The sequence below is a fragment of the Amaranthus tricolor genome, chromosome 9, assembly GCF_026212465.1.
Source record: "Amaranthus tricolor cultivar Red isolate AtriRed21 chromosome 9, ASM2621246v1, whole genome shotgun sequence".
NCBI lineage: Eukaryota > Viridiplantae > Streptophyta > Magnoliopsida > Caryophyllales > Amaranthaceae > Amaranthus > Amaranthus tricolor.
In genome coordinates, this window is record NC_080055.1 from 28,345,538 (window position 1) to 28,417,626 (window position 72,089).

General features: G+C 28.2%; 8 protein-coding genes and 1 non-coding gene across 14 annotated transcripts in view; 5 read left to right on the top strand and 4 right to left on the bottom strand.

Moving 5' to 3' along the window:
• LOC130824212 (protein PHLOEM PROTEIN 2-LIKE A1-like) overlaps positions 1 to 1,312 on the bottom strand; it is a 3,144-nt gene extending 1,832 nt beyond the window's left edge. Inside the window, exons 1-2 of the mRNA XM_057689119.1 lie at positions 728 to 1,312; positions 171 to 283 (exon numbers count right to left, since the gene is read on the bottom strand). Coding sequence (XP_057545102.1) covers positions 171 to 283; positions 728 to 1,069 — 455 coding nt within the window. The 5' untranslated portion in view covers positions 1,070 to 1,312. The remainder of the gene's footprint in view (positions 1 to 170; positions 284 to 727) is intronic.
• Positions 1,313 to 2,410: 1,098 nt separating this feature from the next.
• LOC130824022 (CRIB domain-containing protein RIC10) lies at positions 2,411 to 6,918 on the bottom strand. Of its 2 annotated transcripts, none has more exons than XM_057688888.1 (5): positions 6,674 to 6,918; positions 6,276 to 6,338; positions 5,920 to 6,017; positions 5,482 to 5,569; positions 2,411 to 3,344 (listed from the first exon to the last, which is right to left on the bottom strand). In XM_057688888.1, the coding sequence occupies exons 2-5, from the start codon at positions 6,334 to 6,336 to the stop codon at positions 3,118 to 3,120; spliced, it is 474 nt and encodes a 157-aa protein (XP_057544871.1). In that variant the 5' UTR covers positions 6,337 to 6,338; positions 6,674 to 6,918; the 3' UTR covers positions 2,411 to 3,117. The 2 variants fall into 2 exon arrangements, with proteins under 2 accessions (XP_057544871.1, XP_057544870.1); XM_057688887.1 differs by having other exon boundaries at positions 2,411 to 3,353; positions 6,674 to 6,912.
• A 7,222-nt stretch (positions 6,919 to 14,140) lies between these two features.
• On the bottom strand, positions 14,141 to 16,237 carry LOC130824014 (syntaxin-125-like). The gene is made up of 2 exons (XM_057688876.1): positions 15,635 to 16,237; positions 14,141 to 14,686 (listed from the first exon to the last, which is right to left on the bottom strand). The coding sequence occupies exons 1-2, from the start codon at positions 16,111 to 16,113 to the stop codon at positions 14,242 to 14,244; spliced, it is 924 nt and encodes a 307-aa protein (XP_057544859.1). The 5' UTR covers positions 16,114 to 16,237; the 3' UTR covers positions 14,141 to 14,241.
• A 1,855-nt stretch (positions 16,238 to 18,092) lies between these two features.
• Positions 18,093 to 18,172, bottom strand: TRNAL-UAG (transfer RNA leucine (anticodon UAG)). The gene has a single exon. It is a non-coding gene; the product is annotated as a tRNA-Leu (tRNA).
• A 4,335-nt stretch (positions 18,173 to 22,507) lies between these two features.
• LOC130824277 (probable xyloglucan endotransglucosylase/hydrolase protein 8) lies at positions 22,508 to 25,255 on the top strand. Its single transcript, XM_057689214.1, has 4 exons — positions 22,508 to 22,853; positions 22,952 to 23,052; positions 23,764 to 23,966; positions 24,670 to 25,255. The coding sequence occupies exons 1-4, from the start codon at positions 22,658 to 22,660 to the stop codon at positions 25,070 to 25,072; spliced, it is 903 nt and encodes a 300-aa protein (XP_057545197.1). The 5' UTR covers positions 22,508 to 22,657; the 3' UTR covers positions 25,073 to 25,255.
• Positions 25,256 to 26,248: 993 nt separating this feature from the next.
• Positions 26,249 to 29,257, top strand: LOC130824268 (uncharacterized). Its single transcript, XM_057689202.1, has 4 exons — positions 26,249 to 26,537; positions 26,642 to 26,759; positions 28,706 to 28,797; positions 28,947 to 29,257. Exons 1-4 carry the CDS (start codon positions 26,522 to 26,524, stop codon positions 29,009 to 29,011), a joined length of 291 nt encoding a protein of 96 aa, XP_057545185.1. The 5' UTR covers positions 26,249 to 26,521; the 3' UTR covers positions 29,012 to 29,257.
• A 1,690-nt stretch (positions 29,258 to 30,947) lies between these two features.
• On the top strand, positions 30,948 to 34,099 carry LOC130823453 (ankyrin repeat-containing protein At5g02620-like). The gene is made up of 5 exons (XM_057688073.1): positions 30,948 to 31,001; positions 31,505 to 32,051; positions 32,264 to 32,413; positions 32,850 to 33,286; positions 33,360 to 34,099. Exons 1-5 carry the CDS (start codon positions 30,948 to 30,950, stop codon positions 33,984 to 33,986), a joined length of 1,815 nt encoding a protein of 604 aa, XP_057544056.1. The 3' UTR covers positions 33,987 to 34,099.
• A 1,038-nt stretch (positions 34,100 to 35,137) lies between these two features.
• LOC130824085 (ankyrin repeat-containing protein NPR4-like) lies at positions 35,138 to 38,762 on the top strand. Its single transcript, XM_057688968.1, has 5 exons — positions 35,138 to 35,389; positions 35,989 to 36,462; positions 36,615 to 36,761; positions 37,119 to 37,546; positions 37,635 to 38,762. Exons 1-5 carry the CDS (start codon positions 35,275 to 35,277, stop codon positions 38,469 to 38,471), a joined length of 2,001 nt encoding a protein of 666 aa, XP_057544951.1. The 5' UTR covers positions 35,138 to 35,274; the 3' UTR covers positions 38,472 to 38,762.
• Positions 38,763 to 49,908: 11,146 nt separating this feature from the next.
• On the top strand, positions 49,909 to 70,679 carry LOC130824171 (gibberellin 2-beta-dioxygenase 8-like). Of its 5 annotated transcripts, none has more exons than XM_057689063.1 (6): positions 49,909 to 50,046; positions 52,525 to 52,602; positions 53,242 to 53,295; positions 58,679 to 59,166; positions 68,708 to 69,035; positions 70,128 to 70,679. In XM_057689063.1, exons 2-6 carry the CDS (start codon positions 52,558 to 52,560, stop codon positions 70,362 to 70,364), a joined length of 1,152 nt encoding a protein of 383 aa, XP_057545046.1. In that variant the 5' UTR covers positions 49,909 to 50,046; positions 52,525 to 52,557; the 3' UTR covers positions 70,365 to 70,679. The 5 variants fall into 5 exon arrangements, with proteins under 5 accessions (XP_057545046.1, XP_057545050.1, XP_057545047.1 ...); XM_057689067.1 differs by lacking the exon at positions 52,525 to 52,602 and adding an exon at positions 58,191 to 58,342 and having other exon boundaries at positions 53,235 to 53,295; XM_057689064.1 differs by lacking the exon at positions 52,525 to 52,602 and having other exon boundaries at positions 53,235 to 53,295.
• Positions 70,680 to 72,089: the final 1,410 nt, after the last annotated feature.

Consider the following 72,089-nt stretch of genomic DNA (forward strand, 5'->3'; position numbering starts at 1 on the left):
TACGTCTGATTTTTCGAATCTCAATTTTCAAATCTCGCTAAATACGTAAGAGTCATTTAATGACATTAAAATACTGAAAAATAATAATTATAGACTTCTAATAAACATAACTTATATTAGAGTATTAAGTTAATTAACTATTTGAATATGGATGTAATAACATTACATACCTTGTTTGTTCAGTATGCAAGTACCAATAAGTTGGGTTCTCTCCCCAAGTGATCTTGAGACCATTGGCAAACACCATAAAACAGTTGTTCCCCTTCTTATCAACCCAATATTTCTACATTCAATCAACAAAATTGATCACCAAAAATACTTAAGCTATTCAAACCAATATTTCAAAAGGGTGCGTTTGGTAATTAAATGACTTTTTTTTGGCAACTTTTCAATGATTTGAATTTTAGGTTGTTAGTTGGTCAAACAGTCTACAGACATATTTAGATGATGAATTTTAAGTTAGTTATAAAGTTTTTTTTTAAGCTAAAACCAATTAATTAATTTAGTCAACTAAAAGAAATTTTTTCCTCCAATATCGATTTTTAGCTTTTTTTTTTAATAAACAATAATCAAATAATTTTTAACAAATATATCTGTAACAACTAACTTAAACAACTTGTGTGAGATAACAAATATTCTCGTGTAAGAGTTGATTGCCAAGCACTCCAAATTTCCAATAATATCTTAAAAGAAATAATTTTTAATATAAGTTTATAGGGTAACTTACCATTTTTCTTCCATTCAAAAAAACTCCAACATGCAATTGTTCATAGAGCTTATGAATTGATGAGTTGTCAATTGGTAAATCAGAGTTGTTTTTGAGTATGGCTTCACAATTATGTGGAAGCTTAGATTTAACTGATCTTTTATCTACCTTAGGCTTATTAACATGATGATAATGATCTTGATGATGATAAGGATCATGATGATCATGATGATGAGTTTTCACATCAGATCTTTGGCTGCTTAAGGCCTGATCTGATTCAGGATAATACTCATGATGAACGGGTAAAGCTTGATGTTGTTGTTGTGAAGACTCATTTTGTTCTTCAGATAAATTGTTTCCCATGATTATTATCCTGTGGAGTTGGGTATATGTTAAAATTTTCTATTTATCAGCAAAAATTTGTTTTATAATAGTCTGTCTCTTTAAATTTATTTTAAATAAATAATGTTTATGGAGAAAACTCAAATTGACAGAAGGAAAGAGTATTCTTTGATGATAAGAATAGAATTTGCGGGTGCTTGTTAAATTGAAGAAAGAATTCGGGAAAGTTGATGATGATAAGATGGATTCTATTCTCATGTGCCATGGAAGAAGCTTGCAAAGGCAAGTTTACCATTGAGATAAAATAAGAATCTTCTTTTATTTAATACATTATTATTTATCAAATTCTTTTTCTATCTATCAATATGCTGGTCCTATAAGGGGATAAGAAGGGTTTGTTTCCCAAACCAATCAAAAAATATTTAAAAATTAAAGTTTGAGTAATTTGTAAAGAAACACCTTATAAAATCAGTTTTTTTTAAAAAAATACCTTTTAATTTTTAATTTTTTTTTGTAAAAAAACACCTTTTAAGAGACTTTTTATTTAAAAAAAACACCTTAAATCAGTTTCCGGTGACTTTTGTCAACTTTCATGCGTTGACTTTTGAGCTCAAATGGTATAGTCAATGTCTGAAAGTTGACAAAAGTCACCGGAAACTGATTTAAGGTGTTTTTTTTAATAAAAAGTCTCTTAAAAGGTGTTTTTTTTTTACAAAAAACTGATTTTATAAGGTATTTATTTGCAAATTTTCCTTAAAGTTTTTATAGTTAACATTAGGGTCTCATAATAATATATTAAGGGTCCATATCATTAATGTTTCGCTCCGAGACTCACAAATTTCAGGGTCGACCCAAATAATATGTGACATGTGTTGACACGGTAACAAAAAAATTTCTTGCATTTTCTTTTCTAATTAAGCAATGTTTTTAAGCCTAAAATAAAAATCTTTTTAATATTTGTTAGCCCATATCATTCACACGACCTCAAATTTGTGCCCCCTTTCAAGATAGCCCCATGGGTTAAAAACATAGATTGAGTCATAACACTACTTATATCAAATGCTAAGTATTTCACTTGAAATAATGGTGAAATAAATCTAAATTTATAATCTTTCGTTATGATACATTTTGATACCAACCAAACAATTAAACTCAAGCTTCAACAAAATACTTCCTTTATCTTTTCAATTAGCATTATTTTTTTGGTTGTTCATTGACTTTATATCCTTTTTTAACAATAATTTCACTATTTTTATTTTAATATTATTTATATATTTATTCTCTCTCACAATGCTATTCTTTAACTCAATTCCTGTTAATTTTGATCCAAAAAATACCGTGTTGATTGAGAAAGACAGAGGTACTACGTATAAATTGATGTACATATTGAAATATTTGACTTAGGCATGTTGTCAAGCATCTAGAAGTATTTAATGAAGGAGGAGGCATGAGAAGTCAGCGTTGTAATAAAGCAAGCTGCATCCATCCAAACAGCTGGCTCCTCACCCGTTTGATTCGTTCAGAATTAAATTTAGAATCTTATTATTTGAGAAAATTAATAGTTAATCTAATATTTTTTTATATATGACTAACTTTATCAAAAAAAAATACCACAAAATTTGAAAAAAAATAATCCCCAACATTTGAATTTTTTCTGATTTCAAACTATTTAAAATTTGGCAATATAATATTGTACCACAAGACATTTTTCTGAAATCCAGCATTTCACTAAAATCATCCAACTATTCTTCACATTGTATTTATGTTATTACATTTCTGACAAAAGAATTTTCACTAACATTTTAATCCCTAATAAATAATGTCACGCTTTTCTTCTGTTCAATTCACTCTTCTCTACCATTTTTAATACCTTGTGCACATTTTTCTTATAATATTATCCGACTTTTTTCAAAAGTCATTTTTTTTGCTATATGCACAATTTGGTCGGTGCTATTAAATTTGCTACAAATAATTTAAAATGTCTGAAATTTAAAATCAATTGTAGCAATCTCAATAGTACGAAATGAGTATATTAAAGAGTCAATCAAATTAAAATTTTGTGATATAATCTACAAGTTCAAGCTGCTGCGTCTACTATCTCCATCCTCGCTCTCCCCAAGTGTAAATCGAGACTTGGATGATCGTGATGATCGTGTTGAGCTCGATTTTGGGGATGAATTTGTTGATTTAGTCTTCTTTCTCCTTGGTTTTTTTGGATTATTAGTAGGTAAATTTGTTGGAGGAAAGTTGCTTAATCTAGCATTTGATGTTTGTCGCCCAAAGGTTCGCTCAAAATCTGTTGCATCTTACCAGAAAATAGTAGAAATTAGTAACTGTTGAAGCGTATAACATATTCTTAGGTTCTAATCATTATTATCATATCCATTATATCCCGCCCATAGAATATTTTTAAATTTTAATCATTCGCTAAAAATTTTAGTTACTGCATTAATCCTTATATGATAGAGTATAGAAATTATGTCACTTCATCGGCCTAATTTTTCTGTTGATTTGATTTTATTAGTTTTTGGAATATAACATGACTGAAAGTTAAAGGTTCTTGTGTAAAGAAAGTAATAAAGTATATAATATATTATATGATTTTAATTATTAACTTAATTTTTTATTTGAATAGATTATTTTACAAAAAGGTAGTCCCAAACCCTCTACGTGCCCCATAAGAACAAAGAATTAGTTTGAATGAAATGTTGATTTGGTTTAACCTATGCAACAAAACAAGAAAAGTATAACCATAAAAACCTCTCCTATCGTTGAGATAAAAGATTTAATTTTGATCATCATATATAGGAAGATCGTCTTAGGAGAATTAAAAACTATAAAATCTCTTTTTTAACAAATTTTATAAAACTGACCTATATTTAAACAACTAATATTTTAAAAAATTATTTAGCTTTGTATAACTAATCCTTGGATAACTAAGATTCGACATTTTAATATACTTTCTCCATTCTAAAATACTCGTTTTATAACGATTATTGACGCTATTTATCTTTTAAGCTTATTTTATTTATTGCAGCTAATATGTAAGAAAAAATTATAATCAAGTAGAATCTTGTTTGAATCGTCTTATCATATACTTTAATAACATTAACTTTTTATAATTTTTAGACTTGTATAATTCTATATATATATATATATATATATATATATATATATATATATATATATATATATATATATATATATAGATATATAAAATCAAAATAACACACTAAATTATATAAAAAGTCAAATGTAGTAAGTATAGTGCAACGGAAAATGTATTATACCATTAATATTATATTGATCTAATAAGCTTTTCAATATTTTTTAACAATAATTAAACATGATTTGACCAGTAGGACTTAGAACAAACAAGTTGACCTTAAGTTTAGAATATAATGGGAAGGAAAAGCACTCACAAAGTATCGACTATCCACTAAGCACGTCTCAAGATTAGTGGAAATTCATTAAGACGTCATGTATATAAACTTCGTCATAAATTTTTTATTGGTGAACATGGGAACCAAAAAGTGACGTAAATAATTCTTTGTTTCAAGTCTATTTCTTAATTTGAGTGTATGAAAAAATATTTTAGATTCGTTAAAATTTAATTTTACGTCCATATTAATTCTCAAATAAGTGTAAATTCATTTGGAAATTAAATTTGATTATTATTTATAAGATCAGTTAAATATCAAATTATCAAATCTATTTTAAAAATACTTTTAATTTTAAAATAATCATGACAAAATATTAAAGTCAATAATTGTATTGACATGTACAAAATAAATTGGACTTCTTGGACTGTATCTCGTGACATGTAAGCCTAAAGCCCCTATTGCCTCTAATTGGAGGCAAAGAATCTTTAATGCATATGCCAAATATTATAAAATATTTGTTAAATAGGTTGGGCATATAAAGTGGTAGATCACTCCACCATGAAAACTTCATTAGTTACAATCAACTATCCAACCTAGTTAATTAGTAGTTATAATATTTTGTGATTTAGATATTTGGATAAAATATCATACATCCTAAATCAATTGATGTTAGTGATGGTTATGGGTCGATTCAAATTTTTAGGATTTAAAAATTTTAATTTAGATTTAGATTTGTTGAGTTTGATGGATTCAGATTTCTAAATAAGTTTTGATTTAATTATTCACATTTAAACTTTTTTATATTTTAAAGGTTTTATTAGTAATAAATTGAGTTTTTAGATTATGTATAAGTCCTAATCGAGTCTAAATAAATATAGAAATATGTTAAAAAAGTTTAAAATTAATTTTAAGTTGCATAAGGTCGAATTTAAGTCTTAAATGGATCCGGAGAAAGGGTCCGGATTGAATTTGTCTTTAAAAATTGGACCTAGAAAGTATAAACCGAAAAGAAGTCTCAAGGGTTGCCAAAAGAAGGATATAATAGAATACCTTGAGATGTCCATGTCTGGTCTTTGGAACCGCCTACACTACCCATTGATCTCACAGTCAAATCTGAATTTGCTCCAAGTTCAGTCATCTGCATATATAGTTCAATCCTTTCAAATTTTAGTTCCAATTCTCAAAAATAATTATCAAATTTTTTGCTCACAATATATGAAGCCATATGATAAGAAATGTTTGATTAGGTTTATAATAAGAATGTTTGGCAAAAAGCTGATAGCTGATAAGTGATTTGATCTGATTTTGATTTTATCGCTATACGTAACTTGTTCAAAAGCAACTTATTGATATCAATAAGTTATTTTAACAAGCTAGTTTATCAAACATTAGCGTCAACTAGTTTGACAACTCAACTTTCTATTTATATCAAAATGAACTAAAATTGCTCGATAAACAATTTTGCCAAACACTTCAAAAACAACATACCCAACTTGGTGTAGTACCATTTGGACCATCCCAGCCAATGTGAGCCACATGTTTTACATCTGTTGGGTGCCCAATTTCCATCTCACGCTCTTTTACCACTGTCATTCCACATATATAAGTCATAATTAATTTTAAAATCTTATTATCTTTTTAAATTTGCTAAATTATCGTTAAAAAGTTAAAAGTTATAACGCAGTAAAATCTGAGAGATGAGACAAATTAATGTATTGATTTATAAACTTATAACAAAACATATGTATGATGATTATATTGTTATTAATTTACAAAATACATCAATTATCATATATTATAAGAAGAAAATTAAAATTAATAAAAACAATAAGTGAAAAAATTACCAAAAATTTGTGAGATGTATTTGAATGATCCTTTGCATATCCCTTTCATCTTGGTGGTCATTGCTGAAAGAGATTGAATGTAATTGGGATCAAACAGATAAAGGAACTAACAAGCAAACTAACCAATGCAAACGGGAAACACTCAAAAACAAAGTAATATGAACCCCCAAAAAATAAAAAACACACTGAAAAAAAAGTTATTCATTCTTATGAGTTGGGTTTAGTATAATTTTATAAGCTACTGAGCAATAATTTTAACACTTTATTTATTTTACATTATTATTAGTGATTTTAATGTCTATAAACTTGTACGGTCTGATAATCTACACATGCTTAAAATCACTTTGCATTGTGATTCTTCTACCCACAACTTGTAATGAATTGAACAAGATTAATACCTTATTGAAAATTTTTGGAGTTTTAAAGGCAAGAAATTCTTTGTATTTTTTTTGATTTTTCTGATTTTGAAATTTTGATGCATGGAACAATGGTAAATGTATGTGATTTAATGTTTGCAAAATTGTGATTTAATGTTTGTTATTTCAGGTATTTTTTTGTATTGGGTATTTGGGGAGGAGAAAGGGGAGAAGCTTAATTGAGGAAGGATTAGAGAGGATGATGGAGAATTAAGCATGATATTCTCAAATGGAAATTAGTTTGGACATTGGGAGAATATTAAGGTAAGAGAACTAGAAACCAACAAACTGGTCAAAATAAAATAAAATAAATAAATCCAGCTGTTCTATGATATATACCTTTGGAATGTTATGTTAATTAAATAAAATCTTAACAATGATTTGGTTAATTAATTACATAGGGTTAAATACAACTTTAACAAAATATCATTATTTAATAAAGTATTGGTTTAAGTAGCATTTGGCGAAGTAGCCGTGTAGGTACATTTTTTTTTCAAAACGTTACAATATGTAGCATTCGAAAATAAAAAATAGTGGTTTAAGATTTTCATTATATTTTTCTTAACCATACATTCTATTAATTTTACTGTATAATAGCAAAAAGAAAGTTTGATTGTGAGCATGTCATTTGTCTTTTTTTCATTGGTTGGTATTAATGGAATTTAACTAATTTGCATTTTTTACACTTACCATATTTACAAATTTATATTTTCGAAAAAACTCATACATTAATGAATGCAATAAATCACAATTTTTCCCAATTACACATTTGTAAATAAATGCACTGTTTAAAAATTATAATGGGAAATTTACTGTATAATAGCAAAAAGAAAGTTTGATTGTGAGCATGCTATTTGTCTTTATTTATTGGTTAATATCAATGGAATTTAACTAATTTGCATTTTTTACACTTACCATATTTACAAATTTATATTTTCGGAAAAACTCATACATTAATGAATGCAATAAATCACAATTTTTCCCAATTACACATTTGTATATAAATGCACTGTTTAAAAACTTATAATGGGAAATATATAGTGTACTGTATAAAACATTATATATTGTCTGATAAAATTCTGGAATTACATCGCGTCGAAAACTATAATACAGAATATATTACATTTATTCCAGTGAAATTGAAATTATACAATTTAGAAAATTACAATGTGTATAAAACTATATAACAATTTAGAAAATTACTTGAAGTACATAATAGCCCCTTTATCCATCAATTGTTATTCAAAATTAAAATGACATAAAATTCAATTAATGAATCATTAAAATCAGTCATTTATATTATTAAACTATCATAATTACAATTTTAAATTTTAAGAAAAATATGAATTATGATTTGCAATCCAAAATTTCATTAAAATATTAACGTATTTAAAAATTCATGCACTATATATGTATTTCTATCCTAGTAGATTATATTTTAAGAGTTACTATAATGGTTGTTTTAATAGAGTATTATCAGCATACACAACTAATTTAATTCACAAGTAAATATTTGACAACAATCCATAAGTTTATAACTACATAAACAAGTAAGCCACCCACACAGTAACTTTGTATCGAACTGGCCTTATTAGGATTTCAAGAAAATACTACTACATGTTAAAGTGTTAAATTTGGTGTGGACTATTTGCATGTTCAGCCATGAAAGATGGCTTCAGTCCTTATATAGTAAGGGACAAGAAAGCAAAAAGAAAAAGAGAATAACCAACACCTATGACGTGTACAATTTATCTAACAAACTTTAATTATTGTTTAATACCAGAACGATGGATATCAACATAAAGTTTATAATAATACTCTTGCAACATATAAATAAAAAATATACATAAATATTAATTATATTATTTAAAACGTCTAAATTTCAAAATTTATTACTAAATTAAGCATTAAGAGCATAATCAATAATGTGTATCATTGTACTTTTGTGATAACCTATGAGTCATCTTGTCCTTCAATAACTCGACTCAAGCCACCCAACAAGGCAACAACGACATTTGGAAAATACAATTGAACCCAAAGCAAGTGATTTATAATTATTAGAGTATATAACACATTCTAAAATCTTAACTATTAGCTTAAATTTTTTGTTGAGTTGGAGTATATAACATATGCTAGGCAGCGTAAGAATAAGAGATCGTCTCTTAAAAAGACGATCTAAAAACAAGAAATCTTCATTCTTATTTTCCCTTTAATTTGTGTTAGTTGAGCTATTTAGCCCATATATCTAATGCGTTTCATGAAGATACCGTCTCTCACAACAATTTATGTATCCTAGTGTCTTAACTATCAGTAAGTTAATAGTTAAAACTCTAAAATATATTATATACTATAACATATTCAACTGAAACAATTCTCTATAAAATATGTTGCCTAATTTTCTAAAAATTTACAATTTTTAAGGATGGTTAACCATTTAATTATCAACTCATTGTTGCTTACAATTTCAAATGCGCGTATCTTGAAAATCCTACCAGCTTTCTGTGATGCAACTTACTTTTCCCCTTTATTTTGTCAAATTAAAAAATTACTTCAAGTAAGGAGAAAATTCAAAATACAGGTGTAATAATAAACATCAAAAATTTGCAATAATCATTACTGTCATGCAAGGAATATACATCATATATCCATGTATTTGTATATTTTTATTGCTTCGTGCCACCAACATGATATTTTGGTCTCCCTCTTTTCTAAGTTATTGTAATTGTCGAATCTGATTCTTTTTTTATATAAATATAATTGGTTGAGAATCTTTCTAACACACTAATGTTGTACTCCAATAGTAAAATCAAATATATATATATATATATATATATATATATATATATATATATATATATATATATATATATATATATATATATTTGATATAAAATATAAAATTGGAGATTAAAATGATTAAATTGAACTAAAATGTATTTACAAGTTCAAACCTCAAATTGAAACGATTGGGTTAATAAGAACAAAAAATGCTAATAAGATATAGTTTATAAGATATAATGAATAAATATGAAACACAAGTAACGAAATTTAAATGACAAAAAAAACAAAAACAAAAAAATCATTAGTAATAAAAAATATTAAGTTTGCATAAGCCCTCAAACATATATATACTAAGATTAATAAAAAAAAAGTTTGATTTATTCCAAACACGATAATTCATTATATCAAATTAGATTGAAACGTTAAACAAAGAAGGTGAGACTAGTGTTCAATTTGGTTGAATTGGATAGTTGATATTTTCATACCAACAATTGAACAATTGTACTTTGCACCATAAACCCTTCAAGTTGTGATTGATAACGGTGGGTTCATGGTATGTTTTGGTGGCCTTGAAGTAATGACATATACTACAATGACTTTTGTCCTCAAGTGTGGTTTTATTTGGTTGAATCAAGATATTGCTTTTATCTATCAACTCAATAAATCATCAATTACTAATAAACATTAATAAATAATGGAATTCAAACTCATTAACAACAAATATAATATTTTATTTATTTATTAGTAGTGCTTGATAGTTTATTTATTGGATCAACTAAGTTTTTTCTTACAAATCAATATAAGTATCATAATTTTTAATTCTAAGATATCATTAATTGTGTCCATAGATCTTTATCTTATAATTATTATAATAATTATTATTATTATTATAATAGTGTGAGTGAATGGATAATGCAAATTAGGCTCTATTACGGCATGATAGGTATTAGAGTATCTTTACTAAGAACTTAAGAAGTTAGAACTCATTTGGGCTGATTTTGTTTGTGCAAATAATTGCTTTATTTTATAATATGAATTGTCTCACGATAAATCGAGTTTAAATTATAATTTATTTTACTTTAATTATTTAATTATTATATAAAATACGTATTTTGATGACACTGACGTTTCATACAAAAATTTATATACTATTAATTATAAATTTTTTAGATCCCGATCATGTTAATTAGTGGATCAATACTTCATAAACTAGGAGTTACTACCAAAATGCTATTTGCCAAACATTTATATTTGTCATTATTAGTAATTTGGCTTAAGTCAAATCACAACAATCGACATTAAAAACTATCAACACAATGTTAGTGATAATCTACAATAAAACAGTCTTATATCCTATACTCCTTATTAGTAATCTCCTTATTAGTAATCAGACTATCTTATCGTGAAACGAATCTATATAATTAGCTTATTTTTTTAATTGATTACTTTGAGGTTGTAAGTGATCACTTTAAGATTATGATTCATTACTTTAACAATGTAAAAAGTGACCTTAGAACTGCAGGTGATCACTTTTTGACAATAAATCTATACTAGGCCAGCCAATAAAAATAGTCTCATCGTGAATCTGTCTCATTTGAGAATTTGTGATTAGTTATTAGAATTGTTTTTCACTTGATGTTGGAATAATAACTTATATGTGATCTAAACAATAAGAGAAAGGTTAACTAACATATAAGCTTAATCTAAACTAATTCTTCTTATACCAAAGAGCTTTAGGATGAATCTTCATTGGGTCTGATAAAATTCGAATTCGTAATCTTCTGTCACTTTAACTATTAATCTAATGTCAATAAACCAACATAATACCCAAAACTTAAACTAATCGTTAAAACATCGTCAACATAATAAGTTATTACACACTATCAATTAAAAATTTAATATTTGTGATCAATAATGTTGATTGTACGTAGAATTCTTTTCCCCTTTTATCTGTCTATATGTTGAAACTTGAAAGCTTGTCCACTATAAATTATAGTTATTCATTAAAGTTACATTTATAATTTATCTTGCTTAGTGATTTGGAGCTATGATATACTTTTATACGAAGTTTTGATAAGAAATATTTACAAAAATTAAAAAAAATACAATTTTTTAGATAGTGGAGATATTATTTTATTGAATAATAAATTTGATTAAGCAAAAATAAAAACCATAAATATTAAAAAATATTAAAAGAAAGTTAATAGAAAAAAATATAGAGACCACAACTAATAAAAAAGTTTGTCTATATTGAATATTAGTGTCATTTTGTATATATTGAATATTTGTACATATTCAATATTTGTAACATTTGGACTTTTGTGTATAATTTGTAATATATATGTAGATGTATATATTTTTATCGTATTATCACATGTTTATTATGAATGAAATGATGTTAGGTACGCAGAGTTTTCGGCAATGAATCATTCCGCCAAGAATGCAGTATGAATTTAATCAAACACAAACAAACAATCATATTCAAATAGGGAAAATACTCTCGAAAATTCAACACAATTTCATTCATGTTCAACGAATCCATATCAAATTACATAGTTCATTCGTTAAGCTAAACCACCGTCGTTAACTAATATTGCTTCTTCAACTTTCTCATAATTCTTTCAGTCTCTTCTTTCCTATGTTCTATATCATCTATTTGTCCCTTGAGATTAAATACCTCATATTTAAGCTCTTGTTTTTCTTTTTCAAGCGATTTGATACCCTTCGGAGCAACCCACCTAAAGTACGTGCATCTGAATCCTTCATCCAAGTAGAAAGGACAAGCAACAAAATCACGACCAGGATCAACGTCGCTCCAATCTGTATTAATCTCAACTTCATAACCATAATCACAAAGCTCTTCAATAAAATGCTCCTGTGACATCTATCGAACACATATAATATTAACATTTATAAATTGAGAATAATACTAACATAATAATTTATGTTACCTTCATAATCGATTAACCAGAACAAGAATGATGGAGTTTGGATACAATGAAGTAGGGAGATGATGGAGTTATTTATAGAACATAATAACAATGGCTATTTTCAACTTCATAACGGCTATTTTTTCAATTTTACAACAGTTAGTTTAAATCATACAAAAAGATCAACAAAAGTCAAACCAGGTCAAGGGATATGTCGCTGTTACTAACAACGACATACCCCTTGACTAAAATTTTGATCATTTGTTTTAAATTCTTAGTAAGAGCGAGTTTACACTAGGCCTAACTTTGGAGCCAAGGACGCTTATTTTGGGAATAAAGTTTGAACGAAGCTTGTTTTTTTAATAAAGTTGTTAAATAATCTAATTTTTTTTAAAATTTTCTATAAAATTCATGTTAAAGTTAAATATCAGATAATATGGGTAACCCGATCTGAATTGACCCATTGTTATACAAGTTTTTTTTCGAGTTTAAAAATTCAACCTAAACCTGACCCATTTAATAAACAGATCAGATCGGGTTGACCCATTTAATTAATTGGGTACAAAATCTAAACCCAAACCCACTAATTTCGGGTCAGTTTCAGATCAGGTTAGCAGGTTGGATTAGCTTTTGCCAGGCCTATGCTAGATTGATTGTTTTTCCAAGTTGCAACAGAAAAAGGTTTACTAGGTAAATAATGGGTAAATCAATTGTAGGTGGTAAGTATTTATTGGTTTATGACTTTAATGAATTTGTTTTCTTTTTTTCTTTTGATTATTTTATTAATTTTTCTTTTATCTTTATATGATGATTTACAAATAACGGTGATTAATTTAAATTTTTTATAGATTTTCTAGCATCAAAATTAACAGTTGTTTTGTTTTTATGCATACCAAGTAGCTAGGGATGTTATCACACCTACAATTTCAAGATTGTCAACACTTAATTTTTGTGTAATGACTTACTTGAGGATATGATGGAGTATATTCTGGTCTTATTTATTAGTTTAAATTTTAATTGAGTTGTTTTTTTGATATGATATATAAATCAACGTAATAAATGAATTTGAATTTCTTTTACTCCTTATTTTAAGTGGAATATTTAGTACTATATACAAGAATGACATATGTTGCATTCATATTTTTATCTCAAAGGGATATTGTGTGAAAAATATATAATATATATTAAAGTCTCGACTATTAGCTTTATATTTTGGTTGGAATAATTCATGTACAATTTATCACCTTTATTGGCGTTTACATACACTTCTTAAATCTGAAATAAGGGAAATATATGGAAGATTTGCTTTCACATGAAATAATTATCTCAACTTATTAGATCTTTGTATAAACTTATTAAACCTAATACAAACTTAATTATGTGAAATTGTTTAAACTACAACAAATTTAATTTTCTTGAAAAAGTGACAAAGAATATAACCTCAAGTCAATATTAAAAAAATTTAATAAGAGTGTTAACTTTAATAATTGAAAATCGAAATTAAGAGTCGTCTTTATTCAAATCGATAAAACTAGTAACAACTTGATTAACAAAATTCAAAATAAATGTTTATAACACATAGATATATACAATATATATAATTTCAAAACATACAAAAATGTTACAACTCCAAAAAGTATGTAGGAAACATCATCACCCTAAAAATTTGGTCCCAAAACCAAAAACTCAAATCTCTTACTAATAAAAACAAAGCAAATTAAACTCACTTCTCTAAATATTAATGTACAAAATCTAATATCATATTTATACTTTGTTTTTCCATAACTTTTTAAGAAAATCAAACCATATATACCAATTAGTAATTATATATAATTAATCTCACTTACGGTAAACGATATGAGGCAAAATAATGTTGATAAAAATAGGGAACAAAAGAACAAAAATAAGCACAATAAAAGCTATAATAGCATAGCAATACCATTTCCTAGAGTTCTTTTGATGCTCCCTCGCATCAACAAGTTGTTCGGTCCCACGCCTTACAAAGGAGCTAGCATGAGCTACATGGCTTTCAATATTGTTTAGTTGTTGTCCTTGTGCTTCTACTAATGCAGCCATGTCTAGAAATACTTGATGCAGTTCTATCAAATTCTTCTCTATTTCCTTCACCGCATCATGTCTTTCTTGTAACTCTGATATTGTGTCTAAGATTTGGCCTCTTCCTTGATCTTGTATTGCCTTTTGGAGGAAATTTTCACTCTCTCCACTTGCAATTAGGTTTTCAATCATTATCTCATCTGCTTTTTCTCCGGTGATGGTAAAGTACCTATCAAAGTAAGCAGTATATCAACAACATCTCCTTTTAATCATCCCTGATCTTTTATTAATTTGTCGATCATACCATAATCTCTTCAATCTTATTGGTCATACTTTTCTGTACTCGAGTATTTTATTATTATGTAATCTTTCGTTTCCTTTATTTACGTTAGATTATATGCCTAGGTTATCGTTGGTTATTTTAAGTATTCTAACATATATTGTAATTACTTTAATTAAACAGGGAAGCAATATAAACTTTTATTGTACCTGATACCATGTTATGGTTGTCACATTGGTTTCTAAAACCATTTTAAGAAACCAACTCAACCAAAAACTTAAGTTGCTGGTTAAGGTCATAGGATATGCTATATATATGTTCTAATACTAACAACCCATTTGGCTGTTATTTGTTAGTACTAATCAATGGTGATGAGAATTATTTATACAATAAAAGTTTATAAAGTGTATCATATTATTCCCATGGTAATGAAACTCTGATCATAAATAAGTTTTGTTTAAAAATGAGAAGATTGAAGGAAAACAAGCATGGTCATTTAACTTGTTACGAGATTTTTCTACTAAAATTACACTAGTTTCCCACCTTTATTTTCACCATTTTGTTAGAGTATATAACACATCCTGAAGCTTCAACCATCGGCTAAAGCTTTTGGTTTAAATGGTTCATTGACATAGTAACAGAAGCCACCGTGACAAAAAAGACATGGGTCGAATTTCAACCACCCCTCTTTTAAAAGGAAATAATTAGCGTTTGGTATGAATAGGATATGTGTTGCATCTACACTTTTAACCCAAAAATCTCTCATGTGGGGGGACTTATTAGAATTATAACCTATCTAAACCTTAATTATCAGCTTAAGCTTTTAACGTTGAATTGATTCCTTGATACATTTAATATCTACTACCAAACTGACCCTAACTAATCAAAGATAAATACCTCCTCTCCATAGTTTCTTTATACTCAGTTTGCATCTTAGCTCTTAAAGCTTGAAAATTATCCATCAAATCCTTGAGCTTCTTCCCAAGACCACTCACAACCGACGTACGGGTCCGATCCGCCGACGACCCGGGTCCACAACCAGGCACATTCCGAGCTTGTACATTAGACTTATCCAAAGCTTCAAGCTTTCCTTTAATGGCCTTAACCTTCTTAAGTACAAGTGACACATCCGAATCCATTCGTCCTCTAAGCTCCTTCATAGTCTTAGCATTATGAACAACCTTAGATTCTTCATTAGATTCTTGAAGCTTCTTATAAATCTTCTCTACTTCCTTCATATCATCCTTAACTTTCTCCACATCCTCAAAAAATTTTTCCAAATTCATCCCTTCTGTTCCTGTTTCTACATCATGGGGATTTTCTTTGAATTCTGTATCTGAAAATTTCTTGAATGAATTTGAGAATAGATCATTCATCTTGGCTTGTTTTTGATGAAAATGGTATAAATTCAAACAATTAAAATATATTTTTTTATGAGATTTTAACAATTTTGTTTTTTTATATGGATTTTAGGTGAATGGTGAAGGTGGATGAAATGTAAATTTGATCTCTTCACCATTGTTACGTAAAAGAAAATTTATGTTTAATGTATGCTTTTTTTTGGGGTTAATGTTTAGAACAGATAATAAGTTTGCCAAAAATATGAAGGAATGATTTAAAATGAGATACTCTCTAATTAGGTTGCCTATATTTATCAAGTGCTATTATTAGAACATTTATCTTTATTGACATCCCCTGAAAATTTTTTTTATCTTATTCAAACTTGAATGATCTGTTTGATAGTCAGTATTAAATAGTGTGAATGACAAGGTCAATACTAAGAGTATTAACAATTGATGACACTTATGGTGACCCAAAGTATGTGTAACTAAAACAAGTAGCACATCATTACAGAAGAATTATCCAGATAACTGACACGGCAGGATACGATGTGACAACTAAAAATATGTGTCACATGAAATGCAATTATATTAGTATTAGTAAATTTAGAAAAAATACATTGTTGTAGGATAGTGACACAAATATGATAAATATAAATAAAAAGTTCATAAACAATAATGTGACAAAAGAAAGGTCGGAGAAAATATAAAAACCAAACAGTGTTAAGCTCGACTCGTATGAGACTCTCTTATTTAAAAAATTTAGTTTGTTTCTTGAGAGACCGTCTTTTTGTGAGACATCTCTTGGACCCAACCCCTTAAAACTTAATTAAACTAAAAAGTGATAATGAACTGGGTAAATTAAAAATAGTCTTTCAAAAAGACCGTTTCTAACACAGATTTATCTTAAAAATTTGTGAACGGTTTTAGTGTGTTATTCATCATTGCTGGGCTTTTTTGCTGGTGCTCGAAAAGCCCATAATGTAAATCCGTTTTTGAGAAGTGCTTGTTGGACCTGTGATCTAGAATTCAATGCTTGTACTAGACGCAGCATCAATTAAATGTGCATATCTTCTGTACTTCTTCCTATTCATTCTCGTGTAAGACGGTCTCACTATAAAATGCTCTTTATTTATGGGTCAAATAGTCTAACTAATACAATTATTAGTATAAAAGCTTCTTGTTTCAAAATCGTCTCATCGAAATACGGTTTATCATAAGAGTAGCTCCAACAATTTTTCTTATTTTTACCTTTACACACTTTTTTCATGTACTTTCATATATTCCTACTTTTCTTTATTTTATTTTATTTTATTTTATGTTTAATTTACATGGTGGGCAAAGAAGGGGAGATATGTGCGAATCTAACCCAAAACGTTTTTCTGGATCGAAAAAGGTACTTGCTCTCTAACTGAGATTGGACTTGATTCTCCCCTTTTATAAAACTTTGGATCAAATGGAACATTATATTAAAATAGGAGGGAGTATGTACTAAAGCAGTTCATCTCAAAGTTATGTGTCGCAATTATATTTATTTCTTGTGCCAAAAATCCTAAATGTAAAAAAAACATAACATACGTTCTGTAGAAGTCATATTTTTTAACCGATGTTCATAGTGAAAATAATCCCAATCAATATGTATCGACAAAATCATAAAATCATTCGCATTGATCGCAAAAGACAATTGCGTGATTGTCTTTAAAGTAGTTTTCACTTATGAAGCCACACTCAATTTTTGCTATTTATGTATGTTTATAGGTTGATTCATGACGATCTATATTTTTCACTTACAAGATAAGTTGGATATATGTAATTTGCCAAATATTTTTATGACGGTAATGATTAATGACATTGAGAAAAATATTGTTAGATTTTGAAAAAAGATGTTAAATTTTTGAAAAAAAAAAAAATTAAATTGATGGGGTTAATCAAGAAGAGAAGGTTAAGGTTTGTGTCGTAAAATTAGAGAGGATGGGGATATGTGTTTAAGAGTGAAAAAAAAAACACCAAAAAAGTGACGGCTGTGGGATTTGAACCCACGCCCTTTCGGACCAGAGCCTAAATCTGGCGCCTTAGACCACTCGGCCAAACCGTCTTTAGTTGCTATTCTTTTCCACTAAAATCAATATAATTGCTTTAGCATTAATTAAAAGCTCAATGAGTTATTAAATGGGCCATCCAAACTACCGACAATAGGTCACATGGGTCCATCCGTCCATTAAAGACATGTGACTTGCATTATCAAATGATCTTACCCAAAACATAAAAGGCCGAAATTTAGCCATTTAAATTTTAGACCTTTGACTTCCATCATTTGATAATATATGTTAGAGGGGTAATTGAAATTTAAATTTATAATTTTTTATTATATTAGTTTTTGATTGGGGTGAGCATAATTGAATATTCAATTTGAAATATGAAATCGGATCGGATATTCGATATTTAAAAACTGTCATATCTGAATTTCGATGTCAATTTAATTCATTGAAAAATTCTAATTGTATATCCGAATTTAGTCAAAATGATTTCTCTGAAAAAATATAATTTTGTTCTTATGATTATCGGATATTCAGATTACTTGAAATATGCAGATATTTAAAATCCGATATTCAAAATAATGCCAGATATTCCATATCCGAATTTTCAAATCAAATATCCGATCCAAATTATAATTTTGAATCAAATCATCGGATATTTGAATTATCAAATAGTTTTTCAGCTCTAATTTCTGATATCTTTTTAAAAGACCAACATAATTAAAAGTAAAGTCTTAAAAAGATATTTAATATCTTACACAATTATTATTCAAGGATGGTTAGATCTTTGCATACATATTTAATATTTTATTCTTGTTAATCACATGGAAGCACAAAACCCAAATTGCTAGCTGTTTTTTGGGGAATTAAAGTCACAATAAGTTGGAAGTAGAGCTACAATTTTATTGGATTATGTAATAAAGCATGCATCTTAGCTTGAGCATTTTTGTCAAATCCATTCAAGCTATACTTTCACTAGACTCTATGGACAGCCACAAAGAAAACTTCTTGGGTTTGGAAAATGGAATCTGCAAATCTTTGATTAACACATTCTATTTTTTTTTTAAATTATGAAATAGGCAGAAGGAGTAGATGAAATTCAATCTTAAAATTTTACCTTAAAAAAAATATGTTCAATTAATAAAGAAGAAAATACTTATTTCAATCGAGACATAATTAAATTCTCATATTAACACATGTTATTTCATTGTTTGGTTTGGATTTTAGAAAATTTATAATTTCCAAAGTGAATCAATTCATGGTTAATATTATTTGAGATAAAGTAAAGGGTCACTTACTCTTATATCAAAATGGATAATAAAATATTAATAGTCATTTAACAACATATAAATGCAATATATATTACATATAAAATTAATCAATATCATTTAGTTTAGTTATAATAAATTAATAATAATGATTAAATTATGTTTAAATTAAAACAATGTTAGTTGTATTTATTTTAATACAATAACTTTACACATCTAATATAATCCATGGATTTAGAAGGGAGTCAAGCTATAGTGACTAGTGAGCAAGTTTAGTATTACTTTCCTCATGTTCATATCAATTCCTACACTCATGCTATCTAAATCTTTTCATCTTTAATAAATTTAATTGCGTACAATTAAATACTATAAAACGTTGATATTATGTAAATATGCATTGAAATGAAAATCAGATCTAATCTCACATAATAATACTTTCTCTTAAAAATAATACATACTCCATTATATATGAAGTAAAGACATCCATTAATGAATATAGTTACTCCTCTATTTTACAATATTGTTTATATTTGATATCATGCATCATATTTAATAAAAGTAATTATAAGATCTTATATTTCACATTTTTTAATTGGAATTATAAATTAGATAACTTCAAATATGGTTAATTAATTTTTTATTTAGTTATTTGGATAAGTAATGGTTCGAAAGCTTTTTAAATTCTTGCAATCATTTATTAAATTAAAAATATAATACATAATCAACATTATAAAACAAAGAAAATACTTTCTTCGTTTTCTAATATTTTTCTCATTTAAAATATTCTACTTAATGAGAGAGAAATTTGATTAATATTTTTAAGACATATTTAGAAATAAAACATATCCATATGAGATTTCTTTAGATTCATTTTTATGTATACTTTTTTATTATGTATTTTTATAATTTTTTATTTTTCATATTTAAAAATATTAAAGTTTAAAATTTGCTTTAAAAATTGTACATAAAGTAAACAAGAAAAACACAATAGATTGTATATAAAGTAAACAAGAAAAACACAAAAGACGTGAGGGAGTACTATTTATGTGCGGTAATTATTTTAACAAACAAGAATTGAACCGACAATCTAGTTGTCAAAATGAAAGTGGAAAGTAGATTAAGTGTAGATTATGTTAATTAATATAATAATGAGACTCAAAATGAAATAGGGAGGGTAAAAGGTTACCCATCCATTGTCCAAAGCTTACAGATTTTTTGGTATACTCATATTATGTGTAGACTCTCTTTCATGAACATCAAATAATACATTAAAATGCGTAAAACATTACTTCAATAAAATTGGATCATTAGGAGTTTTGATAACTCACCATTGCAGCGAGGTTACTAAAATATGAAGAGATAAATAAAAAAAGAAAAGCTAAGTAAAAATTAATGTGGCAAAAACAGAAAAGGTGAGAGAAATTTAAGAAGGTATAAATGGTATACGAATCAAAGTCTAGGTCATAGATCACGTTGTTACATACTAAAATTGGGGCCCAGTTTTTATTATATTCATATTCATACGACAAGAAAAGGTGCCTATACATGGGCACAGCCTGGATTTTCTCTCTTCCAATCCCTCCAATTGCCCATTTTCATGTGTTCATGTTCCTTCATAGACCAACGATATTCACATCACCTCACAACACACCTCAATTTTTTTTAAATTTTTTTATCATTAATCTGGCCGAGAAAAGAGAAGGATTAGGAGAGATTTTATCTTAAATCATGCATGAAAAAAATATATTTACTCCACCTGACACAAGTACTTAATAAATTTATATTTGGCTTTGTACAAGTGTAAATTCCTTAAAAAAAGAATTAGTGTAAATTATATTATTAAAGCTACATTAAGTATCAAACTTATCATTAACTTGGATCAAGTTCCAATTACAATTTTATGGATTTTTTCATAATTTATTATTATTATTTTTAGGTGATAATATATGAGAATAAATTTCTTGAATAACAATAATGATCAAAATATGACAAATATAATCATAAATTTTGACGATTAGCTTTTTTGGTAAAATTACATTAAACTTTTCACCATCACTATTATTATCATTCAATATCAACAATTAAACATATCATAATATTAAAACTTATCATTATAGAGTCTAATGTAAATTGAGACTCACATAAACTAATCTAAAGCAATATAAATATATACTTCTACAATCTTAATCTTCTAATTATACTGTTTAATTTCTTCCACTCTTTTCTTTTTTGAAGAAGCGCAGATATACATTCATCATTACATTAAATTACAGTGTAAAATATGTAAATCACACTCCTTTTAACATAAAGTACAATGCCGTGAATAATGTGAAAATTCCTTGATTAGTGGCAAATAATTAACAAATCAGTCCGTCTTATATGAGACTATTTCATTATAAAACGGGTCCATACAAACAGCCCAATAATAAAAAAACAATAAAAAAAAAATTAGACTGCCACGTACAGAAATTGTTTTTAAATAAAACAATATTAACCAATACTTCTATGTTCTATCACCACAAACTCAAACCAAAACCAAAAAATTACCACTCTCTATGTTTCATAATGTTATTATATTTATCTTTTTTTTTCTTCACTTTATTAAAAATTACTTCATCCGTTTTCATATGTTCTTCTCAAACTTAGACTACGATTTCTCATCGATATATAAAAAAACATATTTATGTGGAATCTTGTTAGATTCGTTTTAATTTATACTTTTTAAATATTAACTTATTAGAATTTTTAAAACTCACAATTAAAATTATTTGATTTTAAAATTTAAATTGAGATCTAGAAAAGAAGTAAATGAAAAAAATTTAAAAACAAAAGACATATCAAACATATGTAATAAAATATTGTGTAAAAAGAAAGAGAAACTTACAAATGGCTTTTCAAGTGAAATCTTGTAAGATGTATATAATTGTAATACATATATGTTTTTTTTATTTTCAAAAAAAAAACATATGTATTAAAATTATGTATTGATACAAATTTAAGAAGATTTCACTTAAAAAGTCATTTTTAAAATTTTTCTTTCTTTTTATGCAATCTTTTAAATGTAACCAACCAAGCACAATAATTAAAAATAACATCATTTAAAAATATAGAAAAGTAAACCATATGTCCCATATAATTTTAATTTAAATCTACCTTCCACACACAATACACTTGAGTCTTGACTAAACGTAGCAAAGCAATATAAAAACAGATCATTAATTGTTCAGCCCTCCATAAAAGCTTCATTGATGAAGGATCATTGAAATTCCTCTGTTTATGAAAGAAAGATTATCTAAAATGGCTATTCCTCTGTTTATTGCAGCTTTAATGGCCGCCATTGTTTCACCATCTTTATCAGTTTCATTAACAAAAGGATCATTCAAAGATAACTTTGATATCATGTTTTCTGAAAGTAATTTCAAGACTTCAGATGATGGTCAGATCTGGTTTCTTTCCTTAGATAAAATTAGTGGTTAGTGCAATTTCTCTATTTATTTTAATACATTAATTGATTTTTTTATTATAATTTAAATTTATTATTTGAACCCAATTCATGTTTTTGAATTTCAGGATGTGGGTTTCAAACAAAACAGAGGTATAGATTTGGGTGGTTTAGTATGAGATTAAAATTGGTGGGTGGTGATTCTGCTGGTGTCGTTACTGCTTACTATGTAAGTTTCAGTTTTTTTTAAATTTTTTTGTATATGTTTTTTCTCAATTAAATTGGACCATAACCTAAATTCCCTTGTTTACACTTATTGCAATTTTATTTTTATTTATAACATATTTTGGGTCTAAAATATTAGCTTAAAGCCTTGAGTTGTTTTCTTAATATGGTATTAAAACCAGCGTATTCGGTGCTAGCTATGAGGAGAACTTTTGCTGCATCCACACTCTCTGTCTAAAGAATTGAGGGTCGTGTTAGAGTATATAAAAAATCTTGAAGCTTCGACCATCACTTAATTTAGTGGTTGCATTGGTTCCCCTAGACAGTGTTTTATAAAATTCAATAATAAATTATGTATGAATATTGTACATTAACTTAAGTAATAGTGAAATTGATTCAAATAAAACTATAATTTTTTTATACGTCAAATAATAAATTTGAATTAATTTTAAATTTTTAAATAAAATTATCATTTTTAAATGTTGAATTATTATGCTATTTAAGCCGCTTTCACAGTAGATTATAAAAAGTTGAATGTCTACACTCTATAACCTTATTGTAATTTTTTAATTGACATAGAAGTCGTTTGTTTGCACCTGATTACCATAAGAATTTCTAAGTTCTTAGAATGTAATGTAAATATTTATAAGGTTTATTATGAAATTATTGAAAGTAATTATGTTGTTAATGGGATTTAGAATGAATTTAATTGCAGATGTGCACAGATGTTGATGCATCACCAACAAGAGATGAACTAGATTTTGAGTTCTTAGGGAACAGAACAGGACAGCCATATTTGATTCAAACCAATGTGTATAAGAATGGAACTGGTGGAAGAGAAATGAGACATGTTTTATGGTTTGATCCTACTGAAGATTACCACACTTATTCAGTTCTTTGGAACCCCAAACAAATCATGTAAGCTTTTTTTTTTTTTTTTTTTTTTTCAAGAAACCAATTTAACCAAAAACTTAATTTGATTTGTGTGACCCCATAATATGTTATATTCCCTTCGTTTTTTAATGATGTTCTTACGTTTCATTTTTGTTCCCCTGAAAAATTTTTCTACTTATATCACAAAATTTGGATATAATTAACTTTATTCATCTTAATTTTAATATTTTATAAGTGTTTTCTCCACATATCTTCCGATCCACTAAATTTATTTTAACATTTTTATATTGCTAATGGTATTCTCCCACTAATTTCATTTAAATATTTTTAAAATTATTGTGGTTCTCATGTTTTTTTCCATTAATTTTATTTTAATGCTTATGATTATGGTCCTCAGCTTTTTTTCATTAACTTCATTATTATTCAATAAAATAATATTTAATCATCTAAAAGATTTATTTTTTCTTAATTCTCGTAAATATTTTTTACGAAAAACATCAATAAAGAAAAAGAAAGAAAGTATACTCAATAGTCCCATTATTATCTTGGGTGAGTTTCTAAATCAAAATATTATCTAATCTCATATTTTCCAAACTACCGTAGCAAAATCTCCTTTGCTTGTTGACTAATATTTATACAAATATGTTTTGGCCTATAAAGAGATATTTGATAGAGCATTATAGTATATCGAGACATTAACCATAAACTTAACATATTATGTGAACAGTTTTTTCGTTGATCGAACACCAATTCGAGTATACAAGAACAACGGAAAACCAAACAACTTCTTCCCCATCGAGAAGCCAATGTACTTGTTCTCAAGCATATGGAATGCAGATGAGTGGGCTACGAGAGGTGGCCTCGAGAAAACCGATTGGAAGAAGGCTCCATTTGTGTCTTCCTACAAGGACTTTAGTGTTGATGGTTGTCAATGGGAAGACCCTTATCCAGCTTGTGTTTCTACAACATCTAAGAATTGGTGGGATCAATACCCTGCTTGGCACCTAAGTGATTCTCAAAAGAAGGATTATGCTTGGGTTAAGAGGAACCTTGTTATATATGACTATTGCCAAGATGTTGATAGATATCCTACACCAATGGAAGAGTGTTCTTTGAGTCCTTGGGATTGATTACTTCTACACAAAAACATGACTATACCAAATCTTTCTTGCATGTTATCATGGCTCATGGTTATTCATCTTTTGGTGTATCAATTTTGGGTTATTTGAGTCTTTTATGTGTATTTTATATATTATTCTTTATTATTTATAATGATCAAAATTTCTTTTAATTGAAATTTTAATTTTAGCTTATAATATATAAATCGGTTTTGTTTATGATAGACTTTTATTTTTGGATATATAATTTTCAGATGTATTATAAAAAATTTTAGATACTAATGAATCATTTAAGATTCTTGAACAAATGAATATGTAAGTTTTCGTACATATGAAACATTATGTTCATTACTCAAATAAATTTATAATTGAGTCCTAACTTAAAAGTATGATATCTAGAAAAGTGTTGCATACTTGTATCAACAAAAATTTAATAAGTTATTTCATTTATCTTTTGTGAATATATGCAACATAGAATCAATTTATAATGATATTTGGAGAGATTTGGTGAAAAGTATGTTTGGTTAACGACTTTTTGCTTAACATTTTGTAGTTAATCAATAAAAGTTATTAAAAAAATTTCATTTTCAAGCAAAATAAAAAGTTATTTTGACCAATTTTTCTCAATAAAAAATGAACAATTAAATTATACTCAAATATATTTTCAAAAACGGCCTTCCTCTTCTTTTCTCTTTTCTCTCTCTAGAAAAAACCCTAATCTTTATAATTGGTTTGGAGCTATCATCAACCAAAAGGTATGAAGTTTTTTGGATGTGATTAAAATAAATTTTTGTCCTCTTCATGTAGGAGAGTTGTTCTACCCATATATTGGGTTTTGATCTCTCTCTTTATGAGAGTTTGGAGTTATGAAGTTTGGTTTGTAATTGATTTGTTGGTAGAGATTAATGCGATGATGCAGCAGACATCAAAATTGCAATTATTATCGACTACATCAAATTAAATTCTATCTCAAGACTAACAGATTGAAAGATCCCTCGTAGAAGGTTGTGTCAAACAACAATGTGAAAGAGGATATTTAAAATTGTCAGATCTCATGTACAACGATTATAATTTTGTTAATTTTGAATTATCTTAGATTAAGGTTATTATGTACTTGCTAATTTTTATCCTGATATAATACGAGTCATTATTAATGAATCAGCTATTGTTAAAAAAAATTATACTCAGATATCTTTGTAACCGCCCGACTTATTTGTTAAACAAAGTTATAATAAATTCATGAATGGGTTACCATCCGGAAACAATTCAGTGTTCTTTCTAGTTTCGTAATTTGTGATCTCCCTTTTCCTTCTAAATTTCTCGATCAATTATAATAATTTTGCAATTCCTAAAATATTTAGGGTTTCTGATTCTAAAAAAGCGATTCCGTTCAATTGTTGAAACAAAATCAACATACTAAGGAATCCCAAACCAGAAATTTAATTTCCCCCAAACCGATCAATGGTGTGTGATAAATGTAAGTTTATCTCTTTCTTCAATTCCTAAAGTTTATTTTCATCTGCTCTTGATTCGAGCGAATTATTTGTTATGAATTATAACTTCTTTGAATAAATTTTGCAGGTGAGAAGAAATTGGCGAAGGTGATAGTTCCAGATAAGTGGAAAGCAGGTGCGAGTAACACTACAGAGAGCGGCGGTCGCAAAATCAATGAAAACAAGCTGCTTTCCAAGAAAAACAGGTTTCTTTCCTTCTTTTTTCACATAGACGTGTAATTAATCTATTGTATGCTTGTAGTTTCTGTAGAATCATGCATTATATGTTAGGGATTATTGTAAAATTTATTATTGATTTAAAGCTAATAATTACTTTTCATTTTGTTTATTGGAGTTTAAATGATGTGGAGTAGAGGGCAGTAGTTTAGGTGTTTAATCGAGGTTTTGCTTGGTAATTGCAAAATCCAGGGATTGAAAGCTTGGTAATTGCTTGGAATAATCACAAATTATTGTATAAATTAAATTGATTACATATAGATAACCATATATTTTTAGGAAAAAAAAAAAACTTTGGCATTGTTATTGTACTCTAATTGATGACATAGTGGCATGATATTGGAGAATGTTGTTACTTGACTCGATTATTTGCGATCCTTTGGGTGTAGCTCTTGATTACTTGTACTACATTGTAAAGGAAAAACTGAAGGAGTTTTGTGAGCCATCATGATTCAAGATTCAACCCATTACTATAAACCCAAGCTATGCCTAAAGAATATATTGGTTCCATTGGATATAGACCTAAGATAAACACTGCCAAACTGAGTAATTACTGAGGAATAATGTCATAAATTGTGTTTTTAGTATGATTGTATTTGTCCTATCAAGTTTCCTCCTATATTCCTACTCTTGCCTTATCTCGCTTTGTTTTTCTTCTATTTGAAAAGGTTATTTTCTTCTCTATCACGTGTGTGTGTGGGCGTGAGGAGGGGATGGATATTTGATACTTTTATAAGTTGATGCATTTTCAATAATTTCTTCTGTTTTTGGGATTTGGTATGCTCCTCAATGTGCTGCCAGATTATTTGTACTGGTGAGGCTAGGGCTTCGTATTCTATACGTATAAGTTGTTGGTATGGAGTTCTATAGATTGGTAGTTAGTAGAGTTTCGTATCATGAAGAAATATTACTGCAATTTTAACCCTCTTTGGGGACTATTTGATGGTGTTCTGCTTTGTCTGTGTTGTTATAAGTAAGATTATGAATAATGGTCGTTTCACTAGCCGTGGAAGTGAAAGCCTATTAGCACACTATTTGATGGTGTTTTGCTTTGTCTGTGTCTGATATGGATATATCTTGGAGGCATGAAAATTAGGAGAAAATAAGTCAAGAATGCGTGTAGTGTGGTGGTTGTCCTGTGTAGACATGTAGCTGTACTGCTGACAGTACACTGTTAAGATAGATCTCAAGTTTGTTGTCCATATGCATATCTGTTGATTACTAAAAGAGCTTGTGGTGTCGTTCGTTTTTGTCTGTGCGTGTTGGTTTGGTTGTTTACCGAGGGCGATGTGGGTGTGGATGTGTTCTAATTTCTATAGGATGATATAGATGGTGGAGCTAATCTTTTAGCAGGGAACACTTTTGTTTGTTTAAGCTTTCGATACAAATCATTAATCATCCAGTTGTTGTATCATTGCAAATTGCAGTATAGCATACTGAACACCATATTCATCTTTTCTTCGATGGGTCTTCAGTGTGACAAACTCACGATGACACTACCTTAGACCAAAACTTATTTTGGAAGTGTTTTGTCAACACTGCGAGGTTTTTTTGCTGTGGGTCTGGACCTGCAACAAATGGTCATGGAGATTTGTTACTCGTTTCAAGTGAAGGGAAATGCTGCTCTCATTATAATAGATTAAAGCTTTAGTTTATAGGGCACCTCTTGGTTTTTAAATTTAGATTCTACCTGTCCTTCATGTTTGCTTGCACGCAATTGTCCTTTGGGTCTAAATTACAATAGATGAAAGCTCTGCAATGTTAAAGCTTTTGATTTTCATTTGCCTTCTTTTTTTTTTCAAATACACATGAGACCATCATTCAATTTCAACTGCAAGATGTAACAATTTAATTTTTTTTTCTGATATGCATTTTACATTAATAGTTTTAAAAACTGTTCTCGATTATCTTGCAGATGGACTCCTTATGGAAACACAAAATGCATCATCTGTAAGCAGCAAGTGCACCAAGACGCCAAATATTGTCATACTTGTGCATACAGTAAAGGTTGGTTACCGCTTTATTAATCTATATATATGCACTTCAATACCAACCCAAAAGTCTGATTCGTTGTCCAAGTTGGCTCACGATTTTCTCAGAGAGATAATCAGCTGATGGTTCTATAGAATGCTCAATATGTGATGTGCTTTTTCCAGGTGTCTGTGCAATGTGCGGTAAACAAGTGCTGGATACTAAGCTCTACAAGCAAAGTAATGTATAATATTTATTGGAACTATCTTGCAATGTATTGTTTCAGCTCTGGGAACGAACGATTCGTGACTCGAATCATTGGTCTTTGAAGGAGAAAATCGTATTTGTGTATGTACGGAGTATTTACTAGTTTTCTGTTATGTAAACGTCCTTTTTTTTTTTTGAAGTTGGGGGTATGACTTGCGAGTTGTCTCTCATCTCCATTACTGTTTAATCAATGGTACCATTAAGTGACACTTCGACTCTTCATAACAAAGTACCTTAAATATAACAAATTAACAAAATAAAGCAAATTACATAAAATGTATTTTTATCAAAAAAAAATATTGTGTATTTGAAGCATATAATGATAATCACAAATTATTGTGAGAGACAGTGTCTCTCAGAAATGCATTAGATATATGGGCTAAATAGCAAATATAAATTAAGAAAAGATCAAAATGTGGATTTTTTATTTTGAGGTCGTCTCTTTGTGAAACAACCTCTTACCACAACTATCTGAATGATATTTATTCAATTATGTATTCGAGTTGACCGGGTCTTTTCTTCTAAATATTATGTTTTCCAGGTGGTCAATCTTTATTCTAACTTTCAATTTTTATTCTCACTTAAAGCGTAAGACATGTTCCACTTCCACATAGTATTTTAATAAGTTGTTTGTGGTTTATTTATTTATTTTAAGGTTAAAACACTATTTTTAAAAAAATATTTGATAAAATAATAATTTAACTATTAACTAGTGGTATAGGTACCTATTTGTAGAAATACCAATTCGTCTATTTGATTAACATCAAAGAGCAATGTAGTGTTTTTAAAAGAAAACGTGAATATTTGGTAAAAATTAAGAGATAATAATACAATGTGAGTAGAACATACTAAAAATAATGTGTAATATTTATTTTAAAATATCCCAAAAGAAATGAGTCCAGCTATAATATTGTTTTTTATATGGATGTAGTAGTCTTAATACTAACTAGCCAAACTAGGTATATTATCCAAAATTAAGAAGGCATCCAAAAAAAAAAATAAAAAATAATAATAATAATAATAATAATAATAATAATAATAATAATAATAATAATAATCCAAAAATAAGAGCAATATATGAAGTGAGACTCACAAAAATTTAAATATGTTAGTATAGGCAAATTAGTGGTCATCAACTCTTCATCTATTAAAATAGCAACAATTCTTACTTGAGACCGTCTTTTCTAATGACGGTTCTCAAAAGCTCAATCCATTATGTTAATTTAAAAAAAAACTGACGCGCGCGTGTACATGTAATATGAAAAGTTACATAATATATTTGGGTTATAACAACATTTATTTGGGGTTATAACACAATATATTTGGTGTTGTACCAGCATATATTTGAGGTTTATAACATAATTTATTTTTGATTATAACATAAGATATTTAAAGTTATAATAATATATATTTGAGGTTATAACATAATATATATGGGGTTATAACAACATATATTTGTGGTTATAATATAATATATTTGGGGTTATAATATAATATATTTAGAGTTGTAACAATGTATATTTGAAGTAATAATATAATATATATGGAGTTATAACAACATACATTTGGAGTTATAACATAATATATTTGGTGTTATAAAAATACTATACCCTCAAACTCAGACCATTATATACCAAACTATATATAGTATCTTATAACCACAAATATATGTTGTTATAACCTTAAATATAACCTTATAGCTTCAATTATATTATGTTATAATTCCAAATAAAGCCTTAAAAAAGTTGATTTTGTCTTAACTCACAATTGCTATTGATATTGGGATAAAATATGGAGGCCCAATGATAATCACCAAGCAATAGATAAGAAATGAGCTCTAAATAAATAAAGCAAGTCTAGTAATGCAAAGACTAGGTCAGAATTAGTGGAATAAGAAACATAATTTGCAATAGCCCACGATGCCTTCTTCTTCGACCTCAAGCAGCAACACAGCAATGGCGGCTGGGCTGCAAGTTTCAAAACTAATTTTTTTTTTCCAAAATTCATGGGATTGCTCATGTCCCTATAACAAACATCCCCAAGTTATTTTACTTGTTTTGTTGTTTCGATATGCATAAAATGTAGCCTAACAATCTGTTTATAATTGTATCTGAAGCTTAATTGTCTCTTCAAATATGATTGGGGCTAAAACCATCTTTCATTATGCAGAACTTATTGATTACTTACATTTGTATGTGACAGTCTTTTTTGGTCAAATTATGAGTGAAGGCAGTCTCTTTCATTTCTGTACCATAGTGCCAAAGATAAAAAGACTCCTAAAACTAAGGCGTATTTAATATAATACTCTTTTGTTTTGTATTGTTGACATTTTCAATTATTTTATAAAAAATCCTTAATAATTCATATTACATGGCAAAAAAAGTAAATTATACCTAAATTTTATTCAAGTTAATATCAACTTTATATATAAAAATATATTTTTGGGCCCTGAAAAATTTCAGGCCCTACGCGATAGCCCACTTTACCCTTGCTAATTGAAGGCCATGATTCTGACACTTTGCATGATAAAATTAAAGCACAAAGTAACAGCAGAAAAGACTTCTTAAAATGGGGATTACCACTATACAAAGCAGCACTGGAAGGCAACTGGCCAGAAGCAGAAAACATTCTACAAAAACACCCAAATTGGATCCAAAAGCCAATAGGAAAAGGAGGGGAAAGGGTTCTTCACATTGCAGCAGCAGCTAAACGCACACAATTTGTAAAAATGCTGGTAAAACTCATGACTTCAGATGATTTGGGCTTAAGAAATGATGCACAGAACACTGCTTTTTGTTTGGCTGCTACATCTGGTGTCGTTGAAATCGCTCAGGCGATGCACGAGATGTATAATGAGCTTCCGAATATTAGAGGTAGCCAAAATATTACGTCTTTGCAAATGGCGATCTTGCTTGGGCGCAGGGATATGGTCTTGTACCTTCGTGAAGTCACTGATCGAACAAAATTGACGGATGCTGATCGAATTGCGATGCTCACTAGTTCGATTAACACTAATCTTTTTGGTAATTTTCTTCAGTCCAAAAATCTTGTTATCTTTTGCGATTCTTACTGTTAAGCATCAACTTGAACTTTTGGTTAAGTCGGTGCTTCAGTAACTCTGGAAACAGCTTTGATCGACTCTTGATTCCGCACCACATTTGAAAATCCAATCACCTTTTTTTACTCTTCGATTAAAAGTGAAAAAATCTAATCGGAACTTCATATATGCATATAGATGTAGCACTTCTTATATTGAGCGAGGATCCAAATTTGGCACTTCTTCATGATGGGAAGAAAGAAACGACTTTACATGCCTTGGCTCGGAAGCTCCCAAGGTCTACTGATTATCGTAAGCATAGCGTATGGAAGACGCTTATCGGACTAGGTATCTTTATTGTTTGGCTTGAATCTTATATCTTGTTTGAAAGTACATAAGAGGAATTATTTTGATTGATTAACCTCACTACAAAGTATCGTTAAACCTGTTAGAGTTTATAACATATTTTGGGGCCTTAACCATCAGCTTAAGCTTTTGCTTGAGTTAAATCTGATACTATGTCAAGGAACCAACTCAACCAAAAGCTTAAGCTGATGGTTGAGGCTCCAAAATATGTTATATACTCTAACAAAACCATCGTATAGTAACTAGACACCTTGTAATGCGTATTTTGAAGACCTAGGAGCACATTCTCGATTGCGCTCTGATTATGGTTCACTAAACACAACACAACCCATGGTTCGTGGAGCACCAAATAACGTGCACCTTTTAGGGTGTACTCTGGATTTTCTCTGATCTAAACCAACTTATGTGTGATTTTTAGGAGGTAAGCTAGGTCATGGAAAGGTCGTGCAACAACCTTTGGAGCTACAACTAGTTCAAAAGCTTTGGGACGAAGTCATTAAAAAAGAAGATAAGGAAATCTCATACCATATCGGATCTCCATGGACACTCCTTTTTGTTGCTGCTGAATATGGCAATGTAGAGTTTTTAACAACACTTATACGTTCCTATCCTGATCTAATCTGGATAGTCGATGAAGAGAGTCGTAGCATTTTTCACATCGCTATTATTAATCGTCATGAAGAGATCTTCAAGCTCATATATGAACTAGGAGCAATCAAAGACCTCATAGCAGTTGACAAGGACGGTAATGGCAATAATATGTTGCATTTGGCTGCCGGTCTGGCTCCATCTCATCGTCTCAATTGTGTCTCGGGAGCAGCCCTTCAAATGCAACGAGAGCTTATGTGGTTTAAGGTAACGTTCTTGTAATTCTTACATGAATTAGCTTGTCGGGATGTCTATTTTTCAAACGTGTTAATGATTATAGGCAGTAGAAAAGGTTGTAAGTTCGGAGTATGCTGAAGCCGAGAACAAACAGAAGAAATCTCCTCGTGTTTTATTCTCAGAAAAACACGAAAACTTACGAGTTAAGGGTGAAGAATGGATGAAACAAACCGCACAATCATGTTCCCTAGTCGCAGCTCTTATCGCAACTGTAGTCTTTGCAGCTGCATTTACTCTCCCTGGTGGCATCGACAGTAAAGGAACTCCGGTTTTTGTAAACCGACCATTGTTTATAATCTACGCCATATGTAATGCACTGTCATTGTTCAGCTCTTCTGCTTCGGTTCTTATGTTCTTGTCGATCCTCACTTCACGCTATGCTGAACACGATTTCTTTAAGTCATTGCCGATAAAATTGATTGTGGGACTAACAGGGTTGTTCGTGTCGATTGTGACTATGATGATCGCCTTCACGGTTACTTTCTTCGTCACATTTCGTAAAGGGGAGAAATGGATTCCTATTCCTATGGCTCTGTCTGCTGCTGTTCCTGTTGCTCTATTTGCTTTCCAACAATATCCTTTATGGAAAGATATATATTGCTCTACTTATAGATCATTGTATTTATTTGAACCAACAAAATCAAAGCTTTTTGCTGCTTACTCAACTTGAGAGTCGGGTGTTTGGAAGTTAGTTGTTAGCTGGTTGAATGTTGGTTGTTTGTTTTTTTAGTTGGCTTGTTTGATCGGTTGAAATGATTGGTTTTTTGTTGGCTTTTAAGCTAGTTGACATCAATTGTTTACTGTTTAAGGATAAACCTACTTATTATGAATGGCAGCAAATAATCGGGGAACACGAGGTGTACACACATCATAAGCCAAGAAAATACCATCCCAAAACCATATGACAATGAAAGGAAGAGATCTAATAACTTATAAAATGTACACATCATATTTAATTTATCAATGTGGGACGAACCATCGTAACAGATAAACATAATATCATACTTTATACTCCCTTCAATTCAAAGTAATCGTTTCATTTAATTTTTTAATTTCTTTAATAATGCATAATTAGAGATATTTGAGATTGAATCAATATATTGTATAAAGGGTAAAAATTAAATGGAAAAATTGGTGTGACTTGGAGAGTATTATACTCTGTTCATATAAAAAACATCAAGAAGTTCTGAAAAACATTAAATCTCTAAATCGCTACGATAAAAACAAACTCATATAAATCAAGCCCATGTGGATGACGGGTGGTGAATATAAAATGAACATGAACATGGTAAATTTACCCATTTGATAATGAATATAAATGATTTTAGTTACGTATTCATATGAAAAACGTAAGAATATCAGTCATAAATAATAAGGGTGAGGTGAATATAAAAAATTTAAGCAGGTACTATAATTGTTTTCTAATATTTTTTCCATTTAGAATATTTAATTTTGAAGAGAAAATTTTGATTAAGATTCTTAAGACGTGTATAGATAATAAAATATATCCATGTGAGATCTCGTTAAATTCATCTTAATGTATTCTTTTTTGTTATATATTTTTTATAATTTTTTATAATGCGTATTTTTAAGACTCAAAAATTTACCAAAAATAATGAAAAAAGTAAAAAGAAAAAAAAGGCGTATTTACTAATATTAAAGAAGTCATAAACTCATAACCACAATTACGAAGTGCACACCCATTTTACTAAATCAAAATAAACACGACACTTAAACAATGACATATCCAACAAGCAAGAAATTTACATTTCATTGATGGACAATGTATAAGGCCATAAAATTGACTTCAATTCTTGACTTCTTTGCTAAATGATAGAAAATTATAGTCGAATAACAATCAACATTTCCTTGGACAGAAATGTTTGCGCGTTGTACATTTGTTTCTAATAAAAACATCTTAAATTTTTCTATAAGAACACTCTGAAATAAAAACAATAATGACAGCTAATAATACATTCTCGTTGCATCCGCCACTGCCGCAACCACTACCACTTCCGCCAAGACGGTCTGCACCTCCAATAGTAATGACAGCTCAGTCTCCTCGACAACCAGGTGAACTCAAATGCTCTCGGGTGGTTCAACTTTTGTTTTGTATTATAATAAACTGTGAAATTGTAGATGACAACCGTTTTTGTTATAATAGGGATAACTGTATGTACCTAACTCATCCAAATGTGTCTTGGCGGTAGTAACTTAATGTAATATTTTGGCAATAAGGTATATAATCAATAATTTTTCTCTATTGCATCATCTATCCAGTATATTCCGCTCATATCAGCTATAAAATTACGATGAAAACATAAAATAATCTAATAGGTATATGAGCAATTATTTTCCCTCATATAAGATCATCGTATTTACAATTATTCACCTAGAGAAACTTATATTACGGATTATACAAAAAGGGTGATTCAACATCAAAATTAAATCACATACAATATAATGAGCACAAGATAGCTTTCCAACCTCTAATCAAGCTCAAAGACCTTTTGTGGATGAAAATCAGAATGTACACAATGAAAAACACGTTCATGAATTTGATAGAGTATATATAACATATATCTGGTTGCTTTTATCCATTGGCTTAACTTTTTCTGGTTGAGCTGATTTCTGGACATGGCGTTAGAATTAACATTTTAGCTGCATCACAGATGCTACGGGAGAGGAATTCTTAGCAAACGGGGTGAGATTATACCGAGCAGCACTAAATGGTGATTGTGAAACAATCAAATGCGTTGCTAGTGGTTTATGGTTACGCGCAAAGATCACAAAAGGCGGGGAAACAGTTCTTCACATTGCAGCAGCAGCCAAGCATTTGCATGTAGTTAGGGAGTTGGTTAATATTATGGATGCAGAATCTCTTGCTTTAGCCAACAAAGTCGGAAATACAGCTCTATGCTTTGCTGCTGTCTCTGGGGTTGTCGAAACTGCAAGACTAATGGTTGATAAAAACAAAGAATTGCCTAACATCAGAGGCAGTCAAGGAATGACACCACTTCACATGGCGGTCTTGCTAGGTCATCAACATATGGTGTGGTACCTCCTTGAAGTAACCGATGATACACAAATGACAAATGACGATCGTATAGGCTTAATTACCAGTTCAATCGATACTGATATGTTCGGTAAGCCAAATTTCTATGGTAATAGCAACACGAGACTAAATAAGTAGGATGCTTTGGTTCATATCGACCAGTGTCCGATACATTATTTTGTTGCCATGGATTCTCCACTTGCGAATTCTAACCTATTGTATATACATTGCTTTATAACACAGATGTTGCATTGCATATTCTAAGCAAGCACCGTTACTTGGCCCTTCATCGAGATGCAAAAAAAGAGACGCCGTTGCATGCATTGGCTCGAAAGCCTCTAAAGACAGTTGACTGTCACACAAACATATGGAAAAGATTCTCATTTCCATGTAAGTTCCTAGATACTCGGTTATAAATCTGGCATTAGCTTACAAATGGAATGATGAACCATCATCCAACAACATTCCTTCACCCAAATGCCATTAAGTAGCTCCCACTTTCAGGGAGTTTTGGGTCGGTTGTATACAATTTTACTGTTGTTACTAATAACAAAGAGATTATTTTAGATTGACCCTTGATAACAAAACACCATCAGCAACTTCACATAAATAAGAAGAGCACATGATCTAATAAGTCATTTTAATATAATCCATTACGATACAAAACAAACAAACTACGAGTCTTTGGCCCAAGACTCAAATTGTATAGACAGAAACCATCAGACTAAATATTCAATTTATTTCCAGGGACCAGCATAGGTCAAGATACAAGTAACGAGCCACAAGCTGCACTTCAGCTAGTACAGAACCTTTGGGATGAAATAATCAGACAGAAGGAAGAGGATATATCTAAACTAATTGGCTACCCATGGCGGTTACTATTTGTTGCAGCTAAATTAGGGAATGTTGAATTCTTATCGACATTGATCAAATCTTACCCTGATCTAATATGGAAGGTAGATGAAAATAGGTATACTATTTTTCACATAGCAGTTAAGCACCGTCAAGCAGAGGTCTTCAAGCTTATTTATGAAATTGGGGCAATAAAGGACTTAATAGCTACTTACAAAGATGATAATGGAAATAACATGTTACATTTGGCTGCTAAGTTAGCGCCTCCTGATCGGCTAAATTGCATATCTTTGCAAATGCAACAAGAGGCTTTATGGTTCAAGGTAATAATACTTTAAACCCTAGATATTCAAAACATCTATCATCTCAAACAATAGTAACAAAAATTAACTCAACCAATTTGGTTTGCAGACAGTGATGAAGATAGTGAGGCCAGAATATATCGAGGCAGAAAACGATGATCATAAAACACCTCAGGCATTGTTTAGTGAAGAGCATGAAGAATTAAGGACAAAAGGCGAGACTTGGATGAGAAAGACATCGGAATCATGTGCTCTAGTAGCAACTCTAATTGCTACTGTAGTGTTTTCAGCAGCTTTCCAATTGCCTGGAGGTGAAAACGAAAAAGGGAATCCAATTCTACAAAGGAGAGCATCTTTTGTGGTCTTTTCTATGTCGAATGGTGTATCGTTGTTCACCTCTACTTCTTCATTATTGATGTTCTTGTCAATTCTTACTTCACGTTATGCAGAAAGAGACTTCCTTGTATCACTGCCACTAAAGCTCATGAGCGGTCTTATATTGCTGCTTATTTCAATAGCCACCATGATAGTAGCCTTCACGGCTACATTCTTCATCACTTTCAGAGAAGGTGTGAAATGGACTCCTATTCCTATTGCTTTAATCGCCACAGTCCCTGTTACCCTTTTTGCCTTACAACAGTACCCTCTATTGGTAGACATATATCATTCAACCTTCAAATCTCACATGTCACTACTTGAACCAAGAAAATCAAAGCTTTTTGTAACTACTACAACAAAGCCATCAAGCTATCTTGCTCCTCCGCACTGGCCAACTTCTTCTCCCCTTGAGCATGCTCCAACAATAACATTCAATAGATCTCTCTTCAGGTCAAGAAATCGTCTAACGCCCTCAAACATAGTAGATCCCATTGCATCGGAACAGGAAACTTCTGTATTTGGTTCCTATGAACCCGCTTCAGATGCTTCTGATCCACCAACTGTTTAGTAGATTGTGCAAGTCCACGAAGAAGATGCTAGTGCCGAATTGACGATGGAAACTATATCTATGCACTATAACTTTTGGAGATTTATTGCAATTAGTTAGTATAATTTTTCTAGAACTAAGGAATAAGGATATGGAATATAGCTTCTATTAGTTGAAGTGCATTTGCATAATATATGGTGACAAAAGAGTTAATTAATTTATGTGTTAAATTAATATAGACAAAGCAAGAGAACAGTCGGTTCAGTAAACAATACAAGAAATCTATAAGATTTCATACCCTTTTCCGTAGTCTTTAAGAATGCTGTGATAGGATCCAGGAATGACATAGTTGCTGCATATTTTTCAGAGTAGTCCTAACCTGGTCTTCTGTGTCTTTTAAGTTATTAAGGAAATCAGGGTACCCAACCAGAATTAGTCCAGAAACTTGTAAGTTTTGAGTTTTTTGATCTGCCATTAAAAGTTGGATCGTCTGGTTAAAGAGATGGTTGGGTTTTAATTTGAGCACCTCTACGCTTTCACCAAGCATGTACTGCAGTTGAACAACACAAGCTCCATGTGACTACAAACTCTTCAGAACATTATTAGTGGATATTTCAAATCCACATTTCAGAATGGCCCAAATTGAAGGCACCTTAAACCCAAAAGTATTCTCACATCTCTAATCCACTAAATTATCAACTAATTCCTATTTCCTATAAGATTTTCATAAGTTTTTCAGTCTGTCTTCTAACCGAGGAAAAACGGAGTGAATGTAGGGAGATAAAGAAATAAACATGCCAATGACATGATTTACATTGCGGCAAACACTTTGGCACTCCATTTTGAACCAGAACATGAAGTTTTCATAATCTAACACTTGGACGGTAAAGTTCATCCTGACAACCTACAAGCATTTGAATTTTGAACAAACAAGTGTTGAAATATGTTGGAAGCCGAACAATCAAAAGGCCTATACATTTTGCCATGCGCATCGGCTAGAGAATAATCATATACTTCATCTATTCTTTTGATTGTTCTGCACACGGCCACAACCCTCTGAAGTTGTCTTACCATGAAAAGTGCCTTTGATTTTTCCCCACTTCCCTCTGAAGTTGTTGCACGAAGACAGATGACATGGGGAGCCTAGGCCCACATAGGAGGTGTTTTGCAAAAGCCAACATAACTTTTGGAGTCATTGGAAAGAGTTACCGCTACTCATACAACCAATACTCTTACATCTAGTTTTGCTGAATATACCCTTAGTTTCAAGAGATAAATGGTTATGTCATTTGCCTTTACAACCCAACAGCCTAAGCCTATGTCATCATCCTAGGAAACGAAGAAAAGCTTCATACTCAAACCCTCAAAATCAGTAATAAGCATTAAACCTATGTCTTTGATCTCTGTTGTGAAGCAATGCTTCATTCTTCAAAATCACAACTCGTAGTTCAGTAATAAAAACTTGCGGAATTCCTCACTCACAATGGCATAGCATTAAGCACCACCAAGAGTAAATTTCATCACCCACAACAATTACCCACAAAACTTAACTCTCCTATTGGTACTAAATGTAGAACCCTGCTCCCTCATTGGAAGATAGCTAGCTACATTCCAATCATAGAGAACAAGCCACAATACTTGTCCCAACTAAAGGGCATTTGGAATCACGGAAAAAAAAAATAAACAATCTTGGTTATGAACTTAACACATTTCACGGATCAAAAGCTTCATAAATCAGCAAAATATAACTTCCAATTCATACCATATCAAGCTAAATCAAGCACAACCAAACTATTAATCATACATTAACAAAAAAAAACTATTAAGTGTTAATCATACCTCATACGCATTGGAAATCTTGGCAAATAATTTCTTTGATTCAGAGTCTGGGTATTTCTCAGTACGGCTACAATTAAAATGTATTCAGGTGAGATCTCGTTAGATTTATCTTAATTTATCCATGTGAGATCTCGTTAGATTCGTCTAAATTTATAGTTTTTTATAAGGAATTTTTTATTATGCGTATTTAGAGATATAAATGTTTAAAATTTACCTAGAAAACTGTGCAAAAAGTAAACAAGAATAACAAAAAAGAATGGAGGGAGTATTGTTTAATAAATTAATAAAATTTAACTTTTGGAATTGATTCAATTTCATTACTCCTATTATTTTAAATGTAGTCAAATTTGAAAATTTGAAAATGTGTTTTTAAACTTTTTAAACTTTGTCATTGTCAAATTTTTCATAAATGATATTCATAATTAAAATTTGTTTCCAAACACAACCTAAAAGAGTTTAAGAGATATTTGAATTAAATATCTCATTTTGTTCCATTAAAATGAAAAAGGAGAATGCCCAAGTAATATGGTCAAGTTTGTTCCATCAAATTTGTCATATTTTTCTTATAACTAATTTAATTCTCTCAAAACTCCCATCCATATACCTTTTATGATTCTTTTTATTCGAAATTAACTGTTTACTCAAAATCTATTGATCAAATCGATTAATAAAATCAATCAATCATATCATTTATTCCAATGAGCTACTAGAGCCATACATCCCTTAGTCTTTATACAACTATCATTAATATTTGTGCATGCTTTAAATTAAGAGGATAATATGAGTACTAAATGTGGGTGTCGTTGTGAATTATGGGTGGCATCCTCGTTAAAAAAATTTCCTTTCATATTTGTTATAAGAATGTAGTTATCAATAGAAGTTTTAAATCATATTTTCCTTTATTGTTGGGAAAGCACTCATATGTAATCATACATTATTAATAGCTAGTTTCTTAAGAGACCGTCATTTTGAGAGACATATCTCAAGCGCATCTCATTAAAGATTAATGTCTACTTACTCTATTCTTAATGCCTATTTGTATTATCTTTAATGCTTACTAACTGTATCCTTAATGCCTACTTTTAATATCCTAAATGTCTACTTACATCATTTTTAATATCTACTTACAAGATTTAAAAAATATATAATAGATCAGCCTAATTAAAAATAATTTCTCAAAGAGACCGTTTCTCACAATAATTTATTCATCGCTAATTTAATAAATGTTAACTAGTACTACTATAAGCTTGGTGGGCATGTGACTTGTGAGCAGCAACTCTCCATTTTGCGGGCTTATACACACGAGCTTACCTATAGTTATGGTCGTAGGCTTGTCTATACGGGCTCATAATGAATTACTTTCTCTGTTCCATAATACCTGCTATATTTTTTATTTTTGGCAATTTCATATAACTAGCTACATTTTCATTTTTAGTAAATAAAACAATCATTTAAAGTTCTACCTACCCCTATTTTTATCCTACTCTATACTCTATAATAAAATACTATACTATACTCTATAAAGTAACCTAACAACCTCTTTTTCATTTTTCATTTTTCTTTTTCAATTAACAATAATAAAATATTATACTCTATAAAGTAAACAATCAGCTACAATGTAGGTCAATTACTTTTCTTAATTCCCGTGCCCATGCAAATGTAACAACAATTATGAAACGGAGGAAGTATTACCGTAGATTCTCTAGTCTAGCCCCGATAAAAAAATAAAAAAAAATGTGGTTGCCCTAGCTAGGGTATGGTAGATCTGAGAAATGGGCATGAGTCATGACATATACTGCGCTTTTATCAGAAAGTGTAGTGTGATACATAAACTGACGATGAAGAAATGAGGTGAAAATGACAAAGAAGACCCACTACAACTCAAAAACTGTTGCAGATTTGCAGGTGAACAATGTAGAAGAAGTATCTGCATTTATTTTTGGTCCATCTACACTGCACTCCCTTATTTAGCTGTCTTTTTAAGTATGTCGGAAATTCCTTTCTTTTTTATTTTTATTTTTAATGGTATTGAATAGTTAATGGAATTTGTACGATTATTTTAATTATTAATAGACATGTTTGTATGTATGTATGTGAAGTATGTATGTATGTTCGGCATTAAGATGATGTAATATATATGTCTAGAGTTGGTGGTCGATTTATGTGTCCACAAAAGTCTTAAGTTGTCTGTTTATAATTTTGAGTTGCGATTTTTTAGAATTAATCTTGAACAAGTGAAGATTGATTGATATCCTTAAATCCTCGTTTCACAAGAAAATTATAGTCAATCACTATGACCTATGTGTAGACATTATACTCTAATCAAAAAGACGAACGTACGGAGATGACATACAGAAGCGAAGCTACATCAACAATACAAAGTAGGGAGATCAATAGCCGATTCACTAACAAAATAACTATAGTCGAATTATCAATACAATTACCAAATAATTTTGTAAAAACAAGTTATTATGCTTTATATACTTCCACAGATTAAAGCAAGCTCTATCCCCTCTATAGCTTCCGCAAGATTCCCTCATCTTTTTCAATTTCAATCAAAATTTACAAAATAATATTGAAATTAAATTGGACGAAAATATATCTTGAAATAATATAATGATCAATGGGTTTTTTAAATTTTGAAAAAACTGAAAATTGAAAATAATTTTTTACAGTGATTTGTATTCATCATTTGGTCTTAAAAATTCGTTTTTTATATTAAAATAACTACACAAATTCTTAAATGAGACGGTCTCATGGTGAGATCATTTCTATTAGGTTGATTCATATATATTTAATTTGTTAAAGTGATCACTCATAATTTTAAAGTGATCAATTACAGAAAGTAAATTAATTATACGGGCTTGTTTAATGGTGAGACGGTTTCATACAAGCTATGACAATCGAGCTGAAATAAGTAATAATAAAATAATAATATGAAAATTTCCACAAGTTTTAACTTTTGAAAACATTTTTTTACAAAAAAAATAAACTCATTATTATTTAATATAAAATAATTTAGTAGTACTATATTTTGTTAAATACTTGTCTATTAATCTAAATACAACACATTCTCGTCCAATTATGGGCACACTTGATGATTTCCTATGATCATCAGTATCTTTCTATCAACTACAATTATTGTCTAAAATAATAAATGATTTTTCCATAAAAATAATTTGTTGTCCTCCGACATCCTTCCTTGCCGACCTAAGAGTAATTAAAAATGAGGTAGGTGGGCCCTTTTCCGGTCATCACTTCACTGAAATATCAGTGTTGTCGACATCGACTTATTTACGTTTATTGCGAGGTAACTTCAATAACCATCTTTGGCAAAACATTTATCAGTCAATTTTTTATCATGAGATGAGTCTATATTAAAGATTTATTTGTTAAAAGCTTTTATTATTGGGCTATTTAACTCAAGTATGAGATACATTTCACGGTAACCGTTTCATATAAAAATTTGTGAGCATTTAATTAAATTTGAATTAAAATCTAATAAGGAACGGAGCAAACAATTCCGAAGTCCTATTTATTTTTCATAAAAATCTAAATTTAGAGCCCTTCATAATTTAAATTTCATTTATATTGATTTTATAAAAATGACTTAAATTAAGTTGTCCAAAATAGATTTTCATCTTTAAAGTTAAAAAAAGAGAAGAAATAGTAATTAATTGATGGCTAATAATAAAAAGCATAAAATTTTAAAAGATTGAAAAAATAAGAAATAAAATGTTAATTAATTTTTTTGAACTAAATTGGCAATAATTGATGTTTAATAAATGATTACTCCTAAGATGATTGGAAGTTAAAGAGTAACTTTGAAAAGAGATAAAAAAAATAGAAAAAAAAATTTATAATTATTAAGATTTGAACATACAACCATTGATATGTTAGGTAAGATTCCAACCGACTACTCTACCTTATCAATATCTTATGTTAAGATAGAATTGTTCATGGTAGGGTTTGGACGGGTAACGGACCGGATAATGTCTAAAAAATCTACCTACGGGCTCATATATTCAAAACTCATGCCCGCATTTGCGGGCATATATTTTTATCGCTACCCTCATATTTTTAAAGCGGGCGGGACCCGCAGGTAGGAGGGTATTTCTTATATAAAAATAAAAAATATAATACATATTATAAAGTTAAGTTTTAATAACAATTAAAATACAATACATTGTTTAAACTACTCTAAATACATTTAAAGTCTCAAAATACTCAAATTACATGAATATTGAATGTCAATGGTGGAGTAGGCTACTTGTTTGAACTTTGATAGTCAGCTGCTTGGATGCTTTGATGGTTAAAAATATTGAATATAGACGGTAGAATTAGAAACTTTAAAGTCTAAAAGTAGTAAACACTAGGGCTCGTATATTAGTAATAAACAAAAGTTAGGTATGGATACTTATTACTAAAGTTGGGTATGGGTCATGTAATAGTATTAGTTTAATAATTAATAAAATTAATTATTTAATAAATAATATATTAAACTAAGCTGGTGGGCGGGTATACTCGTGGGTATTTTTTGGTGTCGCTACCCACCTAGTGGGCGGATATTACCCATCCAAATTTTAAAATTTTTTGAAAAACGTTGTCCAAAAAATATATTGGATATTTTTTTAATCATTTTCTATATATTATTTTAATCATTTTCTATCATTTCTATATTTGAAAATAACATTATCGCTCTATTATAATTTCATCATTACATTTTAACACTGCTTTAATTTCATTCATATATTATAACTCTATTTTTTTTCTCCAAACCACATACTTCCTCCAATTCAACATTAATACCTTATTTACTTTTTGGACAATATTCATCTCTTACTCTTAATTTGTATTTTATATTAATCTATAAATTAAAACATATTTAAGTAGAATCTTGTTTGATTCGTCTCGATGTAAGGATTATCTATATTAATTTTCTAAAATTTTCAATTATGCATGATTAGAGGTATTAAAAATTGAATAAATATATTATATAGAATGATAAAGCAAATGAGATATTAGTAGATTAGTAGAAATTAAAGAGAATATTTTATTTAAATTTGTTACGGAAAGGAATGTAGTATCGTTTATTCGGTAAGCAGGCCTTATAGGCTCCAACAACCAAGGACATGTATTGTCATTTTTAATGTCAAGTCAATCACATGAATCCACGTCTTCATCAAACATGCCGGAAAGTCGGCTACCATATCATTTTTGTTAGATTCCTGTGTCTTGGTCAATTAGAAGTAAAAAAAAATGTAAGTAATTTTTTTAAAAAAGTAAATATTAATAAATAAATAAATAAATAAATTATAAGAATGAAATTGAAAGAACTCTAAAATGCATGAATATAATTAAAAAAAGTGGTGAATCAAAATAAAAATAATACAAAATAAATTTGACGGATTAAAATGACAATTGATGTAAAATAAGTTTGAGGAGATATAATGTGGAGTAATAAGGATTACATATTTAACTGTCTCATCAATATGTTCAGTATTGCAATTTGCTCCCTCTTAATTGTCGATACATTAATTAATTTATCATTAAAAGTAGACGTGTATATGATTGATTTTGCGAGCTATGCTGATCACGCGGAATATGTATTTCATTGTTTGGCCACTGATTCTCACCATAGTCCGAACCAAAATTGATAAATTTTTTAAAAAATTTGTGCAATTTTAAAAATTATAATATTTTTTAATTACTTTATTATCTTTAAAAACGTAATATATATATATATATATATATATATATATATATATATATATATATATATATATATATATATACTATGTAATTAAATATTGAGGCTCTTAATTTTTCGGGGTCCTATGCGGTCGAACATGTTGAAGATGCTCAAAACCTCCCTTGAATCTCATGTCTAAGTTGTAATCGGTGCAATTATAATTTAAATTAGGAAAAACTACCGTAAATAATATAAATTTTTGTTGATTTCTCAACAATAATATCAATTTTTGACCATAAATAATACCAATTTAGAAGGATGTTAGCCTAGAATAATGCAAACTGCTTTTTAGCTATATTATTTTCACCTTTATTTTTTGTCAAATATCTACAATAAATAAAAGTTAATATTATTCTAGGAAAATACACTCCTAAGTTAGTATTATGTATGGTTAATCTAAAATTGAAAATTGGTATATTATTGTAGGAAAATCAACAAAAATTTGTAGTATTCACTGTAATTTTTCCTTTAAGTATAGTCGTCAGTCACGAACACCTAATTGTATTATACTATTTTCTTTGCTCCTTTTTGTTTGTTTACTATAAATTTTTAATTTTAGGGGAGAGAAATTTAAATTAGATTTTTTAAGTATAAAATATAATATATTTATGTGGTCATGTGGGATCTTGTTAAATTCTTCTTTATGCAAAGTTTTTTGATATATAATTTTTATAATTTTTTAGGATGCATACTTAAAAATATTGATGTTTAAAATTTATTTTAAAATGTATACAAAAAAGTAAAATAGATTAAAAAAGAACGGAGAAAGTAACATATAATTACACATGATAAATTAGAATAAAATTATACTCCCTCCGTTCTTTTTTGATCTTCCACATTACTATAACGGGTAGTTTCAAAAGTTCTTCCACTTTAGAATACTTTTTATTTTTAGAAAGTTTTTATCCCACTTTTACCCCTTAAAACTCCCTCTTTTCTTTTAATGTACCCCTTTTGTTTTATTTATAGTTATTTTCTATCTCATACTTTCAATACAATTATTACTTCACACTACTATTTAATTAAAATAATACCCACTACAACCTCATACTTTCAATACAATCATTACTTCACACTACTATTTAATTAAAATAATACCCACTAGAACCCAAAATTTCTATCTTTTTTAATATGTGTGAAAAACCCAAAATGAAATATCAAAAAAGAACGGAGGGAGTAACTATTAATAAGTTTGAATAAATTAATTAATAAGAAATACTCCAAATATGTATATAACTACTTAAATCCGAATTCTAAGGGTTGTTAACAACATAATACAAAAGTTACGGTTTATACTAAATTTTGTCGGGACTTATATTTTTGTTTTTATTTTTTTTACAATACTTGTTACTATATACTTCTATATTATAATTAGGTAACTTATAAATTATTCTATTTACACTTATTTTATTTTTATTTCATATCTCATTAACTCTTATGATTTTGTTATTATTTAAGAACAATAATAATATTTGCTATTAATCAATCATTTTCTTAATACATATACCAAGCCGAAATGATACAAGTATTATGAAACAAATATTGTACTATATATTTCATGATGCTAAATATACCCATTTCTAACTTTTTATACAGCTTACTACACGGATCATTATTACTATAAGGTGAAGGAAAATTGAGTCAAGGAATAAATAAACTAAAAGCTTAAATCAATGATCATTGAGGTTTTCAATATGCTACGTAGTATATCATATCCCTTCATACGAGAGCCTTTAGGCAAGAAGTATGAACGTATGACAAGTCTTCCTCATAATTTGCTAAAGCTGACAGTTAAAACTCGAATTTTCTTAAATAATCATGTCCAAAAACCTACTCTAAGCAATAACCTATAACTTAAATTGTTGGTTGATCCCTCAATATCTTATATTAAAATGCGCCAAAGTACCTAAAATATACATTCATCATTTTTGGCTCACCAACCTTTAAATTCTTGTATCCCCAATAATGATATTAGGTATTCTAAGCCAAGCCATGAAGCATGTTAGGTATCAGTCTCACTCACCATTGACCATTGTCAATATGTTTATATTTGTTAAGTGATGTAAAATAATTAAACATAATATTAATTGATACAAGATAATTATTGAATTTCGACCAATATGATAATCATCCAACATACCACTTGCGATCAGGGACGATTATGAGTTCAGTCCAACTATACCGAAATTCAAACCGGGATCTTGGTCCGAAGTCATAGGATTGACAAAATTTAAGGTTAATACTTTCTTTTATTATATTTAAGGTTTAGTTAGATCAAATATAATTTATAAATTAAATATAGGTCTAAAATGAATTCAAATAAATATAAAAAAATCTAAATATAATTATGCATCGAGTCATTAGTCGAATTTAGAATAGGATTGGAACTAGAGTGGATTCAAGACTACAGACTCTAAACTCACATTTACACTTATTTATTTTTTGAATCCAAATCTGAACTTAGATCAAAATCCATTAAACTCAATATATGGGGTTTAATGTCTAAAGTGAATCAAATAGTCTTAGATTCATAACCATCCCTACAAGCTAAGCTAAAGCCTGAAGCGGAGCAAAGATTTTGAAGGCCCTATTTATTTATACCATGTCTTTTAAAATGGGGCTTTTCTTTATATGAAAAGATAATTTTTTTTCTTTTTCAAAAAAAACAATTCAAGACAAAATGTATTGTATCATTATATTCTAAAATTACTTCAAAAATATATAAAAAAATTAACAAACAAATTACTTAAAAAATATTGCTCAGATCCGAGCCTGAATAGGTACATGTAAGATTTGAGGCTCCTTAATTTTAGGGATTCCAGGCAGTTGGCAATCTGAAATGGGCCAAGAACCGGCCTTGACTCCAGAGCTATACATAAGGTAGTCACAAACCAAATGAGAAATTCTAGTATTAATTTGATCCATATTATTTTATTGTACATTAAATTTAGAGATATTAAAATAATATGTATATTTGCCTAACAATGTAAGTATAATCAAATACAATTATTAAAAACTACTTATTAGTAATATTATTAAATTTGTGCACACGAAAAAAGTTTAGACATATACAAAACTTCTATCAAACCATATAACCAACAACCAAGTCTTGTATGAGACTGTTTCACTGTGAGATCGGCCCATACAAACAGCCCATTAAAAAAAAAACAATAAAATCTAAGCTAACCCAATTAAAGTCGTCTCACCGTGAGACGGCCTCAATAAAAAATTGGTGTATAACCAATGATCGGTGCACTAGTCTGAGCCGTGAGCCCGCGAGGAAACCGGGTGCCCACCCTATAATAAAAGCCGTACAAATAATATATAGACACCAAAAGAGCAAATGAAAGAAAAATAATAATGAGAATAGATTGGTTTAGAAATGAATTACTTGGATGAATTTACACCATTTGAAGGCCTGTCTTTTCCCTCTTATAGTGTTCATGTTCCCTTTCCCTTCGGATCTCTCTCTCATTTCTGTCTTTGTCCCTCTCTCTCCTCTATAATATAATATTCTCACTAATTTTAACCAACTTTTAAAATAAAATAAAATACAAAAATTAGTTAATTAATCTTTCTTATGTTATCATCAATTAACCAACTAATCCGTTAAGTATTACTTCCTCTGTTTCAGTTATTTTAATTTACTGATTACACATTTTAGTCAAGATTATGAGTTTTTTATCTTTTCAAAACGTGTAATCAATAAATCGAAACTAAGGAATTAATTACTAAATAATTAATTAAATTTCCCTTAAAATATTTTTAAAAAAATGCCTGCTAGTTTTCTATGATGGTGTACCAAGACGCGTGTTCTTCTCATCGTCATAAAATTTGATCCTTGTTTATGGTCTTTTTTCTATAAAATATCTCATCTCTTTCACTTCTCTTTCTACACAACAAGTCAACAACACTCTCTCTATACACTTGTCTTCTTATATAACCATTTCTAATTTTAGCCAGACTTAAAACCCTCCTTCCATTTTTTTAAGGTCTAAAATACATGTAAGTATTAATTCTTTTCATTTTCATACATAATATGCTTCTATATATTGCTACTATAATATATACTACTATATATCAATATATATGTACTTATATTTTATTTCTGCGTGATGCAAAATAAGTCGCTGATGATTGAAACATTGCGATTGACTTTTTACTTTTGTCAATCTATTACAAAATCGGATCTATGAATACTTTTGTATTTGAATCTCCCAATACAAAAACTTGCATTATTATGCGATTTGCATGTTTTTCAACAATTAAATTTTATACTAAATATCTTTTAGTTCTATAATTTAACCATAAATATTATAATTAAAGAGTTATTATGATTATAATTTCTCTGGTTTATAATCGATGCTACATATCTAGTTTTTCACGCTATCCAATGCATAATTATAATTTATTTTAATATCTTTAATTTTATATGATAAAAAATTTAAAAAGTTAATATTGTGAAAATATGTATTAAGTCGAATCAGATAATATTTTACTTAACTATATTTTACATTATACATTAAAAAGTATATGTCAAATAAGATCAGTTGATGAATAGTAGTTGCTATAATGACAGTAGCAACTATTTAAAACTAGAAGTATAAGTTAAGAATTGAGAAATATTTAATATCATCTCATGTTTTTATAAATTCCTACTTATTGTTTCATTGTAATTGTGTGTTGAAACAAGCAATGCAACACTTAAGTAAACAAGAAATTGAGAGAAAACAAACAAATATTCATTGATTGTTTAAAGGTATTGTACAAGGGAGACAACACCTATATATAAAAGAGAGAAAAAGAAGGAACCTACTAACATCCTATATAAGAATAGGCTAACTAACAATGCTGACTAGGCTACTAGATATAACAAACTCCTAACAAACACCTAACTGAATAGCTAACAGAAAGCTGGAGGTCCTAGCTGCAAGCTGGTCACATGCATGATTCTTGAAATCTTGTTGCTTGCTTGACTTACTGCTGGTGCATATTCAGTATATCCAACATTGTGTAAAGGTGTTAACTAGAGAAATTATGAGTTTTTATTGGTACTTTAGTACAAGGGTTTAAAAAATGAAAATTATAGTTAAATAGAGGAGAATACAAAAGGTTATTAATAATGTGTGCGATACCAATCTTAATCCATGGTATGCGTCATTCGCATTACGAATAGAATATATACATACTTCCTTTTTTGTAATTTTTCTTTTGTTCTTTTCACGATAAAATCATTTAAATGATTGATTTTATCCTATTCATGAAAACGACATTTCTTAGAAAGATATAGAAAAATGTTACAATATATATTGTGGATAAAATTTTGCTCACCTAATTTGTTTAAATTTTGTCAATTTACTTTGTACAAATGCATTTATATGAGAAACTTAAATACATCAATATTGAGAACATGCACATATGTAATTTCATATCAATGATTTAATAAGAAGTCCACTAGTATCAAGTTTAATCTGAGGTAATCAACTATCTTTCAATGTTAGACTTGTACACATGAGCCCACTGATAATCATGGACCTCATGGCTGTTTGTCAATCAAAAAAAAAAATTATTTAAATTTAAAAAATATTTAATTTGAATGTAAAATGCCTAATTATACAGGTCTGAAAAATGCAATAATGTATTAGTATTATATAATAAAGAAAATTGTTAGATTTTTTTAAAATTCAAGGTCTTGAGTTCAATACCCACAAATTATAAATTAATTCTTTTTTTAAAAATGCTCTCTCCTCTGAATATCAGACATAAAATTTATTTACTAATCAAAATATTGTACCCATATGGCCATACACATCATTGTTTTATTTCTCCCCTCTTATTTTTCCCAAACATTAAATATGTCACTTCATCAATTCCTTCTAACATCTTTCAAGTTTCTCCTATTAAATTTGAGAAATTAGTCTTCTTGGATTTTTTTTTATTTGTTAATTTGTCTTATTATTTTTAGTTTCTCTACTTATCATTAATTTTATTTTTTTTAGTACTACTGTCATCATATTTGTCCAATTATTTTTTATTATTTGTTTTATTGTTAATGTCGTTTTTATCATATAAATAATTGGCATGTGATTTATGAATAAGTATTTCCTCTTTCACATTGTTATATACTTCATATAAAAAATATATAAAGTACTTTCTTACTAAGTATTATTTTTTTGCTCCGCCCCTGTAAATATATATCTTCATAATTTTGAAACTTACATTAATTAAAATATTTTTATAATGTGATTGTTAGACTAATGCTCCTCTGTTTCATTGAGTTTGCTACTGAAAATGAAATATTTTGAAAGAAAATATTACTTTTGTAGCAAACTCAAAGAAATGAATGGAGTATTCTTCATATGTCATTTGTGTTTGAGATAATTCTATAATTGTTGAAAACGTTATACAACTCCTACTCCCTTACGATCGTGAAATTTTAAATTGTGGATCTTTTCCTAATACCATAACTTTTGAATTAACCAGTTTGAAGATTAAATTTATTTGTAAGAAGCTACTATGAAGATAAAGTTTAAAATTCAAAAAACATTGATATTGATTAAGGTAACTCTTCCCCTCACAAAAAAAATTAACTCATAAAATGAGTATGTTAAATTTAAGGAAAATTTATCTAGCATGATCTAATTTTTTATTGATTTTGTTATAAAAATTCTAACTTTTGATTAACCGAATTTTAGAATCACTTATCCAAGAACATTGTTTTTCAAATGGTGAACGGTTTTGGAGGTTAGTTACTACACAAAAAAAAAGAAAAATAAAATAAAAAATAAAAGTTAAAATCAAAAATTAAACTTACTTGATTCCTCTTTTAAATTTTTTAAATTTTTTATAATTTTATTTTGTATTTACTTTTTTATTTTTTTTATGCAAAATGACTTATAGTATAGGTAAGAAATTACCTTGGTGCATTCTTAGCAAGTACCCTTATAGTTAAATTATTCATGTTTAATTAAAAATTGGAATTGTTATAGAAAAATTAGTAAAAGGTTGAATTATTCTAGATTATTTTCCTAAATTTAATCTGCCTTTTTCCTAAATTTAATGTGCTTTTTTCCTAAATTAAAGAATTAATTAGTAGCCTTTGAATAAATTTTGACAAAAATAACGATCTCTGAAAATAAAAATCAAAAAATATTTGTGCACCCTTTTTCAATATTGATTAATTTAATTTTCAGAAAACAGATGGCTGCTTCTGCTAAGGTATTGGGGCACCAGAAGGAAGACATCCTCAGACAGGTACTCCTAATACGCATTACCAATAATATTCATTAATTTGCTTTTTTCTTGTTTTCAATATTAGATTTATGGTAATTGGTAAATATCAAGAAGAAGCCAGCTAGTTCGGTATTATTATTATTATTATTATTATTATTATTATTATTATTATTATTATTATTATTATTATTATTATTATTATTATTATTATTAGTGGAGTAATAAATAGGATCATTATTTTTCTTTCAAAAAAAAAATAGGATCATTATTTTAAATGGGAAAAATTATTATTGATAAATCATCTTATGACACCAATAATAATAATAATAATAATAATAATAATAATAATAATAATAATAATAATAATAATCATGAAAAATTTACAGGAATAATTAAACTTTTTCTTATTTTCCTACAATAATATTAACTTTTGATAAACTATGAATAATACCAATTTAGGAGGTGTTTCTTTTAAATATCTCTAACATGTAAAAAATCGAACTATAGGATATCATATGACAAAAAAATTAGTAAACTAGTTTGTATACTAAAGTTAATACTTACCTCATTCCAATTTACTTGCAATGTTTGCTTTTTCACACAGTCCAATGCACTAATTTAATTCTTAATATCTCTAATTAAGTATAATAAAAAATTATAAAAATTTGATATTAATAATCTTTGCAATGAGACGAATCAAACAAGATCTCACTTAAGTATGTTTTAATCTATAGATTAAAAACTAATCACAAATCAAGAATGATGCATAAATATTGCTATTTTTTTAATGTTGCAACTAATTTGGAATAGAGGAAGTATTAATTATTATTCTAGGTAAAAACCCCTAAATTGGTGTTATTTATAGATAATCAAAAGTTCGTATTATTGTAGAAACATTAACGAAAGGTTATATTATTCACGGTTATTTTTCCTAATAATAATAATAATAATTTATTCTAGAGAAAATAACATTTACGACCATGGCTAATGTGAAATGATCATAATGAGACTGATTTATAATGTGCATTATTTTGAAATTTATAATATCATTTCAAAGAGAATGAAACTTAGATCATAAAAATGTTTTATGTTCAGAATTTTTCATTACGAGCCATTTCATACCACTTTTCTAATTGTTAATAAATTGAAATGAAATTTGTGAAGAAAATTAGATGATTAAAGTTGAACAAGCATGACCATTACATTTGTCAAGAGGTTTTCCAACATAAAATAACACCAACTGTTTATTACCATTTCCATCATTAATAACGACAACCAAACAGACCTTAAAGGTTTTGTTAAAGTATGTTTTTGGATAAAATTAGATCATAATTTTCATTATCCAAAAAACCAAATATTTGGATTTTCAAATTTGATTGGATTCGATATTGAACGGACCTAAACAAGAATGACCCGTTTGGTAATCGGCACTAAATGGTGGGGATAGTTATTAATGAAAAGTTAGTGTAATTTTGGTAGAAATATCTCTTGACAAATTTAACAGTGATGCTTATTCTCTTTCAACAATCTCATTTTCTTTATAAAATTTATTCCAATACATTTCTATTTGAACATGTGGTAATAGGTGGTATTAGAAAAGTGTAAACAAAAAAGCTTTTTTATAATCAAACTTTCATTACCATAGAAATGACATGATACATATTATAAATATTTGCATTACAAATCATTCTCATTACCATCAATTTGTACCGTTAACCAAATAGACTATAATTGCTCTTAAAATCGCATTGGACTTGTGGGCTTCTTAAACCCAATACCATTCAGTTTTCTAAAAAATGAATTTTAAAGTCCAAAAACAAGGGGGGACAAATTAGTGACTAAACCTATTATTCGAAAATAAATTTCATATTAGTTGTAATATTGATGAAAATGACACTATTTATTTATCATTTTTAATTTGTGATTAGTTTTTAATTTATAAGTTAAATTATAGTCAAGAGAAATCTTGTTTGATTCGTCTCATTGAAAAGATTATTAATAACAAATTTTTATAATTTTTTATTATATATAATTAGAGATATTAAAGATTGAATTACTGCAAGTAATATATAATGATGAAAGCTAGGCTAGCATGGTGTTTTTAGGAGCAAATCCAAAAATACTATTTTAGGGTAGAGTAAACACTGAATTCGACCTGTATTATAAAAAAATTTAACTGTGTTTTTTTTCGTATTATATACTACAATTTAATATTAATAGGTTTATAATCTAAAAAATCTAAAGCTAGCCTAGCAATTAAGAACAACTCTATTCACATTTGTATTTGGGCTGTTTTCTTAAAATATTACCTTTCGGCTACTCATATTAATAGGATTTATAATCTGAAAATTCCATAAATATTAACTTTTTGCTATTTATGTCCACTTTTCTTAATTCTCACCTTATTTATATTTGGACTGTTTCCTTAAATTTTGCTCCAAAGTTTTTCTTAATGGTAATGGATCTATGTTTTAATTGATCTGAAGTATGTCTTAATCTATTAATTTTTACAACCCTTAAAATGACTTTATAATTGGTCATTGTGCGGGTCATGGGTTAAGTCTAGGTCTAGTTTGAGTCGGAGTTGAGTTTAGTTTAGATTTAGGTCTAAAAATCTAAAACCCAGTTCTATATATAAATCGAAATAAAAAATTATGCTCAAATCCTAAATTCTGAATTATATCTATAATAAATCTAATAAAATATTAATCTAAAAATACCGTACAATTTGTAGTAATGTTATATGTTTTTGATATACGAAAAAAATAGCCCCATTAGAGTTATGAAGACATTGAGATAAGGACATAATGTCATAAACTTGTCAAAATATGTCTGGCACAAATAGTTGGTGTTCATGTCCATCACTTAGTCTTCGGCAAACTGAAAAAACTTGTCCAATTATGTTTTGCATCATGTTTCCCATCTTTATCTTATCTTATGTACTTTTATATAATTTCATTTGATTTTTTTTTTCTTATCAAACGTTTTTTTATTAATGTATTTCTTTAATATTCTCCCAAAAAAAGGAATTGATAGGGTAATTCTATTGAGTTCGCAAGTTTTCTTCATCTATATCATTGCATATGCGACCAACTCCTCTTTGACAATAAATATCAATATTTTTTTATTATAGGTTGGCTCAGAGAATGAAAAAACTAAATAAAAATTTATTTTTGGACCTTACTTGAAAAGGTGGAAATTGCTTTCCAACTAAAATAAAATTCGATTCTTAACAAATAAGAATATTATTATCATAAATTATAGAGTAATGTGATATTTATAATATCATTAGCATTAGATTTATTTTTAGACAATAAATATTAATATTTTTTGATTATAGGTTAGGCCGAGAGAATGAGAAAACTAAATAAAAATTTAATTTTAGACCTTATATAAAAAATAGTAATTATTCTCTAACTGAGATAAAACTTAATTCTCAACAAATATAAAGGTTATTGTTGGAGTAATGTGATATTTATAATATGATTAGCATTAAATTTGTGTACCAAAATAAAACTCCCCACTAGCTTGCCAGTTTGTAGCGTGGGTCTTATGATGATACACTTTTACAAAGGTCATGTACCAACACTTTCATTGGATTAAGCCCTAGAATAATGGGCCCTTCACGTGGGGGCATATGGCCCACTTTCAATATACCTTGGCCCTCAAAACACACAGTCCTTTTCACCTATTTTTGATTGAAACAGTTTTATGGTGGAACCTCTAATTAACAACTTTATCCTATTAATTAAAATTAATAATAAAAAAAAATATAAAAATAAAAATGGTGGCTATATTACTTTTTAAAATATACATTAGCTAATCTATTAAGAGACCGTCTCTTTAAGAGACATATCTCAACTCCAGCTTATTAAAAATTAATGCCTACTTACTGTATTCCTACTTATATTATCCTTAATGCTTACCATATCCATAATGCCTATTTTCTATATTTTAAATCTGTACTTACATCATTCTTAATGTATACTGACCATATTTTTGCGAATTGGATGTTATTAATGGAATTTGATTGATTTGACATTTATTTTTGGATTTACCATATTTACGAATTTGCATTTTTGAAAAAATTTATACATTAGTAAATGCAACAAATTACAATTATTCCAACTACACTATTATATATAAATGTATTGTCAAAAAATTATACTAGGAATTATATGGTGTATTGTGTAAAAAATTATATATTGTCTCATAAATTATTGGAATTACACTGTAATATATATGTGTACTATGTAGAATATTATATTGCATAATAAATTATATTTATTTCAATTATACTGCAATTTAGGAAATTACTAGAAGTATATAATTGCCTTTTTTCTATCAATTGTTCTTTAAAACTGAAATGATTTGACATAAAATTTATTTAATAGATCATTAAAATTAATCAGTTACACTGTTAGATCAGATTACCATAATTAAAATTTTGAATTTTAGGGAAAATGTCAAGGATATTGAATTGAATGTCAATTTGGCAACCAATAAATTAATGCAAAAAAGCAGTCAATTGTAATCAGTCTGTATGCAATCAGATTATCTCAGCTAACAAATACAGTGCAATAAAAATCAATCAATTAAAAATATTGTCTAATTTTCAGTAATGCAATTATTCCTTTTTAAAAATGCATTAACACTTTAATGACATAAATTACAATATAAACAGTCTAAAATTTAATATTTTTATTAGTCTAAAATTTTATTAAAATATCAACGTATTTAAAAATTCGTGCATTATACGGGTTTCTATCCTAGCATATAATAGGCCGGTCCAATTAAAAAAAAACCGTTTCTCATAAGAATTTGTAAATTTATATAATTTAGATTGGTTGTATGAACTGGTTTCATAATCAGACCATCAGTTATAAGAGGCGTTGTTATCTTTTTGCTCCCACCAGTGAACAGAAACTAGCTGTGGAGTGGAGCACAAGTTTTGAATGCCTCCCCAAAACACCTACTATAAAAAAGGTCTACATGTGGCACACCAAAAATTATATCACATCTCACCAGTCACCCTCTTTATTTCTTTCTTTCACCAAATTAATCTAAGGTTAGTTTTTCACTTCTCAAATATTCACCACTTTTTGACTGGCTTTACTTGCTCTTTTAAATTCTCAATATTTTCTAAGATATTAAAACAAAGTTCAATAACGATACTTTACATACTCTGTAACTCTAAAATGTTCACCAGATATACTTGTTAATTAAACTAATTACATTTAGTATATAAGTGGTTTTTTAATTGTTTTGTTGTAATTCACTGATTGTCCCTTTGTTCAAACTCTTTTAATATTAGCGAATTCTTTTAAGTTGCATTTAATTCTATCCTTGAAGTAATTCATTGCATTGATTTTATGCTTTTTTTTAAATGTTATGTTGATTACAGAAAACAAGTATGATTAATCACGCAGTTAATTCAGACCCACCATTTGAAGAGATTTATAAGAATTTGTTCCTAACTGCCAACACCACCACTCACATAACCTCCAACATTAAAGAGCGATACCTTGACCTACCACTTATAGATTTGGCGGAATTGGTGGCAGATGAGGCAGAGAAGCGAGAAAAATGTAAAAGAGAAATCGCGGAAGCCTCCAAGGAGTGGGGGTTCTTCGTGGTGGTGAACCATGGCATTTCGCGACAAGTATTGGAAGAGATGACTAGGGAACAAGTGAAAGTATTTAGAGAGCCATTCTCTAAGAAGAAAGGTGACAATTGTATGAACTTAAGGCTTTCTCCGGGAAGCTATCGTTGGGGGTCACCCACAGCTACTTGCCTCACACAATTATCTTGGTCCGAAGCCTTTCACATTCCGATGACGGACATTTGCAATATAAGTCCTCCTAATGCCAATCGTCACGTCAACAACCTTTGGTACGTACAATCTTCATATATGCATGCATGCCTTCCTTACAAAATTACTTCATTATCTTCTAATTTTTAATGGAAAATATTATAATAACATGTTTGATAACTTAGAATTCATTTGTAATTAAATTCGCCAAGATATTATGTTTCACAAATTTTAAATCTAAATATGTGAAATTGGATCAATTAAAAATGGGCTAAGTATCAAAATTTAAAAATTTTGAAGTATATAGTTAAGTGTCATTTACAATTCATTAATTTGAATTCCAAAATTAAATTTCCTATTTTCTGTTGTCAATGTGACTTTGATTTTATTAATCAAACATATAAAATAAAGTTATATAAACTTAGTAGGTTACAAAACATATGACAAGTTCAAACATTTGCTTTACATATACCAAGTGTAAACTTTATCATCGGAAACACCATATATCGAACATAGTAACAAGAAGATTTTGTATCTGAACTTGATATTAATTCTAGGCGAGATGCTCTTTCCTAAAACATCATTTCCTCCCTATTATGGTGCTTGGGAATATAAATCGGAAATATGTTCTGAGATACAAAGAATTACACTAAATTCCTATCATAAAGAACTTAGAACGACATGAGAAAACTTAAGTGGAAGAAGAAACGGAAATTTACAATCGAGGATTGTAAGTTCTATATGTAAAGTACTAGAAAAGAAAAAAAACCAGAAATTGCATGTATATTCCATGTACAAGTCATGTAAGAAATAACTTACACATGCCTTCTATATTTATAGAAAAGCATACAACCATTCGTGAAGTAATATATCATTTTATGAACCGTAACATCGATTCACGAATCAATGTCGACATTAAATCAATTTATTCCAATAACTCAGATAATATAACCATATTAACTGTAGGTAATTATTGCATAACTAACAAAATCGAATAAAAAGAACATTACAAAAACCAGCGCGAAAGTCGCAGGCCGCAAATAAAGTCGCGAGCCGCAACAAAAGTGGCGAGCCGCGACTTGTGCTTATACCAAAACAGAAACTTTTTGCAATCTTAGGATATTTCCAATTAATTATTAATTTAATTAATTTATTTGATTTAATTATTTATAATTTTCGATGACCATTATACGCTCTAAATGACAATATTTTCAACTGAATTCTATTTTTTTCAAACACTACTTAAAAGATTTGCATTTTTTATCTTATAGAAATTAATATTGTATTGTCCTTGTTGTTTTGAATATCTTTCTTATTGATCCCCCCTCCACACACACACAGATATATATATATATATATATATATATATATATATATATATATATATATATATATATATATATATATATATATATATATATATATATATATATATATATATATGTATGTATGTATGTATGTATGTATGTATGTATGTATGTATGTATGTATGTATGTATGTATGTATGTATGTATGTATGTATGTATGTATGTATGTATGTATGTATGTATGTATGTATGTATGTATGTATGTATGTATGTATGTATATTATGTTATATATACATATATATATATATATATATGTGTGTGTGTGTGTGTGTAAATATATATATATATATATATATATATATATATTTTATATATATATATATATATATATATATATATATATATATATATTATATATATATATATATATATATTATATATATATATATATATATATATATATATATATATATATATATATATATATATATATATATATTATGTACATAAGTTTAGAGATATTCAAGAAAAGACCCAATGATTCGATATTTACCTAATTTTGTAATCGAATTCAACTTGACCTGACTTTAAAATGAATTTAAAATTATGTAAAAATAATGTGGACACAAAATATGATTCTAAATCGACCCAAAACAAATGACCCAAAATTAATCCGACAACCAGAATAAACACCTCAATAAATAACAAGTCTATCATTAATTTCTTCTTTGGTCCCTTTATTTAGCTCAATTATAAGAATTGTACGGTAGTTTAAGTTTATTAGTACATTTTTATTCGGAATTAGGTTTATATTAATCATATGATAAAATATGTATCACGCTTTGGCTACAATTTTATACAATCAATAAGCATTTGCATATGTTGTACTAAAAATTTGCTATTATAACTAACAGTTCGGAAATAAAAACTGCACGGAACATATGGTGTTAATGACTCGTTTGGCGACTAATATAAAATGGTGTTAATGATAAGGAAAGATTCAATATAAATATCTCTTCGGATAACTACTTGACTAGGTATATGATTATTTGTGTCCTATCCTAATTATTCTTTTTCTTTTCAAAAAATTCAGTACCATTCATCACCATTTGAAGATGTGGTAATGGGTATTAATCAGAAGGGTCTTTGAAGGTGTACGATGTGATCGACCGCACAGAGCCCCTATTTCTCCCGTATATGAAAAAATTAATAAAAAAAGAAATATGTTAAGTTTATTAATAAAATAAATATATTTAAGGTGCAAAATAAAAATTTTGCATAGGACCCTCAAATTTTTCAAGACGGCTTTGGTATTAAGTCCATTAACGAAAAAAATATATTTGAGAGTGAGAGCTCTACTATTGTGTAAATGATATATAACAAAATTTATTTATAAAAATTAAAGGTTATTCTTAATCCCATCATTTAATACTAATAACTCAATTAATATTGTGATCAATAAAATCATTTCTTACCAAATGAAATCTATTTTTCTTTATTATAGTTGATGTTTAAAATTATCTATTATATGATGTGTTTGTAAAATTCAAGATTAAAACGTATAAAAAGTTAAATTTTCTAGGATAATTTGATTTATTTAGAAATTTAATTCGATTATAATGTGTATCAATGTCTTTAAAATGAAAAAGCAACTAGAAAATGCACTAATTGCAATCCAAAACTTTTTAAAAAAGATCATAGTTAAATGTAATTTAGATATTCCAATTTGAAATATTTAATTTGAATATATACTCTTAGACGATTGGTAGGAAATTGATAGATTTACGAGGGGTGATAAATGAGAGTCAAGAGGGGGGGTAGTAATTAATGAGAGTAAGCCTTGAAATGAGAGCTAAGTGATTAAAAATTTCTTTAATTAAGAGAAGGAAAAAGACATTTGTAAAAACATTCTTGAAATTTTTATTTTATGAAGGAAAAATTATTTAGAATAATACAATCTAATTGTGATTTTCCTATAATAATTTCAACTATTGATTAATTATGAATAATTTCAATTTTGAGTGGTATTTTCCTAGAGTAAATCCTGTGACCGGATGACTTGTTATAGCAAGTTTTATTTTTTTTAAAAAAAGATAAATTAAAATAAAATGTTGAAAAAATGTTAAAATAATTTATAATTTTTTTTATTATTTAGAATTTGTTATGTAAAATTTCCAAATTTTTCTTTAATTTTAAATTAATTTTCAATCTACTTTTTTCGTGAATTACCTACTATAGCAGGTCATCAGGTTATCAAAGTTTACTCTAGACAAAATACTTCTTAAAGTTGGGATTATTCATGGTTAATCAATAGGTGTGATTATTGTAGGAAAATCATAAATAGGTTGAATTATTCTATGTAATTTTTCCTTTTATCTATTTAAAAAACACTTGTCACCTATTAAAAAAAGTTAGAATAACTAACATTAACAATGTGTTATATTGTTCACCCGCTAAATATAAATTCACTTTTTTTTCTTAAAATAATCTTATCTATTACACGTGTCCATTAAAAATATATCCAGCCTAAACAAAGCAGTGTATATTTATAGGTAGAAAGAACGTTGTTTGCGGTAGGATGAAAATTCCGAAAAATGGATGAAGGTTTTAGGTGTTTTACGGCTAAAATGACTTCAGTAAAATATAGAGTATTATTTAGGTTGACACGCTTTCAACGAAAATATATGTGAAATTATTTATGAATAGTTAAAAGATATATTTACAGCAAATGAAGAAAAGATTGAATTATAAATGTCTATCTCTAAATGGTAATTATAATTATGCTTTACATCCTGAATATTTACTTTTACTCCGTAACATATTCAAAATCCTAATACTCCTAATAATATCAAAACCTTAATCAAAAGATAAATAAAAATATTTAAAATATTATCTAGACACTTTCATAAAGTTGATTGGAGTGAGATTGGGTTAGGTATAGGATAATTCTTGCCTCATTTACAATGATAAAACTAACCACAAATATTGGGATTAGACGTTCATCTTTTCAATGTTGGGAATTGCCACCAAAAATGATTGAACTCAAAGAGAATCTTCTTATCTTTGGATTGCATATTAGAAATTGTCAAATTCATTATCTTCACATACGGAGTAGAATGAATGTCACAAAATGTAATTTCTTTTGCCTATGAAACCTACCAATAAGAATAACAAGAATATATAATTAATAATAATTTTAAATAGCATTAACAACCTGGCCAATATATTTAAAGTTTATAACTTTATTGATGAGACAAATAAATAAAAAATGTCCTAAAGTTTCTTCTCAAGGAATCATTTTGTTTGGTTTGTATTTTTTAAGTAAAATAAAATTTAAATAGTTTTACTACCTTTTTTAGCCACTCTAAAAGTCTTGAATAATTATTAATAAATTAAAGAGAAGTGTCTTTATATACCTACAAAACTACTTTTCAAAAAAATTAATTTCTTAATGTGGCAAATCATTTTTAAAGAATTGTTTATGAATTTAGATAGTTCTTATCTTAAAAAAAAAAAACTTTTTTTAACCTCATTTATATCACTTAAACGTTGCTTTATTTTTTTTGCTAAATAAACTTATTATTAATCTCCTTTAAGTTACAAATACCAAATTGATGTTTAATAATAAAATTATTACTTGATGAAACTATATTTATGTTAACTTATTCATCGTTATTATACTCATTTTTAGCTCAAAAAGCTATATATAATTAGAGTTTGGGGATACATGAAAAATGACAGATCACCATACAATTATCAACTGTGGTTACAGTCAGAGTCTCAAAGAATACTTATTAACTAATTCTAAAGCGTAATTAATTTTTAAACACAAGTATGTTTGGATCGAGATAAATGAAAGGAAATAAAGTGGAAGGATTTGAAAGGGTGAAAATTTTCTTATTTGGATAACAAAAAGGAGCGGAGGGGTTTGAAAACAAAATATGGACGCATTTTATTAAGAATATAATACAATTTCTCCCAAAGTGAAAAGAAACACTTTTCTTTTTTTTTTTCTTTCCCGTCCCTTCTAAATAAATAAAGTTTAATTTTCCTCCTTACCCCTTTCCTTTTTTTCCTTTCCCTTCCTTCCCTTTCTTTTTGAGCTATTCTTGTAAGAGATCGTCTCTCGGTGAGACGATCTCAAAATGAGGAGTCTATAAGCTAAAAATTGTATTAATTAGGCTATTCAGCCTATATATAAAGAACGTCTCACAGTGAAACTGTCTCACACAAAAAATAATATTATTTTTTCTCTCTCCTAATTTGCCCGCATTCAAACATAATGTTATAGTAAAGTTAGGACATACATATGCGCTAAGATTAAACTTAAAGTAGTGGGGATTGAACTTTGCACAAATAAAAGATAACCAAATTTAAACAGTGTTTTCATCGACATTATTGTCCAAATGTAAAGGAAACACAAGTGATAATGTTTTATAGTACGTACACAACCATGGACTTAGGAGTATTATCAATAATGTACCATGGATTACAACTTAATTACAAGTAAAAATACAATACAATTAACTAATATAATTACTTTGTTAACAACTAATCTCTCAAATAGTACTCCTAGTGTATATTTATATTCTTCTTATATATTCTAAACGAGTTTATTATGGAATTATAAAAAGTTAGATTGAATATAAAAAACATACGTATTTTTTTTTTCCACATTGAATAAATGTATTCCCAAATTCATAAAAACTTAGAGCTTCCATAAAATAAAAGCTATATCAAATAATAAAATACCACTTTTATTGTTGTCTAAGTTATTATTAGGCATATAGAACTTCTTCTTTTTGAGTTTTAAACATTAGGGTTTAATCTTACATCCAACTTTTTCTTTTCCTCATTATTGTAAGAATGACTCGGGTTGCCTTTCTTATTAATGTTAATGTCAATATATACAAGATTGTCATTATACTTTAGGAAACTAAATATTTTCCTAATATTCTACATAATCACAAAGATTATACAAAAATATGCAAGAAAATCAAAGAGATATTATAAGATATTCTAATATTCTAATAATTATTCCGAATCATTATTACAACAAAACATAATTAATTCCAAATGTAATTTTCACTAGATGATGAACTATAGATTGTTTGCAAATTACTTGACATTGTCTCGATTTCCATGTCAAAATGAGCTACGTACTTTTTTTAAAATTTACTTTTTAACTGTATACAATCTTATTATATTATATTAATTAAAATATATAAAAATTAAAGAAATAATGATCTAAAAGATAAGAATTTAAGCTAGAAGATAAAATGTGAGAAATATTTCATCAAAAGTCTGGACTAAGTTGTATGATGTATTTCCTTCGTTTTATATTATTGCAATATTAGGAAAAATGATACTATTCATTTATCATTCTTAATTTGTTATTAATTTTTAATCTATTTAATATATAGTCAAATGAGATTTTGTTTGATTCGTCTCATTGCAAAGATAATTAATATTAAATTTTTATAATTTTTTATTATATATAATTAGAGATATTAAAAATTAAATTAGTACATTGAACTGCGTAAAAAACAAACGTTGCAAATAAATTAGAAGGGAGGAAGTAACTAAAAAAACTTATTATTTATTCATTTATTATGTGCCAATTAAAGGACAAAAATCAAAGGAAGCAAAAGGTGGTCGCTTCTACTAATCAAATGACAATGGACAATTTTCGAATAACAACAAAAGAAACCACATGCCATTGAAAAGAAACGTTTCAAAGTAATTAAGGGCCAGCCCTATCCTGATGAATTTGTTTACTTGTGTTCCAATCAAAAATGAACAAAAAAAAAACATACTCCTTTGCATTTAAAGTTTGCTAGCACTTTAAAAATAATAAAAAAAAATATTTTAATAAAGTATTACGGTTAGTAGAGTAGTTGTAGATTTTAATAGAAGAGAGAAAACAAATATATTTCTGGAACTATTATATTTGACTTTTAAGCAATTAATGTGTTATTTTGATCATTTATATAATAAATTAAATAAAACCAAATAATATTAAAAGTTATAAATATGAAAGTATGTGATTTAATTGATTCAAACAAGATTCAATTTGACTATATTTTTATTTACACGTTAACCGTAATATATAAAAATAGAATGAATCATAAATAGAAAAATTAATAAATTCATCAAGACAGAGAGTATAAAATTCAATAATAAGTACGACATTAAAAGTAAAATTGCTTGAATTAAATTTCAACAAGACTTAATTTGACTTTAATTTAATTTTTTTAGAATTAAATCGAATTAACATATTAATTAATATATAATATAATATAAAATATAGAAAATTAAAAGAGTACATATAACATAATCAGAAACCAATCAAGCACACTAATAATTCAAAATCTTTAAACTTTTTCTTAGTTAGTACAAATACTACTTTGCTTAGATAAAACATTAAATTTGATTAAACATTAATAAATTTCAACTATATAGGGTGTTTGCTAAGAATACACCAAGGTAACCTCTTACCTATACAACAAGTCATTTTATATAAAAAAATAAAATAAAATAGTAAATACAAAATTAAATTATAAAAAAATTAAAAATTTTAAAAATTAGAAAATGAAATTGAGAAAGATTATCTTTTGATTTTAATTTTTAATTTTTAATAATTTTAAATTTTTATTTTTCTTTTGCTTTTTGTAGCAATTAACCTTTAAAAATCAGTCTCCATTTGAGCAAACAATGTTCTTGAGTAAGTGACTTTAAAGTTGAGATTATTCATGGTTAATTAAAAATTTGAATTATTACAGAAAAATTAATAAAATATTGAATTATTCTAGGAAATTTTTCCTTATATTTAACTCCTTTTTCTTTGGACCTACCTTTAATAAAAGAAGAAAAATTCCACATGATAGCATCCAGTTTTCATGAAATACCAGTGGTAGCACTTTTATAAGATTTTTCCACATGATAGCATCCGGTTTATGCACTATCTAACTACCGTAGCATTTTCCGTTAAATTCTTGTTAATTTCCGCTTCATCATTTTGTAAGATTTTTCCACATGGTAGCATCCAATTTTTGCTCTCAAATGTTTAATTCACCATTTTATCGTTTAAGTCACCGATTAATTTATCAACGCCCTTAAATGTTGTAACAATTAAGTGGATATGTATTAGTGCTTGGAATGCACATTTTGAACTTATTAAATGCACCTTTTGAGCTTATTAAATGTTTTTTTGAATTATTTATTAGCGTTTGTAATGCACCTTTTGAACTTTATAATACCATTAATTTAATGAAAATAAAATTGTTATAACATTTAAGGGCGCTGATAAATTAATCGTTGAATTAAACGTTAAGATGGTAAATTAAACATTTGAGAGCAAAAACAGGATGCTACCATGTAAAAAATCTTACAAAATGATGAATTAAACAGAAATTAACAAGAATTAAACGGAAAATGCTACTGCAGTTAGATAGTGTATAAACTAAATGTTATCATGTAAAAAAATCTTACAAAAATACTACCATAAAAAATTAATACTACCATGTGAAATTTCCATAAAAAAATTAAAAGTTCATTTCATAGAAAAGATTGTAATGGCAACAAATGAAAGTGGACTTGGGCCTCACGTGAAGTTAAAAACGGTGAGGCAGCAGACTTGGGCTCACGTGAAGTAACGTGAACTTGACATGGCGAGAGGGAATTGGGACTAAGTACCTTGTACTTTGCTTTTTCAGGAACAATGTGAGGGCCCACTTAGTTTACTTTTTGAGTATTCTTTAGTTTTTATCATTAAATGTGCTTTTTGTGCTGTGTATTTTTTAGGTTAATTTGATGGTAGTATTTTGATTAGTACGTGCGGAACAAGGGCAAATAATGTATGAATATTAGCTTAAAATAAAATTCACAAAAGAGATTATTATTAAAAGAAATTAAAGTAAATAATAACAAACACACCAAAAATAAATAAAAAATAATATAAGTATCACATAAAATTGATATGATTTACTAATAATAGTCTTACGTTGGGATTTAATGATGAATTATTTAATGAAGCGAATTGTTCCATGTACTCTTCCGCTAGACTTTTGATCACCCTTCAAAACTAGCGGTGTTTATAAGGGTTAGTTGACAGATTTTGAGTAAGATATTTTGAATTTATTTAAAAATTGAATTTTGTATTCATGTTGGTCAAATATGATTGTTAATCTATTTTTATTGTTGGGTCAAATCGAGTTCAATTAAAAGGTCAGGTAAATACTATATCATCGAGTCTATTATGAACATTTTTGCACAAAGGCATTCTGATGGCTTTATCTTTGTACATTGTTCAGCTCAACAGTGAAACAATTTGCTACAACAGTATCTGAACTGGCAAACAAATTGGCAAACATATTGGTAGAAAATTTGGATCAAAATAAAAAAATATCGATTTTTGAGGAGAAAAGTTTGGCAAATACTTGCTATCTAAGGATGAATAGATACCCAGCATGCCCAAATTATGCGAATGTTCTTGGTTTAATGCCACATACAGATAGTGATTTCCTGACAATATTATACCAAGATCAAGTTGGAGGCTTACAATTAATCAAAGATGGCAACTGGATTTCTGTTAAGCCTAATCCTGACGCCCTTATTGTTAATATTGGTGATCTTTTCCAGGTATATTATTATTATTATTATTATTATTATTATTATTATTATTATTATTATTATTATTATTATTATTATCATTATTTATTGTAATTACCATCATTTGGTTTTTAAACTTATTTATGCCAACTTTTTATCGAATCATCTCCGGTTCTTATTTATATGAGGTTGCATATGGTATTTACTATTTACTACTAAAGATTAATTGGAAAAAACGACTTTGTTAGCTAGTATTATTACTAATAGGGATAAGGCTGCGCACATCTAATCACAACCCACACTAAATAATAGCCACTTAATAATATTAGGGTAAATAATTTACATGGTTTTAAAACTTTTTTATCTCTCATTATTTTAAATTATTTGATAGTTTACTTGTATTTAAATACGTAGATTGATTTACCTACTTAGTTTAACTTAAAGAATACAAATTATGAGACATGAGATTGACATATGATTGTAAGACAAATCTATATATGATTTAAATAGTCTAATTAATACAAATTATAAGAATATAAACATCTTATTTTGAGGCCGCCTCAATAAGAAATGGTATTTCACAAAAGTTATTAATAAACATTGGGGCTAATGCATAAAAAAGGAGAAGAGATAATCCATTTATAAGCCCAAAGGAGGTTTACAATAAATCAATTGATAATAGTAGCAGTTACACAAGTTTATAAAGAGGTATAATCTCTTCTCTTTCTCCAAATTTAATTGTAGGACAACTCACATAGGGGCAACAATTGATACTTCAACAAGATATCAGTAGCTAAAGTGACATAAATTTACAAGATTGATTTCATTCAAATTTCATTTCAAATGAAATGTCTAACACCGTTACGTATGAGAAAGATTTGGGTTGCATAATGGCATCCATATATTTCTCATCTGAAGGAGTCTTGTGCGAGAAAGTGTGATATAGCATATAACAATTCCTATATCAAATTCAATCATACGCTTCGCTTAAACTTTTAATTGAGGTTTTTCTTTGACAAAATAAATCTTACACAATTTCGTGAATATTAAATATTATTCTAATGTTACAAGTTTTCAAAATCAAATCAAACATATCATTTTGTAATGTCCATTAAATTGCAGGCTTGGAGCAATGGTGTGTACAAAAGTGTAGTGCACCGAGTGATTGCCAACCCTAAACATGAGAGGTTTTCAACAGCATATTTCTTATGTCCATCAGGAGATGCTGTCATACAAAGCTATGAGGAGCCTTCAATTTATAAAAAATTTAGTTTTACTGAGTATAGACAACAAGTTCAAGAAGATGTTCGAAAATTTGGTCATAAGATTGGACTTTCTCGCTTTCTTATTTGCAATTAATCTAATTATTATTATTAATATTATCAAGATTTTTTGGGGGTTGTTTAGTAACATGTAATAAGTGGTCATAAATGACTATATTCCATTGTTTATTGTTTAATTGTAGCTAATTAATTATGAAGATAATATTATTAATTAGTCGAATTTATTATCAAAATAATGAAGGCTAGGAGCTCATTATTTAAGCTAAAAAGAGATTAAATTATTTATATAGTGGATGTTTTGGTTCTTAAATTAATTTTTTTTTGAGTGAAAACCTGTAATTATATTAACTCAAGATCAGCCTTCGGGCCTTGGTTCTTATATTAATGGGACAAAGATTTATAGTTTTTTGGTTTTGCATTATTATAGATTATATTATAATGACTTATTAAATTATGCATATTTCTTATTTATGTGAAGTTGTAGATTAGTATGTTTGTTACTAAGAGTTCATCAGAAAAAACGTAACTCTTTGTTTCAACAAGGGTACGGTTATGTAAATTGATTTGACCCAAATCCCTCCTAATTTAAAGTTATTTAATAGTGTCGGGGTAATAGAGCATGCTTATGTTGTTTTGAACAGACCTAGGCCAGTGATAATAAGTGTAAGCTGGTATTTAAGGCCTTCACCAGTTGTATGGTTCATAACTTGTAGGCCCAAATCGCAAAGGAGGATTGTGTTTGCTAAACTCTTTAACTTGGAACTTGAATATAATAGTTACTCTCCTGTGAGACGGTCTTAGCCGTGCAACTAACTCAGATCTAATAAATTTTTAAAAATATTCTGACATACTAATTTTAAGATTTAAAAGGACAATTTTAAGACTTAAAAATACAATTTTAAAGCTTTAAAGGTCAATTTCAAAGTTCTTAATATCAACTTTAATGTTTGAGTCATCATATTTTTAAGTTGAAATGATGATTTAGCATCCTATAATGGGTCTTTTTAAAATTTATTTTTTAAGTATTAAAATTGACCTTTTAAGTCTTAAAACTATCAAATTTCATGACTTAAAATGTTAATTTCAAATCCATGAAATTGGTCTTTTAATTCTTTAAATTGATCTTTTAACTCTTTAAATTGACATTTTAATTTGTAAAATTGGTAAAAAGATATATACAATTGGGCCAACCTAATAAGAGACGTCCCACAAGTGAGTGAGACTGTCTCACCCAAGCTTTTGTGTGAATATAATGGGGGAGCAACGTCATAGGGTAAGTATGCATAAAAGTCTATGTCAAAAATACTTTACATGTGAGGAAAATCAAATATCACTGACATAGTAGGTAGTGGGTAATCCTCTTAATACCATATGATTTTGGGAAGAAGTAAACTTCATCAAGTGTACATATAAGTCAACGCTCATTACCCGTGGGTTTGTGGGCCCGAACCCACGGGAGCCCATGGGTGTGTCCATACAAGTAGGCTCACAAGATGATCATTATGTGACGAATTATCAAGGTCTAACTGTGCAAAAGTTATCCTCTTTTTAACTTTGTGCTTAGCGCAAAGCATGCCTTCTGACTAAACAGTATATAAGGATTGATTCATCTGTCCTTTTGGATCTTGAAACATTCTTCTTAACTGTGAACTTGTTGATGTTTATATCCAAGGGAAGCTTTAGAGAAAAGAATGAGTTATCATAGATTCAATTTCAACCAATCTATAATCATCATAGATAAATTAAATGCAAAAACCTTCTTTTAAATAAAAATAATATGTTTTATTATATTTATATAATA

What these genes read in the sequence shown, in the direction of transcription:
- LOC130823453 (XM_057688073.1), top strand. Translation starts at nt 30,948, where the DNA reads ATGCCTTCTTCTTCGACCTCAAGCAGCAACACAGCAATGGCGGCTGGG. An exon ending in CAATGGCGGCTGGGCTGCAA is followed by an intron (nt 31,002 to 31,504) that starts GTTTCAAAACTA and finishes CCTACGCGATAG; the next exon opens with CCCACTTTACCCTTGCTAAT. An exon ending in GAAGACGCTTATCGGACTAG is followed by an intron (nt 32,414 to 32,849) that starts GTATCTTTATTG and finishes TGTGATTTTTAG; the next exon opens with GAGGTAAGCTAGGTCATGGA.
- LOC130824277 (XM_057689214.1), top strand. Translation starts at nt 22,658, where the DNA reads ATGAAAGAAAGATTATCTAAAATGGCTATTCCTCTGTTTATTGCAGCT. An exon ending in GTGTCGTTACTGCTTACTAT is followed by an intron (nt 23,053 to 23,763) that starts GTAAGTTTCAGT and finishes ATTTAATTGCAG; the next exon opens with ATGTGCACAGATGTTGATGC. An exon ending in TGGAACCCCAAACAAATCAT is followed by an intron (nt 23,967 to 24,669) that starts GTAAGCTTTTTT and finishes TTATGTGAACAG; the next exon opens with TTTTTTCGTTGATCGAACAC.
- LOC130824014 (XM_057688876.1), bottom strand. Translation starts at nt 16,113, where the DNA reads ATGAATGATCTATTCTCAAATTCATTCAAGAAATTTTCAGATACAGAA. An exon ending in AAAGAAACTATGGAGAGGAG is followed by an intron (nt 14,687 to 15,634) that starts GTATTTATCTTT and finishes TTACTTTGATAG; the next exon opens with GTACTTTACCATCACCGGAG.
- LOC130824268 (XM_057689202.1), top strand. An exon ending in CTGCTTTCCAAGAAAAACAG is followed by an intron (nt 26,760 to 28,705) that starts GTTTCTTTCCTT and finishes ATTATCTTGCAG; the next exon opens with ATGGACTCCTTATGGAAACA. An exon ending in TACTTGTGCATACAGTAAAG is followed by an intron (nt 28,798 to 28,946) that starts GTTGGTTACCGC and finishes TGCTTTTTCCAG; the next exon opens with GTGTCTGTGCAATGTGCGGT.
- LOC130824171 (XM_057689063.1), top strand. Translation starts at nt 52,558, where the DNA reads ATGAAGATAAAGTTTAAAATTCAAAAAACATTGATATTGATTAAG. An exon ending in AGGAAGACATCCTCAGACAG is followed by an intron (nt 53,296 to 58,678) that starts GTACTCCTAATA and finishes TGTTGATTACAG; the next exon opens with AAAACAAGTATGATTAATCA. An exon ending in CGTCACGTCAACAACCTTTG is followed by an intron (nt 59,167 to 68,707) that starts GTACGTACAATC and finishes TACATTGTTCAG; the next exon opens with CTCAACAGTGAAACAATTTG.
- LOC130824022 (XM_057688887.1), bottom strand. Translation starts at nt 6,336, where the DNA reads ATGACCACCAAGATGAAAGGGATATGCAAAGGATCATTCAAATACATC. An exon ending in ATACATCTCACAAATTTTTG is followed by an intron (nt 6,018 to 6,275) that starts GTAATTTTTTCA and finishes GTGGAATGACAG; the next exon opens with TGGTAAAAGAGCGTGAGATG. An exon ending in CCAGACATGGACATCTCAAG is followed by an intron (nt 3,354 to 5,481) that starts GTATTCTATTAT and finishes TTTTCTGGTAAG; the next exon opens with ATGCAACAGATTTTGAGCGA.
- LOC130824085 (XM_057688968.1), top strand. Translation starts at nt 35,275, where the DNA reads ATGACAGCTAATAATACATTCTCGTTGCATCCGCCACTGCCGCAACCA. An exon ending in AATCGATACTGATATGTTCG is followed by an intron (nt 36,463 to 36,614) that starts GTAAGCCAAATT and finishes TTTATAACACAG; the next exon opens with ATGTTGCATTGCATATTCTA. An exon ending in GAAAAGATTCTCATTTCCAT is followed by an intron (nt 36,762 to 37,118) that starts GTAAGTTCCTAG and finishes ATTTATTTCCAG; the next exon opens with GGACCAGCATAGGTCAAGAT.